The following is a 72,089-nucleotide window of genomic DNA, read 5'->3' on the forward strand; positions in this document are numbered from 1 at the left end:
CTATACTTTGCTCCGTTCATCTTTACCTCGATCCTGACTAGTCTTCCCTGCCGCTGAAAAACATCCACACAGCATGATGCTGCCACCACCATGCTTCACTGTAGGGATGGTGCCAGATTTCCTCCAGACGTGACGCTTGGCATTAAGGCCAAAGAGTTAAATCTTGGTCTTTCGGTGCCTTTTGGCAAACTTCAAGTGGGCTGTCATGTGCCTTTTACTGAGGAGTGGCTTCCGTCTGGCTACTCTACCATGAAGGCCTGATTGGTGGAGTGCTGCAAAGATGGTTGTCCTTCTGGAAGGTTCTCCAATCTCCACAGAGGAACTCTAGAGCTCTGTCAGAGTGACCATCAGGTACTTGGTCACCACCCTGACCAAGGCCCTTCTCTCCCGATTGCTCAGTTTGGCCAGGTGGCCAGCTCTAGGAAGAGTCTTGGTGATTTCAACTACTCCCATTTAAGAATTATGGAGGCCTGTGTTCTTGGGGACCTTCAATGCTGCAGACATTTTTTGGTACCCTTCCCCAGATCTGTGCCTCAACACAATTTTGTCTCGGAGCTCTACTGACAATTCTTTCGACCTCATGGCTTGGTTTTTGCTCTGACATGCACTGTCAACTGTGGGACCTTATATAGACCGGTGTGTGCCTTTCCAAATCATGTCCAATCAATTGAATTTACCACAGGTGGACTCCAATCAAGTTGTAGAAACATCTCAAGGATGATCAATGGGAACAGGATGCACCTGAGCTCAATTTCGAGTCTCTATTAGCAAAGGGTCTGAATACTTATGTCAATAAGTTATTTCTGTTTTAATTTTTAATACATTAGCAAACATTTCTAAAAACCTGTTTTCACACATTATGGGTTATTGTGTGTAGATTGCTGAGTTTTTAAAATATTTTTTAAATCCATTTTAGAGTAAGGCTGTAACTTAACAAAATGTGGAAAAAGTAAAGGGGTCTGAATACTTTCCGATGTACATTGGATGGTGCCCTCATTGATCATGTCCCAGCTTATAAATATCTGGGTATCTGGATTGACGGAAAAGGATGATTGAGGATCTTTTTACTGAAGAATGTGTTTGTTTTCTATGATTGTGTTTTGCTTTTCGTTCATTGATGTGAATATTGATGTGTATATTAATGTGTGCTCGTGTGTTTTGATGTGTATACAGGGTTCATCTGTGAAAGAGACCTTGGTCTCAGCATGTCTCCCTGTCAAAATAAGGGTAAAAAGGGGAAGATGTGTTCTCTCAACCAAACGCAACATCAATGTTCTTTCCAGAGGGTACAACAATCACACATCCCTAAGGGACAATACCTGTAATAAGCACAGGACATTGGCAAATGGTGAGTGACATGTTTTTCATCCCACACATCCTGTGCTCAAACTGATCTCTCTTTTCCTTCAAAGACTGTTTTCACAACATGTTACGGACATAATTATTGGACCTCTTCAATTTCTTTTCTCAGGTTTGCCTGATGTTGGGCCCTAATAGCTTAATGACGATAACAGCACTGTGTTAGGACATGTTCATCATCTGCCTTTTGTTGTTTCATATAGGGGCAGAGGAAAGAACATGTATTGGGAAATTAAATGATGGAAGAGAATACCTAGTCAGTTGCACAACTGAATGCATTCAACCGAACGGTACGGGCGGGGGGGGCTGTCTTAATCAACATCCACATCATCTGCACCCAAGGAGCAACTGTTGCTGTGGGGTTAATTGGGGAAGAAAGGGAAGAACTGCAGATTTATCTGCCTTGCCGGCTCAGGGATTCGAACCAGGGAGGTTACCTGCCACCCTAGAGTGGAGGAGCAAAATGCCACAATGTCGTGTATAAAAGAAAGTACATTATGTTATGCAATTTGGGTACACTAAGGATTTTAAATGGATAGAAAATACATATGTTCGATGGAAAGTTCTACTACTCTCAATCTACTGTACTTTCTTTCTGTCTGTCCATCCATTCGTCTATTAATCTACTATATTCAGTCCCACACACTCATATTCTTTTTTAATCTACTGTATTTGTTTCAAGGTCAAGTAGGACCTGTGCCATCATGCAACAGCCAGATACTGAGCTCCATGTCTGGGAGCTCTTCCAGTGCTCCACATGCTCTGTCTTTCTGTCTCCAGACAGATTATTGTCAGAATCACACACAAAGCAACAGAACAACAGATAAGAGCGTCTGCTAAATGACTCAAATGTAAATGTAAATAAGAAACAGATAAGATTAGCATTCCTGCAACATTATTCTGTTGAAATGTAATTTCATCTCAGAAAAATTAAGCTAATTGATTACTCACTTTATACTGTATGTACATATTATATTCTCGACATAACTCATCATATATAACAACTACTGCTGTACATACCTTATTCCTACTGTCTATAAACAGCATGTGTATATCCCGGACTCTGATATTGCTCGTTCTGATATTCCTTCATCTCTTGTTTCTTCTTTGTTTTTTTCCTGTTTTTTTTCTTGGGATTATTTGTGTATTAGTATTTTACTTTTAGACATTTACTGCACTGCTGGAGCTAGAAACAAAAGCCTTTCGCTGCACCTGCTTTAACAGCTGCTAATCTCTGTACGCAACAAAAAACTTTGAGTTGATTTGATTTGTACAAGGTTAATCAATTGCATTATGAGTTACGGGCCTTCAACAGAGGAATTTATCCATAAGTATCAGCGTGATTACAGGAGTGTGACTAGACATAAACGACATGGCCAGGGTGAGCATAAATCCATGACTAACAGGGTCTGGTGGTGGCAAGGACACAGGAAGACTCATCGCACCGCACCGTACCGTACCGCTTCTCCTTGACTGCCAAGTTGGTAAATGGGAAGACGCTCAGAGCTGTTTTACATTGTCAGGAAAGAGAATGTCGACTTAGTGGAGAAGGATGATGATGTGGTGATGAAGATGATGGTGGTGGTGAAGGCAGTAATGATGATGATGAAGCACTGCACTACTTCTCCTTGACTGCCAATGTGTTAAATAGGAAGATGCTAGGAGCTGCCTTGACTTCTATACTGTCTATACACACCACGTATTTATATTCTGGATTCTGACACATGCTCACTCTAATTAATTAATACAGTGCATTCGGAAAGTATTCAGACCCCTTGACTTTTTCCACATTTTGTTAAGTTACAGCCTAATTCTAAAATGGATTAAAAAAAAAAAAATCCATTGTCAATCTACACACAATACCCCATAATGACAAAGCAAAAACAGGTTTGTAGAAATGTTTGCAAATGTATTAAAAATACAAAACTGAAATATCACATTTACATAAGTATTCAGACCCTTTACTCAGTACCTCGTTGAAGCACCTTTGGCAGCGATTACGAGGTTGCGATTACGAAGCAGGGAACAGTAAACAGTAAACTTAATATTATGTGGAATAGAGAGGGAACATCAGTGTAAGAATCCATGTCCTTCATGTTCAAGGAAAGCAGAATCTCAGAGATAGTTGTGGTTGAACTCAATTACCTGATGATCACCTATGAAAGGGCAGTCTTTAAAAAAAAAAAAATCTTAGGAATTTTCTATTTTTCAGCCCCAAAATGAAAACGAACACATAGGCTAGGTAAAAACATGAAACACCATTCTATGCAATTTTGCAGATGCAAAATAAACTCCTACTTTTGGGTTTGTTTAAATAACGTATCTAATAAATTCAATAGGAATGGAGTTACTTTAGTAGTAGTATTCATAATGACCACTGGTAGTTGAAGTCCCTGCTTACCAGTGGTGGAAAGTACTTAAGTAAAAATACTTTAAAGTACTACTTAAGTAGTTTTTTGGGGTATCTGTACTTTACTTTATTATTTATATTTTTGACTACTTTTACATTTATTTCACTACATTCCTTAAGAAAATATTGTACTTTTTACTCCATACATTTTCCTTGTCACCCAAAAGTACTCATTACATTTTGAATGCTTAGCAGGACAGGAAAATTGTCCAATTCACGCACTTATCAACAAAACATCCCTGGTCATCCCTACTGCCTCTGATCTGGTGGACTCACTAAACACACATGATTCCTTTGTAAATGATGTCTGAATGTTGGAGTATGCCCCCTGGCTATCCGTACATAAAAAAAAAGAAAATGGTTTATACTTTTACTTTTACTTTTGATACTTAAGTTTATTTTAGCAATTACATTTACTTTTGATACTTAAGTATATTTTAAACCAAATACTTTTAGACTTTTACTCAAGTAGAATTTTACTGGGTGACTTTTACTTGAGCCATTTTCTATTAAGGTATCTTTACTTTTATTGAAGTATGACAATTGGGTACTTTTTCCACCACTGCTGCTTAGCCACCATAAAATAGGCTACCAGTGCCTTGTCCCCTTTCGACTTGTTTGCGTGATAGATCTAAAAAAGTACTCACCTGTCAGGGAATGGGTGAGTTATACAAACACACAAGGCAGGAGACTGCAATTATTTTTCTCTCTGCTTGGTAGGCCATAGCTTTTCTATTGCGTCATTATGTTACGCTTTGGTCGCCTTCGCCGCAAATAAACGCAACCCATTGGCGCTACTAAAGGGTGGCCAGCCAAAGTACGCGCGCTCAGTCTAGGCATTCTAATCTGAACGTCGTGGAGAAGAGAAGTGCCATAGGATTGTATTCATTTGTGCCATAGCTTTTGGAGAGAGACAAGCCAACTAAAGTCACCTTATAATAATAATCGTATTATAAGGCTTCGACTACAGTTTTATTTTACGCAAGTGTTAAATGGTGATGACCTGATTCCTGTTTGGATTCATCTGGATTTATCGGATATTAGTGGTTATTATTATTTGACTATTAGCCTTTTATCACTATTGTTTCTATTTGCATTATACATTATTTTCAACTCCAAATTGCAACCCCATTATTGTCTACTACAGTTGCCAAACTGAATCATCCCTGTTTTGCACCTCCTGGGGATACAAGGCTTGAGTCTGGATGCATGTTTGGAAAAATGAAGTTGAAGTGTTTTACGGTGGGCTCCATTCGACCACCTCTAGCCTACAACTACGTCGGCAGTTGAGATTGGCAACTGAAAACTTGATGCTGTAGCCTATTGTAGTTCATTGACGGCAGAAATATTGTAATTTTATCTCCGTGTGAAACATTCTCGAATGTGGACCACTGCAAACGATGTTTACCGAGGTGGCTAATTTAAACCTCAGCTCTAATGGAAGTATCGATAATCCACTGAGCTCTCTGGATCAAGAATGGAACGAGCCCCCTGCGAAAAGACTGTCTCGGACTGGACACCATGTGATGTCCGTCTTCCTTGGATCTATTATGGTTTTTGGTTTCCTCAATAACCTGGTGGTATTGATCCTGTTTATTAAGTTCAAAACTCTGCGGACTCCTGTGAACATGCTTTTGCTGAACATCAGCGTGAGTGACATGCTGGTGTGCCTCTGTGGTACCACGCTCAGCTTCGCATCCAGTCTACACGCACGCTGGCTGTACGGGAAGCACGGGTGCATGTGGTACGGCTTCGCCAACTCTTGTTTCGGTGAGTTTAGTAGCCTATTACCGTAACAAAATAGTCACCAAAGTAGCTATCAAAGCCTCGATGCGTCATCAATGAGGCATGAATGACCTGAGTGCGTTTAAGGAAATCATGGTGCCAAAGAGTTGTGTGCGTGCGCTTGCGCGCGCGGGGGTTTGGGTTTACACTTACTAATTAGATTTCGATTTTTGCAGAAACTATACCTATCATTGTGTCAATGATTCACCCAACTTTGTGATGAGACAAATCTATATGAAGTGGATAGAAGAATGGACTAACTGGGCTCTCCAACCCTGTTCCAAGGTTTTCGCTCCAACCCCAGTTGTAACTAACCTGATTCAGTTTATCACCCAGCTAATTATCAGAATCAGCTGCGCGAGGACGTTAGCTCTCCACGAACAGGGTTGGGGAGTCCTGAACTAGGGACTGTCTATAGGTCATTTGTGTCAGATAATGTTGCAGATGAAAGGGGTAGTGTGAGGTACAGAGGTGAAATTATTGGAGCGAAGTGATGGACTTCCACATTCGGATCTCCCGCGTGCCACATGACTGTGTTAGCCCACTATTGTTCCAGATGTCACACATACAGCAGAATTGTCTTATGGATAATGTGATGTCAGCAGTTACATCTGTGCCCCACAGACAGTTTCATTGCGACTCCTCTGACGTGTGAAATCATTGCTTCTGTACTCTCACTGCCAAGTCTAACAGAGAAAGAGAAAGAGAGAGACCCATTCTGTCAGCGTGATGATGTTAGTTATCTTACTGTACTTTAGAGATATCTTCAATTAATCTGTCTAGCCCCAGATATTGGAAGCACTTTGTCTGTGATTCTATGCAGTGTGTGTGAGATTGTTTAGTGGAATGGAAGTGGCTATAGGCTACATATGTAGGATCTTACTTTGATCCCCCGTTTGTAGCAGCAAATGTCCTGCATCGCAGGAAATGCAAACTTTTATTGCATTCAAGTTTTAAAAAGGCTTCTAAAGTTTGTCATTTCTGCTTTACATTTTCAGACTTGATTTGCCCCTACAAAAATGTCCATGAATTATAATCCAAATCGAATCAAATACAATGTATTGGTTGCGTACACATATTTTGCAGACGTTAAGGTGCAGCGAAATGCTTATGTTTCTAGCTCCAACAGTGCAGTAATACCTAACAATACAAAACAATAGATACATCATCTCTCCCTCGAAATTAAGAAAGAAATATCAGAAGGAGCAATGTCTGAGTCCGGAACATAAATATATATGTATATAATTGTGTGTATAAAGAGTATGGACAGTGTATGAGTAGAAAAGGTGTGTTCAGCAGTAGTTATATAGGACGAGCCTTGACTTGAATACAGTATATACATATGAAGTGGGACTTACTCACTGTAAAATAAATGGAGATGAAAGCTCAGCAGGAGGAATGGGGATTCACACCTTCAAAAGGTGTAGTAAGGAGGGAAATTGAGGAGGAAGGGTGAGGTTATTATCCTTCAATATAATTTTATATAAAAAAGGACGAATGCATAAGATTGCCCTGTTGCTTCAAATGCTACTCCGTTACTTCTCCTAATTGCCCCAAGAGGTTTTTCCACCAAAGCTTTCCACAAAAGGTGCACTCATGAGGGGAATTGAGGAGTGAGTGCAGGCCAGGATCTGAATATCATTATCATTAAATTATCATTGAATATCAAAAAAGGAGAATGCATAACCATGTCCTGTTTCTTAAAATGCCAATCTGTTACATCTTCTAACTACCCTAAGATTATATTATTCGACCAATGTTCTACAACCTTCTATGTTGCTCTTTACCACAAAAACTTAGAACAAATTGTCTCAGCAATAAGTCTGCCAAAGCCTCTTTGCAGCTGTAGTCAAGAATACAACACTAAGGCGACATGTGTGCCTACGCACACTAGGCTAATTCAGGAGACATATTGTAGTTATTATGCCCTTATATTTAATTGGATTAAACAATTCAGAGACTAAAACGAATAAATCATCATTTAAGGATAGCTAATCGATATACAATCTCAAAATCAGCTGCAATGGAAAATAATGTTTGTTTTCCTCAATTTGTGGGTGTGGTCGAGGGGAATTCCTTCTTATGATGTGAATATCGACTCTGAGTATCTCTGCCTTCTAGAATTCCTCTCAGCCCAGCCCATTTATCTCTGGTTTGAGGGGCAAAACTAGGGCAATTCTCAGTGTTTGTGATATCACCTTGGTCACATGATCCGAGTGTTTTGAAAATGGCTGAGGGGTGTTTATGGTTGATAAGAAGGTCAGCCTGTTCATGGGATAGCAGAGCACTGAGCCCAGCCCCTATTGTGCCATAGCCCTGCCTGGATGTTGGCTGCTAGGCTATCCTCTGCCGTTGTTAGATAGAATAAAAGAGAAGAAGAGTCTTCTGGGGCTTTGTGTGTTTACATATCAGGCAATGGATTTATTTCAGTAATGTCAACTGTTGGAGTAATTGTGTCACAAGCAAGCTCTTACTTTCTGCGCTCATTATTTAGCAAGCAGCTAACGAGCACACAATTTCAAACAATGTGTTATAACTGTTTATTACAACCGTTTATTACAGATCTATAAACTAGAAATGAACAGTTTCTAAAATACTTATAAACTCTTATAAATAATTGTACCATTACTCATGGCTTTAGGTCTAACAGCTCAGCTCAGCATTTAACACCATAGTGCCCTCTAAGCTCATCACTAAGCTAAGGACCCTGGGACTGAACACCTCCCTCTGCAACTGGATCCTGGACTTCCTGATAGGCCGCCCCCAGGTGGTGAGGGTAAGCAACAACACATCCGCCACCCTGACCCTCAACTCGGGGGCCCCTCAGGGGTGCAGGCTTAGTCCCCTCCTGTACTCCCTGTTCACACACAACTGCGTGGCCACGCATGACTCCAACACCATCATTAAGTTTGCCGACAACATGACGGTGGTAGGCCTGATCACCGACGACTATGAGCCAGCCTATAGGGAGGAGATCAGAGACCTGGCAGTGTGGTGCCAGGACAACAACCTCTCTCTCAACGTTAGCAAGACAAAGGAGCTGATCGTGGACTACATTCAAATCGACGGGGCTGTAGTGGAGCGGGTCGAGTGCTTCAAGTTCCTCGGTGTCCACATCACGAAGGACCTATCATGGTCCAAACACACTAACACAGTCGTGAAGAGGGTACGACAACGCCTCTTCCCCCTCAGGAGGCTAAAAATATTTGGCATGGGCCCGCAGATCCTCAAAAAGTTCTAAAGCTGCACCATTGAGAGGATCTTGACTGGCTGAATCACCGCTTGGTATGGCATCTGCTTGGCATCCTACCGTAAGGCGCTACAGAGGGTACATCACTGGGGCAGAGCTCCCTTCCATCCAGGACCTTATACCAGGCGGTGTCAAAGACTCCAGCCACCAAGTCCTAGACTGTTCTCTCTGATACCGCACGGCAAGCGGTACCGGAACGCCAAGTCTGGGACCAAAAGGCTCCTGAACAGCTTCTACCCCCAAGCCATAAGACTGCTGAACAGTTAATCAAATGGCTACCCAGACTATCTGCATTGACCCCCTTTTTATTGCACCGACTCTCTTACACTGGCTCAATGCACACTCACTGGACTCCACGCACAGACTTACACATACTACACTGACACTCCAACACATACACACACACACACACCACACACTACATATGCTCACACACAAAAAAAACACACACACATGCATATTGACGCTACACACACACACACACACACACACACACACACACACACATATAGACACACTTTCACACTCTTTCACACTCTTTACTTATGCTGCTGCTACTCTTATTATCTATCCTGATTGCCTAGTCATTTTTACCCCTACCTACATGTACAGTGCCTTGCAAAAGTATTCATCCCCCTTGGCATTTTTCTATTGTGTTGCATTACAACCTGTAATTTAAATGGATTTTTATTTGGATTTCATGTATAGGATATACACAAAATAGTCCAAATTGTTGAAGTGAAATGAAAAAAAAACTTTAACTTAAAACATAAATAACGGAAAAGTGTTGCGTGCATATGTATTCACCCCCTTTGCTATGAAGCCCCTAAATAAGATCTGGTGCAACCAATTACCTTCAGAAGTCACATAATTAGTTAAATAAATCCACCTGTGTGCAAAGAGTCTGCAACACCACTAAGCAAGGGGCACCACCAAGCAAGCGGCACAATGAAGACCAAGGAGCTCTCCAAACAGGTCAGGGACAAAGTTGTGGAGAAGTACAGATCAGGGTTGGGTTATAAAAAAAATATATCTGAAACTTTGAACATCCCACGGAGCATCATTAAATCCATTATTAAAATATTGAAAGAATATGGTACCACAACAAACCTACCAAGAGAGGGCCGCCCACCAAAACTCACGGACCAGGCAAGGAGGGCATTAATCAGAGAGGCAACAAAGAGACCAAAGATAACCCTGAAGGAGCTGCAAAGCTCCACAGCGGATATTGGAGTATCTGTCCATAGGACCACTTTAAGCCGTACACTCCACAGAGCTGGGATGAGTGGCAAGAAAAAAGCCATTGATTAAAGAAAAAAATAAGCAAACACGTTTCGTGTTCGCCAAAAGGCATGTGGGAGACTCCCCAAACATATGGAACAAGGTACTCTGGTCAGATGAGACTAAAATTGAGCTTTTTGGCCATCAAGAAAAACGCTAACCCAACACCATCACCCCGAGGACACCATCCCCACAGTGAAGCATGGTGGTGGCAGCATCATGCTGTGGTGATGTTTTTAATCAGCAGGGACTGGGAAACTGGTCAGAATTGAAGGAATGATGGATGGCACTAAATACAGAGACATTTTTCAGGAAAACATATTTCAGTCTTCCAGAGATTTGAGCCTGGGACGGAGGTTCACCTTCCAGCAGGACAATGACCCTAAGCATACTGCTTAAGCAACACTCGAGTGGTTTAAGGGGAAACATTTAAATGTCTTTGAATGGCCTAGTCAAAGCCCAGACCTCAATCCAATTGAGAATCTGTGGTATGACTTAAAGATTGCTGTACACCGGCGGAACCCATCCAACTTGAAGGAGCTGGAGCAGTTTTGCCTTGAAGAATGGGCAAAAATCCCAGTGGCTAGATGTGCCAAGCTTATAGAGACATACCCCAAGAGACTTGCAGTTACTCACGCTTGAGTTTTCTGTTTTTTTGTCTTATTTCTTGTTTGTTTCATAATAAAAAATATTTTGCATCTTCAAAGTGGTAGGCATGTTGTGTAAATCAAATGATACAAACCCCCCAAAAATCCATTTTAATTCCAGGTTGTAAGGCAACAAAATAGGAAAAATGCCAAGGGGGTTGAATACTTTCGCAAGCCACTGTACATATTACCTCAACTACCTTGTACCCCTGAACATTGACTCAGTACTAGTACCTCTTGTATATAGTTTCATTATTGTTATTTTATTGTGTTACTATTTCATTTCATTTTGGGTAATTTTTCTTACTTTTTAACTCTGCATTGTTGGGAAAGGGCTCGTAAGTAAGCATTTCACGGTGAAGTCTACACTCTTAGAAAAGAGGGTTCCAAAAGGGTTCTTTGGCTGTCCCCATAGGAAAACACTTTCTTGTTCCAGGTAGAACCCATTTTGGTTCCAGGTAGAACTCTTTTGGGTTCCATGTAGAAACCGCTGTGTAAAGGGTTCTACATGGAACTTAAAATGATTCAACCTGGAACCGAAAGGGTTCTACCTGGGACCAAAAAGGGTTTTTCAGCGGGTTCTCCTATGGGAACAGCTGAATAACCCTTTTAGGTTCTAGATAGCACCTTTTTGTCTAAGCGTGTACAGTGTTGTATACGGCGCATGAGACAAATAAAATTAGATTTTGATTTGAATATGAGTATGTGAGAGGGATTACACCACTGCAATTTGGATTATACCAATGCCTCCCTCTATTGGAGCATATTAGTGTTGATGTGAAAGTATTTTGTTCATTTCAAAGGGTGCAGTACATGATGTTCCAGAATCCAGAAACTCCAACCCACCTTCATTTCACACCCTGGACTTTTAGTGGACAAAATGTACACAATAGAGGTGTGAGGGGGTTTTCAAGAACAGCGGCCCATTCAACAATGACACAGTGAAGGGGATCAACATTTTTCTCACCTACAAGACCCTATACTCCTCCCCTGGCAAAAAACTGCCATCCAGCCCCCTCTCCGCTTGCTGTCACTATTGGTCCACCAAGGTGACCTCAGCCGCTGAGACGGAGTCTGCAGGATGGCGTGTGAACTGTGAATGGGCATCGAAATACCAAGTCGTTTCTCCCTCTCAGTGAGTCACAACACACAGAGCACAAAGTCAGCCCCACCCACTCTCTCCATCCATTCCCTGTTTCTCAATAGTGCTCAGGGCTTACCTTAACTCCTCTGCAGGTTGTGGGTTGTGGGATACCATAGAAATAAACTTACTAGAACTGGCATCCCCATTGAAGTCAATGTGACATGATGGGTGGACCAGCGGCCACAAAGTAAAGCAGGAAGAGTCATTATATTTCTATGTGCCATACTGTGCACAGTTGAAACCTTCTGCAGAAGACGTGCACACAAACTGCACTGCAGTGGTCAGTAATATGCTCTTAGTTATGAGATCAATATAGATGTTGGAACTTTACATTGAGCAATGTGGACGCACCTTACATAATCATATTATATAATGTTCAATAATTGAGACTTTTTGTCCCTACTACTGTTGAATAATTAACAGATGTCCTGGGCCTCTGAAGCATCTTGGGTAGTTAAATTAAGAGAGGTTACCATGCAAAGTCACTATGCCCTTGGCAGATAGCAACGTAATGGGCTACAGCTGTTGAGTAGGTTCCTCACTCCACTCCTGGCTTCCCGGCCATCCGCTACCCAGCAGTACCTAAAGTGGAGGTCTACTCTTCTCCAAAAATAGCCTACAACCGCAAACTTTTAGGTCTACTCTCCAAAAAACAGCCTCCGAACAGAAGAAGCCATCCCACAAACCTCTGCACAACCATAGACATGTCTCTTTATCTGGGATATAGCTTTTTCCCTGTGCTCAAGGGTGGCAGGGCCCAAATCTCTGTCTCAAGGTTAATCTGGAGGGGCGCTGATAGAAACGATTAAAAAGAGCTTTGAAGATTAGAACATGCTGTCCTGTGCTGTGAGAAGAGGAGGAGCTTCTGGAGTGTAGGAAGATCTCTCTCACAGAAATGAACTAACATGGGATGGAGATGGTGGGAGATTGGGAGGTGAGATTACACAAGTCATCATGGTTCAAAGCATGGTGTAATGAATGCTTTAGATGTAAACCCAAAGTGACTGTATGTACATAGAATGACGTACAAATGTAGAACGATGTACGTGTGTAGAAGGAAGTAAAACTGTAAAAAATGACTCTTTGGATCAACCCCAAAAAATGTGGTTACAAGTAAATTAGTTTCTCAATTAAAAAAAAACTACATTTGTTGAAACCAAATATATGATTCAATGCCAACCGTTATATTTGATTATTAAAAAACCTATATTTCAAGTTGCAACCTATTACTTTCAACACTCAACTTACTTTCCCCTTTGGTTAAACCTAATAAATAACATGTATGAACAAAGAATAATGTATGCACTCACTAACTGTAAGTCGCTCTGGATAAGAGCGTCTGCTAAATGACTAAAATTTAAAATGTAAATAACATAAATACTAACTAATATACAACCCAAATTTACCAAGTTGATTCCATAACTCAAAACACTTTCTTTACATAAGACTTATTTTAACCAAATTGTGACCATTTCTTTAGTATCACAGTACTTACACAGATATCATTTAAGATTTGCACACAGCCTACATCGTTGTCACCATAATATTTAATGTCATAGTCAACATAGCTACTAGAACTAACGCGTTAGTAAACCCACTACAATCATGCAGTACAGTGTGTACAGTAAGCAGCAAGCAGTTTAGCAGTTACACCGGCAGGCCCCGGTGGCAATAAATTAATAAAACCAAAAGCTTACCTTGACTTGGAAGAGTTCCAGTGTCGGATAGCCATAACCAGCTAGCTAACATAGCATCCCTCTCTGTTTGAGCTGGGTCTTTGAGTAGGCTAAACTAGCTAGCTGCGCTTCGATGCTAGCTAAGTAAGTGAAAGTGAAAACAATATATACTGCGAAATGTAGCTCTCTCTCTCTCTCGCTCTCTCTTGCTTCTCCTTAATTTTAGAATAAATAAATTAGTTTAAAACTGTTCAACTATTGTCTTTCTATCTCTTTGAGTCAACTACTCACCACATTTTATGCACTGCAGTGCTAACTAGCTGTAGCTTATGCTTTCAGTACTAGATTCTCTGATCCTTTGATTGGGTGCAAGAGCTCTGATAGGTTGGAGGACGTCCTCCCGAAGTTGTCATAATTACTGTGTAAGTCTATGGAAGGGGGTGAGAACCATGAGCCTCCATGTTTTTGTAATAATAATAATAATAATATGCCATTTAGCAGACGCTTTTATCCAAAGTGACCTACAGTCATGCGTGCATACATTTTTTTTTTGTGTATGTATTGGAGTCAATGTACCCAGAGGAGGACAGAAGCTAGCTGTCCTCCGGCTACACCATGTCGCTACCCTACAGAGTGCTGCTGAGGCTACTGTAGGCCTTCATTGCAAAACAGTATGTTTTAATCAATTATTTGGTGACATGAATATATTTAGTATAGTTCTATCTAAAAAGGAAAACTTTTTTAATGTTTCACTATTTTTATTTTTATGAAATTCATTGAGGATGGTCCTCCCCTTCCTCGTCTGAGGAGCCTCCACTGGTAGAATGTAAAGAGATCTGTCTGTTTATACTTCTACATGAAGCAAAGGCCTGACCACACTGAAACAACCAATTAGCATTAAGAAATCCTGCCATGTCGAATTTCTATCAAATAAGGAGCAACTGCGTATGATTCCCGCAGATGCAGGTGTCTCCCTGCTGAATGGCTCCAAACTGTCCTTCTTATTCTATCACAGACATTCAGTCTGTGTGAATTACTGAATGCGCTCATGCATACTATAGCTTGGTAAGCTATCGGTATTGGTTCACTGTTTCTTGTTGATCATAATCATTTTTTAAAAAGTCATTTAGCAGACACTCTTATCCAGAGCAACTTACAGTTAGTGAGTGCATACATTATTATTTTTTAATACTGGCCCCCCGTGGGAATCAAACCCACAACCCTGGCGTTGCAAACACCATGCTCTACCAACTGAGCTACATCCCTGCCGGCCATTCCCTCCCATACCCTGGACGACGCTGGGCCAATTGTGCGCTGCCCCATGGGTCTCCTGGTCGCGGCCAGCTACAACAGAGCCTGGATTCGAACCAGGATCTCTAGTGGACCACTGCGCCACTCGGGAGACGAGTGTTGAGATAGTTACATTCTGTTACATGTGAGGAAATGTAATTACTCTGTAAGGGCGTCCCAGAGGTTGATGAGATACCAAATATAAAAATGAAAGGGCAAATTAATCGAGGAAAACCTTGGGAGTTTCTCAAGAGGGAAAATTCGGCTCTATATACAATCAGGGACTCCTATGAGATTTCTAGATGGAATTCAGTATGGAATATTGGCATATGAGAAACCTGGTCATGATAAACGGACCATGGTCTGAGTCTGACTGTCTCTCTAGTCTCTTGGTGGAGGGAAGAAGGTTAAATGACATGGATGAACTCGGCCGCTTCTTCATCTGCACTGACAGGTCGGCTCCCCTAGGGGTCAACCAGAGGGAAGAGCCAATCGCTGGCCTTGCTGCTGTAGCATCTTCTCTGCCCTCTGGTCCTCGAAGGAGGGAGTGTGATTGTGTGCCTTGCACTGATTGAGTCAAAGAAATGTAACTGGGGAGCGGAGCCGAGTAGATTGAATATCCGATCTGTAACGACAGGCATGCAGCATGTGCCCTCCGTGGCAAGCTACAGGTCCTGTGAGCTTAGCGAGGCTGTTTCTGAATTTCACACCGCTTTCTCACCCATCGATAAATTAGTGGACTGATTACCAGATTACCAGTCAGGGCGCAGAGGTCCTTATTAAAGCAACAGCCTGAGCAGCTTCCTATAGCAACATTTTCATTTATATAATAAGAATAATAAGAATAATACATTTTATTTGTGCCTTTCAAGATACCCAGGGACACTTACAGAGTAAAACATAAAATAGCCAAAATAAACATGACAATGCTAAAAGCAAAGTGCATTACAACAAAATTGCATGGCACCCCAAAAAATAGCAAGATAATTAATACATGGGGAAAAACAGCAACAACAGCAATAACATTGTCAAGCTCATAAAGGCAGTTCAAATTGAGAGGCTACTTGAACAACCTCTGTAACACGATAGGTAGAAAAAATAAAAAGAGCTAGACGGTTTAAAACGCTATAGGCTGAATACTAGTCTGAAAAGGTTGTTTTTGAAGATTTGGATGGTTGGAATTGGGGAGTTCAGGGGTGAGAGAGTTCCAGAGAGTGGGGCATAGCTGAAGGCACGATTTTATGTGGGCATCAAAGGAGAGTGTGGAATCGAGGTTGACCCTCAGACTCTTCACCTGGGAGGCAGGACGGATAGGGCAGCCGTCGATGTTGAGGTCGAACTCCTCCACGTTCTTAAGGAGAGATCTGGGGGCCATCAACATTGAGCTTCAGAAAGTTTGAGCTCATCAATGATTTTATTTATTTTAGACCGTTGATGCGTGATGATGGGTGGAGATTAGTGGTAGGTTTGGATTAAACATAGATTTGTGTGTCATTAGCGTAACAGTGGAATTGGAGACCGTGTTGGCGGATGATTTGGCCAAGGATTATATGTAGATAATGAATAGATATAGTCACCTGGCTTCCCAGTTAGCTCTACAAAAACAAATGATAGAACCTACATGAACTGTATGGTTAAATCTTCCACAGTATACAAGCAAAATGTATATTTCTACTCAATGACTTCAGCTTTAAGTCCCATACATTGACAGAACATTACCTTTATAATATCCAATTGTCCAACACAATTATCAATTTCTCAAAATGTATGACCATATTCCACACCTTAGAATTATAATTAACTTTTTTTCATTACCTAGAATTATAATCAACTATTTTTTCTATTAACATACAATGTATTTCATGAATATGAATTGTTGGCACTGGGGTCTGTGGGTGAAGAGCCTGGAGACAGAGAGAGTTGATTAAGCCTGGTGGGCATGCTACTGCTTGTAGAGATTAGTCCGTTTGGGCTGATTACTGTCCTCTTGGCTGGACAGGGTAACCGTGACGGGGAGGTTGTTACTCGTCTGTGTGTGTGTGTGTTGTGTGTCTTCATTATACAGGGGGCAGGAGGACCGCAGGCGGTTCCTGTTTGGGCTCTGTAAATAGTTGTCATTAGCATAGACAGGTTAGGTAACTGATGGAGAAAGCAAACATTCACAGCCGGGAGAGCATCTGTGACCATTTCCATTGTGTGATTCACTGTAGGAAAAGCACGGCCACATCTGAGTTGTCTTGTTGCAGGTGCGTGAAAATAATTGGATTATATCTTAGAAGAAAAGAAAGACCCACACATTGCTCTAACCAGTATCACTTCAGTTTATCCATTGTATGATTCACTGCAATCAGTTCTGGGTTGGATGGAATACAGAATACAGAATACCACTAGTTGTTGTGACAGATAATGGACCGATATTATTGGTGACAGTGATAGGAGTATTTATACAGAGTAGATCAGGGGTGAATAAGAGGGATTTTGACACTTCAGTTGCTCAACTTTGGGTTTTGATTAAGCAATCTGTATATGTTGCTAACGCCCTGCAGGCATTTCACATAGTATCTTATTCCAAATGTATAATATGAACTATTTGATCAGCTGTCAATTATCATATCTGATAACGCAGTAATTACAGTGGAACATATGGCATGATGCGATGACTTATTTGCAGCAAATGCATCATTTAACCAGAGCACAGAGCCTAATACCCCTATACATACTTACCGCAGTCACACTCACACGCACACACACACGCACACACATAACTTGCCATGATGGTGAGAAATATTGTATGAGAGGAAAAGGTATTTTCTCATTTAATTTCTCTCTTCGTTGATATGTGGTGTGAAAATAAGCCCTGTCAGGGGCCTTTACTGTAGACGCCCTGAGAGTCTCTCTCTCCCACGTGTGTGTTTGTGCACGTACGTGCACGTGTTTGTCTGTGTCTGTGTGTGTATGCACCTGCATGTGTGTCTTCACGTCCCATAATAGACTTGTCAAGGAAGAGTGGTGGCTGGAGACTGGCTTTCTTCGTGGGAGCGATCACCTTTACACTAACAGCTTTGATTCTATATGGTGTCTGGAGTGGCTCCTTGTATTGCTCCCCCTATCTATTTGTTTTCAAGATTGAGATGTCCTTGTCTGTGCTGGGTTAAGGCTATGCATCAGGAACCTGCCCCTGGGCTAGACAGGAAGAGAAGGTCTTTCAGCAGGAACACGCTCATTGAGTTGGGATACTACAAAAGCCCTGATGATAACATCTTATTGTCTGTCTCACACACACACACACACACACACACAACACACGCACACATGACATACACACACCCCAGGTGGCCTAGCTCTTGAATGAAATTACATTGAACCAAGGATTAGGTCCACAGGAGGTCTCTTAATTTAGGATGAGTGCTTGTTGGATCGATCTCTATGAGAGAACCCCTTCTGAGATGTAGCCATTTCTTTTGATTGACTTACCCGGTTCTACCCTAGAGCACAGAAAACAGATAGCAATCTGTTATTAAAAGTAGAAGAGAGAAAAGGCTGATTAAGTCTATACCATTTCAGTTGTTGGGAATTGCTATTTCCACAGTCATGTGATCTGTGAAGCATGTACTTCTACTGTAGCTTCAAAGAAAAACCACTGGCACTTCGCTAGCTTGTTACTGTGGTGTAATTCAGTCAGTGGAGAGGGATTCCCAAACTACACTGCAGATAGGCTACATGCAGTGCATTCGGAAAGTATTCAGACCCCTTGACTTTTTCCACATTTTGTTACATTATTTTAAAATGGATTAAATGGCTTTTTCCCCTCATCAATCTACACACAATACCCCATAATGACAAAGCAAAAACAGGTTTTTATAAATTTTTGCAAAGTTATAAAAAATTAAAAACGGAAATATCACATTTACATAAGTATTCAGACCCTTTACTCAGTACTTTGTTGAAGCACCTTTGGCAGCGATTACAGCCTCGAGTCTTCTTGGGTATGACGCTACAAGCTTGGCACACCTGTATTTGGGGAGTTTCTCCCATTCTTCTCTGCAGATCCTCTCAAGCTCTTTCAGGTCTCTCCAGAGATGCACTGTAGGTTTAAACTCAGGATGTAAGTATATTGTAGTTATAATCATGTAAGTGTTTTATAAGTATCTATATGTATTTATTTACTGTTTACAAGTATTTATAATTGTAGAAGACTTCGCAGGCTTGAAACATGTAACATGGTTTGCACATACTGTACAGTACAAGCATCATATGATATTCCCCTTGAAGTGATAAGATATGTTTGGGGTCTAATTAGATGGTCCTATCAGTGGTACTATAACAAACAGTTATTATTTTATATCTTTGTTAAATCATGTTCAATTGGACTATTACAATATCAATTATCCCCCCTCTGTTGATGTTAACAGCCTCCAGGGTCTTTCCTCTTTCACAAACACTCAAAGTGCTGCTATTGAAGAAACATAGGCTAGCTTTAAAGCTCAAACTTGTTGTGCACCTTCATTATATAATACAGGCACTAACACTAAGGCAGAGATCTTCTGGGAGATGAACCGTTGACAGTGGAGACAAACTAACGGGTACTGCAAAGCTCACATTATCTCTGTTTAAGTCCGAGAGGTACCGTTATACGTTACTTTATCTGTAGGATGCAGTGCAGATCACTTGTGATGGAGCCTCCAAACATGACCTGTAGGATTGTATATTTACTTGGCTAAATTAAAGTATTGTCCAGTATACACTCCAGGTAGAACCCTTTTGGGTTCCATGTAAAACCCTTTCTACAGAGAGTTCTACATGGAACCCAAAAGAGTTCTACCTGGAACCAAAAAGGGTTCTACCTGGAACCAAAAAGGGTTATCCTATGGGGACAGCCGAAGAACCCTCTTGGAACCCTTTTTTCTAAGAGTGTAGAAATCCGGTATAGAGGACCACATGCATATGATTACTGGACTCATCACTACTAGCTGATAACATACTACAGTGCACAACTTCTCACAGATCACAGATCCCACTGGACTTAGACTACTGAAGGCAGTTTGCTTTCAAATGTAACTGAAACCTACCGTACTGTTTTTATAATTGCAGGGGCTGCAGTATTCCTTTTCATTGCTGTAATGCACACTGAGATGTGTGCATGGGGCTGCTTAAAATAGCCGTATAAAATAGGGAATTTAATATGATCCCCCTTCAAAAGTGTTTGTTTACTTGGGTATTAAGGCTCAGTTTAGTTAGTCTGTTTAAAGGGTAGCCTGCCAGTGCACCATAATCTGTCTCAGTGACTGTCTCATAATAATCCATGGTAATCATGGTATCCCCCCCTCTCTCTCTCTCTCTCTCGCTCTCTCTCTCTCTCTCTCTCTCTCTCTCTCTCTCTCTCTCTCTCTCTCTCTCTCTCTCTCTCTCTCTCTCTCTCTCTCTCAGGAATCGTTTCGCTAATCTCGCTGGCCGCCCTCTCCTACGACCGCTACAGCACCTTAACCGTGTACAACAAGCGGGCCCCCGACTACCGCAAGCCTCTGCTGGCCGTGGGGGGCTCCTGGCTCTACTCCCTGTTCTGGACAGTGCCCCCCCTGCTGGGCTGGAGTAGTTACGGCCTGGAGGGGGCTGGGACCAGCTGCTCAGTCACCTGGACATCCCAGACGCCGCAGTCTCACTCCTACATCATCTGCCTGTTCATCTTCTGTCTGGGGCTGCCTGTGCTGGTCATGGTCTACTGCTATGGGAGGCTGCTCTACGCTGTCAAACAGGTGGGCTGTCCCACCTGTCCATATGGGGCACTTCATATTCTGAAAACTGTAATCATCTACCTGTGAAGAAGTGGTCTGTAGCAGTAGTAAAAGGTGTTTACAGTACCCAAAACCAACATGGATGGGTGCATTCGCCTGTGTATGTGAGTGAAGTGAGGCTTGAACAGAGGAGATAGGAACCAGATGAGCTAGTCAAGTTTACTCATGCAAAGCCCCAGATCAGTATGTTGGGTCAGGGTGTGAACCTGCTGATAAACCACTGATAATCAGAAAGACTTTCAGTGTTAAAAATGTCAGTTATTGTGTAGAATGCTGAAGCACTGCCTGGTGCTATCTCTCTCAGTCAGCGCTATCTGGTGTCTCCACCCTCCCTTCTGGAGAGAGAGTGAATCTATGAATTAAATCATGTTTAAGTAATAATGTGTTGTACATACATTGAGATAGTGAACCCAGCTACCCCGCAAAGTCAACATATTACTGATTACTAGCACTGTCACCGCTGAAGTATAGAGGACTAAGCACCACACCGTGATTAAGTAGCCTTGCGCAAGCGAGCCGGAACAGCAGATCTCCTGTTTCTGTAGCGTGAGGCAGCTTGATGTACAAGGACACCCCCTGGACAGGACGGTAGTCTATCGCAGGGCATTACCTCCAATCTATCTCCTTAATGCTGAGTGCAAAGCAGAGACCCACCGGGTCCCATTTTTACGTTCTTTGGTATGACTCAGCCGGGGATCAAACTCTCAACCTTCCAATCTCAGGGCGGACACTCTAACTACAAGGCGACTGAGTTGGTAGCAGCGCCCGTCTACCATGGCTACCATCCATTGTTAGGCTACCATTCAAATGTCTTATTGCACATACTACCACAGTGGTAAGCCTGCAGTTTAACTGTCAAATCACACTTGCATGTTTACCGTCATGTATTTATAAAACAGCTAATGGGCCATTTGCCTACAATAAGAATAATATAATGCTGCATCTATATATGTATATAGAGAGACGTACTGTAATATGTACTCACTACTACTCCTTCATATGGACTTCCTGTAGAAAGATGCTCTGTCTTCAGTGGTCTATAGAATGAGATGCTTGGAAAGGAAGTTGGTGGTTACAGATTGGTAGGATTGAGAGAAGAAGGTTTTAATTCTAGGAGGAAGAGAGAGAGTGAGAGAGAGAGTGTGCAAAGAGAGAGAAACTGAGAAACATGCATTCACAGACAGAGGAAAAACATGATTAAGACTGTGTTCATTGGACAGATGGAGTACTTTTTTTAACAACACTTGGTTCCCTTTCCTCCACTGCAATTAAGACTGATCTCCTATAAAGAAAACATATTGTTACTAGATCATTAGGCAGTTGCCTCGTGTGTTTTTTATAAGTTGGGATGAATCTTAAAGCTACAGCTGTTTCAGAATACTCAGATCAGACAGGTCTGGCCTGGTAATGAGATTGTAAGTGGTGCGTGACTAGTGTAGCCCTATTAGAATACTTTTTAAAAAGCGCTCTGCCTTTCTGGAAGTTGAAGCAATAACTGATGACAGGATAGGTAAAGGTAGTGAACTGGAAACCCTGCTTCATTCATCCAGTCCTGTCAGGTCACTTAATAGTCAAGTAGGGAAGGAAGGTCTTTATTATTAAAATAATTGAAACGGTGATTAGCCTATTACAAGGAGGAAGGAAGGATGCTTTTTTAAAAAAGTATTGTTGATTGGTGGCAAGTATGAAACTGATTAGCCTAGGTCAAGGAGGGAAAGGAGGCTTTCATATATATATAACAAAGAAATAGAAACATTGATTAGCCTAAGCAGTGAAGGAAGGAAATTAAACTAGTCTCTAAGTATTGGAACAAGACCTTGTATGTCCTCCTAATGTACATCCTCCTATGTGATTGGCCTCTCAGGACATACATTTATACATTCATATACGTTTGTGCACAACATTATGTATGATCATTTCCTCTCAGGTGGGGCGGATCCGTAAGTCGGCGGCGCGGCGGAGAGAGTTCCACATCCTGTTCATGGTGATCACTACGGTGGTGTGTTACCTGCTGTGCTGGATGCCCTACGGCGTGATCGCCATGATGGCCACCTTTGGACACCCGGGCCTTATCACCCCCATCGCAACCGTGGTGCCCTCCATCATGGCTAAGAGTAGCACCGTCATCAACCCCCTCATCTATATACTCATGAACAAACAGGTGAGCAGAACATAGACCCAAAATCTGTCCTCTATTCTATGGAGGACTAAAAGTGCCACAATTAAATAAATAAATACACCATTAAATAATTACTTAAATGTGTCATTAATTAATTCAAATTAGAATCAAATACATAAATGTGTTATTAAATGTGTCATTAATTAATTCAAATACCGATTCATTTTATGTAAAATACATATATAATAATTTCACTATTTACATTTACATTTCATGGTCCTGCGTTGGAGTGCTTCCTGAATTACTTAAAACTGTCAAACTGACCCATCAAAAGTTGGTAGGCGGAACCTAACGCCTGATTGGTTACCCTCTGCATCAAGCCAAGACAAATCAATTCCGGATAATGTCAGCAGGTCCTGCTTCTACATCCTCTGCTAAGTTTAAAATGTCTCTAACCAACTCCCTGGAAAGTTCACGGAGATCCTCCATTGTCTCTATCCAGGTTGGCCTACTCTACTTCAGACCAAAGCAATGGATCAGACTAGATTCGCGTTAGCCCCGCCCACTGACTTTGATGGGTCAGTTTGACAGTTTTAAGTAATTCATGAATCACTGCAATGCAGGATCATGAAATGTAAATGTAAATAGTGAAATAATTATATATGTATTTTACATAAAATGAATCGGTATTTGAATTAATTAATGATACATTTAATAACACATTTATGTATTTGATTCTAATTTGAATTAATTAATGACACATTTAAGTAATTATTTAATGGTGTATTTATTTATTTAATTGTGGCACTTTTAGTCCTCCATACTATTCACCTCCTCTCCTTCATTACATTGATCTGAAAGATGTGACCAGGTGAAAGCCAGCCCAAAGAGGAGCTTCCACCATAATTTCTTCCACTGGTCAAGTATTTATCAATCAAAGGGAGGAGACGAGCAGGTAATACATTTTTGAGATAGCGCCTTTGCCTCTTGAATTGTGGGATACGTAGTTAAACAGCTAGTTAGACAAGGGTCAAATCACAAGGCATGTACAATATCTTTATTCACAACAGATTAAGTAGAAAACAATGGAAAAGAAATAAAAAATTTATACAAACGAACAAATTATTATGTTCAGTACAAACTCATTCTGTCTACAGAAAATGATCTGTAAAAACACATTTATTTTTGTTTAAAGATCCCAAAGGTGTGAATATTATAGTGTTAACCCTCAACAGTAGATCAACTAACACTTCTCAAAAAAATCATTCAAAAGGAAAATGACATTTCTATTGCTGTCTTTTTTTTGCATTCCATTCACAATGTACACAAACAAATGAATCATCTTAAAGGACATTTTGTCCATTTATATTTCCAAGCTGAGGCCTCTGCTTTGCTTTTGTAGTGGTTAACGCCTAGAAGACTTAGTGTTAACGAACAGTTAACTTCACACAGGGAACATTTGGCACAGATCTATATCACCATTAGCAAAGGCAACACAATTCATTAATGTGCTTCAAAAACTATTCATAGCTGCAGTCACTGCATTACACTTGACCAGACTTCTATAGGCAAACCACATTTACATTCTGTTTACACAGTGTGGCTGTAGAACAATGTCAAGGCCAGGAAAAGTAACTGTTGTCAGTTTTACCATCTGGTCGTCCAGGTGCAGTAACTTTAAATAGCATACGTACATCGAGAACCATGAGAACACCGATAAGAAAGTTCCTTACACACACAGATCAGGGGTTAGGTTGAGACTGGTCCATGCTAAAAAAGTGAAAAGAAAAGTGGTTGTTTTCCCCATAGACCTACATACACTACTATCCCTGAATTGATCCCATAAGGTCTGCAATATTTTAAACCAAAGGAATACAATATGCTTTTTGAACTGCTTAAATGTACCTGTACATGAAAATGCATCTCATTAGTTGAATCTATAGATCACTTTTCCACATTCATACCCAGACCGCTCCCATGTACAACAGTGTGTCACAAGTTTAGAACAATACCTTAAAAAGATGACCTCTCTCTCCAGTAGGAATACATATATCCCTGAAGGACTAATTCATTACACAATACAACATGACATCCACATGCCCTAAACGCCCCCCTCCTTACAACAAGGTTGACTATTGCTATCTTTTTCCAGCCTCAGCGAAAACAAATACATTCCTCTGCAGGCGTCACTTCAGAGTTCGGCCTTTAATTAATTGGAAACACTATTTCACTTATTTTTATGTTTAAACAGCTTGTGAAACAACTATCAGTTCAACACCCTGACATAGTCTCTGGTCTCCGAACCTGATGGCGAGAGCAGCTTCAGTTGTTGACTATCCATTGTGACAAAGGTAGTTCTCGAGGATAACCATTGTGTGAGACATGAAACACGCTAGCTTAGCCTCTACAGCCTAAGATTGATTAGTATCGGCACCACTCTCCTCTTCTTCACTTTCATCCTGATTTGCCAGAGAGCGGTCCAGGTCATAGGTCAAAGGTCAAACACCAGATCATGGCCCACAGACGACAGCACTGACTTAACTTTGCCTCTTCAGTCGCTTGATTAGTATCGGCACTCTCCGTCTCTTGATGGCCATAGGTCAGGGGTCATGGCCCACAGTTGACAGTGCTGAACCCCGGCAGCGTGACCTTGCCCTTGGTCTTGAGGTCATGCTGGGAGCCGCTGTTCATCCTCTGGACCAGTAGCTTCTCAAAGAGCAGGGGATGGTAGGCCCCAAGGGTGCAGGCGGCGTCGCTATAGCGCTCGTGGTAGTGACACAGGTCTGTCTGACGCAGAGAGGGGATGTACTCATAGACATGGACCTCCTCGCACAGCGACATCATCAGGACGATGCCTGGAATTAAAACAACAGGGCAAAGATTCATTAATTACATCTTATACTGAGATCTAAGGGTCAAAACGTTTTAGGGCTAGTTTCCCAGACAGACTGAAAATAATTTACCATGGAGATTCACTGGAATCCGACCCTTAGTTTGCACCTGTGTTTTTTTACTTGTTTTTATGTTAGGAAATGTCTGAAGAAATGGGTTTACAGTCTGTGTTGAAAAATGGGGAGTGACTCACATGTAAAACATGTGTCCGACACACACACACACTCCCTCTCATGTACACCCTCTCCCACATGTGCCCCTATCACACACTCACACACTCTCCCTCCCTTGCAGTTCTACAGGTGTTTCCTGATCCTGTTCCACTGCAAGCGGCCCAGTTCTGAGAACGGCGTCTCCTCCATGCCCTCCAAGACCACCGTCATCCAGCTCAACCGCCGGGGCCACAGCAACAACATAGCCGTCACCCCCAAGCTCTCCACCGGCGCCACCCACCATAACCACCATCCCCACACGGTGGAGTGCAGCACTAACAACCATGAAGTCACCACCCCCATCTCCGAACAGACCAACCCAGACCCCAACCAAGAGATCACCTCCTGTGGACAGCCGCGTTCCCCCCTCACTACCCCCCAAAGCCCCTCTCAACCCACCCCCCTTTTCCCCCACGTGACAAATGCTATCCAGTGATCCACTGTGTCATATGATAGCGTCACCACCGAAAACTCTACAGAGGATATGGTGTTATCCCAGGCATTTGTCATGTGGTGTCGACCAAATACTCTCCATAGTGATTTGTCATCATGAGGCCACCTCACCAACAGTCTACCCAGAAATGATCCATCATGAGGTGTTGTGTCACCAGAGAATTCTTCTATACGCACAGTCAGTGATCTAATCCACAACGTTACCCAGACAGAGAACTACCAATATCTTCTACTCACAAAGTGATCTATTCCACGTCATCACCCCAGAAACTACACTGTGATCCATTATTTTATAGAACAGGGTACCCCAACTGGCAGCCTGCGGGTGGTTTTAATTGCCCCCCCCAAAAAATAATAATAACTAAATATATATAATTATTTTTTTGTGGAACTTTTATTGTTGGACATAAGGCTGTAAAAACACCATGAAATCAGTTCCAAGTGATTTTAATTGTGGAAATCTGTTTTGAAATGATTATGCTTTAGTAAAATGTACATCTGTTTGGGCTTCTTGCCCTTGCGGTCAATTGGCAGTAATTATGTTCTGGCCCCCAACCATCCGCTCAAGAAAACAAATCCACCCGTGGCTGAATCTAGTTGATGATCCATATTATAAAGGGTGTGTCAACCGCCCCAACCCGTCTAGATGGTCAACTCTGTTACTCTGTTACTCAGTAAAGGTGTAGATATGTTCCTGTCAAGTCTTGCCGTGAGAAAACGCAACAGTGGTGTTCACTTGAAAATAAAAAAAATGTGTATTTTTCCTCGGCTTCCGTTTTCATATTGTTACATGTGTTACGTCGATAGACCCCAGAGTTGTATTAAGACTGCATCGGCTTTACAGTGTTGTCATTACTGTTACAGTGCGAAAAAAGGCTTTTGTCATAACTGTTACAGTATGTTGTCATAACTGTAGCCCTTTCCAATGATGCGCAATAACAGACAGTTCATCTATGAATTTGTTCTAAAGCATATATGAAGCCTATGTGAATGATGTTGGTGAAGCTGAATGCCTTGTTTTGCATATGTGATATCAAATCACCTGGGGCCTCATTTATTTGCTTAGTTTTTATATTACATTTCAGCATACCATCAGTTCTTTAAATAATATGAAGGATCCTCACAATGTTTATACACATAACTAAAAAGGTGTAAATCACACATAATCATGTTCATTTCTAGATCACACTAAGTTGCTAAATCAATATTTTCACACCTAGTTCACGGTTATTAAATCACTATATAGCTGGGGATTTTAACTATTTAAGATCATATCTGTGCGTAAGAACATTTAATAAATGATGCACCTGAGTGATCTGTGTAAAGCTGGCTAGTATTACATTCTAAACTGGTATTAAATGTATGGCAACACTGTGAAGGGATTTTCCATTTCATTGCAGGGTGAGGAGGGTAATAAACCAGAAACAGTTGGAGAAGTGTAACAGAAAATGTGCATGTTTGCAACACTTGTCTTGCACTCTTGAAGCCATCATCCCACTGGGCAAAAGAGATGTTCAATTGTCAGTTAACTGAAATGTTGTTTACAGTTATGACAATGTGGAAACAATGCTGATCCAACCTGCATTTGCTGATCCAACCAGTATTTGCTGATCCAACCAGTACTTGCTGATAAAACCAGTATTTGCTGATCCAACCATGACAGCGAGGTGTTGGGATGACAGCGAGGTGTTGTATGAAAGCCACAACCTGTTAAAGTTACCATCTTGCTGTGCCTGTAGTGTTGGGTCATGTAGTATCTAGCTTTGCATGTTGACATGTGCCTCAGTATGCTACTCTAAATGATATACATAGGTACCGACCAGCTCCCAGCAGGCAGTCAACAGCCTTGCACAGTGACTGGCTGTAGCCATCATACAGAACTTGCTTGTCTTTATCCACATGACAAACTGAACAGCACTGCCTCTCACTGCCTAATAAACTGTAACCCAAAAACAGTTAAATAAATGGACTGCACCCGAAATAAAACCCTATTGTGAGTCATGGTCTGCCTCACTGAGTACTGCTGCTAGCGGTGAGTGGGTGTTCTCTCTCTCTCTCTCGCTGTGTGTGTGTGTGTGTGTGTGTCGGTAGCACTGTAACGTGCCCGGGGCGACACGACCCCCTCAAGCCCTCCTGCTGGGATTCCAGGAATTGCCATGGGGCAATTCCCCCCCCCAGTTTAATATCTCCCACTGTAAAGTGTAAATTAAGAACAAATCAAGAAGGGAAACAACACAAACACACACAGGAATGAATCACCATTCCGCTGTTCTTTCTGGACTCTCCTCCGTACTTTCGGTCCGTGTGTGAGTGGCAATATTTTATGCAGGTTTAGAATGATATAGATGCATAAGTGTAAACATATGATGTAAAACATGTAACTGTGAACTCGCTTTGAAAAAACGATTCAAAGTGAAACATGTTGCTTAACTTTGACAATAGCCCATGTTTTTTTTTACCCTAATCTTACCCTTAATATTCACATAATTTCTCATAATGTCTCACCGCTCTGCCCTTCCCAGAGTTCCAAAACATCAAAACGGGGCACAATATGAAAATGAGTATTTGCTTAATGAGGTTAGATAATCGATAATCGACTTCCTGGAATGCCAATCGTTAATAAATAAACATGCATCCTCCTGGCTACCATTTACTTAAAGCCTGCTTGTCTCATTGAACCAAGGATACCACCATATGTGTCCTGAACTAGGCCTGCAGTATGTGCTGCATCTCAATAGTTAATAAAGTTTTGTGAATTCGAAGCACGTTGGCTGAAGAGTGCTCCTGTCATAGGGAACAGGGTACCATTTCAGACACAGCGGTCAGACAGACAGATAAATGGATGGATGGGTGCCCACCTATGAACCCAGAGGATGGGGGGTTAGGTTGGATGTTCTCCTGGGTGTTCCCCTGGATCACGTCCCACAGCTGCCAGATGAACTTGGGGTGGAGGATGTAGAAAGGTTGGGTGGGGTGGAGCCGCCGGCGCTCTTCGTACGGGTTGAACAGGTCATAGTCTGGGTTCCTGTACCACTGAAGAAGAGAGGAAGTGGAGAGGACAGGAGAGGAGAGGACACTTCAGTCAGCGCCAAGCATCTTTGTTTTAAGTTATCTGAAATAGAGCGCTGCTACTCCAGTCAGCACAATCATGACAACACCTCCCAAGGGTCAGACTCACTGCTGCCACTGCAGTGTTGACACAGTGTCTTTGTTTAATCAAACTACTCCTGTAGCACAACAGGGTCAGCCTGCTACGGAGCAGTCTACCTGCTACTGTATTTCTAGAGTACCTAAAATGAGTTTTATTTGACTATGGGAAAGAATGTATGTTAAAATGCTACAGCTATTGCGCCAATATTGTGATGCAGGTTTGCTTGAATCCTTCACCACCATACTGACTGACTCACAACATCACAGGAGTCCTACAGCGCCACAGGAGTCCCAACGCCCCAAGCTAAAATGTTGTATAAATACATGTTCCTTTCATACACCACTGCTTACACAAGAGTCAGTTAAATCCATGATTCAGCGAGCAAAGTCAGGCATGGATATTTCCCTTGAAAATCTGATGAGAGACCTTGCAGCACAACCTTTTAAAGTCAAAGTTTGTTACACCAACTCATTCCCCCATTTCCATTGCAGGTATAATGGTGGTATTGATGAATGACTACAGCAGATATGCTTTAATTAACTCTATATTCTAGAAGTTGATCTTATTTTGCATCCCACATGGCACCCTATTCCCTACAGTAAATAGTGCACTATATAGGGAATATGGTGCCAGAGTTTGACAGAGGTGTAATCTGCTCAATAAACGTGGTGATTCTTTGACTGCAGAGTGAACATATCAGCCTTTGATCTGACACCCAGTAATGTTAAGCTGCTAGGTGACAGATACTGTGTTGTTAAGTCTTTGGTTCTTCAAAACAGTCATGATAACGTTGGGTAAAATTGAGTAAATGATGCCTTTTAAGCATTACATTCAGAACAGTGATTCGTTAAAAATGTATTCTGGATCTGGAGCAAATTTCTTGGTAAAGTCCCAATGAATATGTTCAGCCATCCATACAAATTGGGTGCATGTAGTAAAGTAGGCTATATAAAAGCACATACGCACTACTGCGAGCACACACACACACAAACACACACGCATGCACGTGCACACACAAACAAAAACACACACGCACACATACTGTACATGCGCACACACACAAACAATGCCATTTATTTCCAAAGTGGATGCCATTATAATAACTTCATTAACATGCAGCACTTAATCATTGGCCGTGTGTTTGTGTGTGTGTCCAATCTGTATTTTAACTAATGCCATGCCATTGTGTGTTCAGCCAATGGAACAGTGGGAATTGGACGCATGACAGACAGCAGAGGTAATGTAAAACACATTATTACATTGTGCTCCATATATACTGTACAGGGGTATGTTCAGCAGGGCACAACGTTGTGGAACATTCAGATACAAATATTTCATGTAGAACAAACATGCCTGTCTGCATGTAAAATAAGGAATTGTGTCTGCTCTATTAATGACATTTCAGTTTGCCTACTGAACTGTGTGACAAAAGATGTGGAAATTCTAACGAACTGACAAGGCCTAAATTAGTGTATTCTAAAGAAAAGTTGAATTCATGTTTTTTTTTTTGTGATTGATTTTAGGACCATTGTTAGGCAAGCTCTTTCAACTGACAAGACAAACAAATCGTGTCTCGCATACACTGAGAACGGAAGATTGGAAGATGGCCTTGTTGAAATGCTACCAGTGTCTTAACAAAGAACTCGGGCAGAATTCCCTTTCACACTTCAAGGCCACAATTGTGGACAACATAACAGCAATTTGTCAAACTACTTTAAACCAACTACTTTCCCCCTTTGAAAACAAGATGGAGCATCTCCAGAGGTTATAGCCTGTTGATGAACACTAATAAACTATAAACCATTTTCCCCACCTCACCAGGACTGAGTAAGTCTAAAGTCAGTGGAAAACGGCAGAAGATCTGTCTGTATCTATCAGCTCTTCCTCATTACCACCCAGTTGGTCATCATGTTTCCTAGCATCTGGAGATTCACACGTGACCCACATTATTCAAAGGCTGAAGTACTGTCACCATTCAGCGTATTCACACAGTCGGTTAACTGACTGTTAGTTGCACTGGATAAAAGCCTCTACTAAATGTAAACAACACTGCAACCATAGACAGGATCTCAGGAAGGGGTCTGTGTAAGCTCCACACCAGATACCTGAAGCTAAACACACTGACATTTTCTGAATTATAAGATGATTTTGATCAAATATGAGGCACTTTATTGTCCATTTAGAAGACATTTAGAGACACACATATACACACACACACACACACACACACACCACCCGAAGGGCTGGAAGCAATGGGTTAGCTGCAGTGCAGTGCTCCTGGAGCAATTGTAGGGTGTTAAGTGCTTTGATTAAGGACACAATGGCAGGCAATGTTTGCTGGCTCACTCTGCACCACATTTTCCCTAAAATGAACCAGGAGAAAAGTCATTAAATGATACATACACAAACACACACACTACAGCGCGTGACTGACAGTGAGAGAGAGCAGAGAGACCTACCCTGGGCAGGTCCACAGAGTACGGTGCAGGATCCCAGGCCACCAGTGTCATACCCTTATACAAGGAGCTTGTGTTGAAGCGATGCCTGGGCTGGGCCAGGATCTGCAGGGAGACAAATGACTGATAGCTGTACTGACACAGTGAAGGAAAAAAGTATTTGATCCCCTGCTGATTTTGTACGTTTGCCCATGATCAGTCTATAATTTTAATGGTAGGTTTATTTGATCAGTGAGAGACAGAATAACAACAAATAAATCAAGAAAAACGCATGTCAAAAAAGCAATCAATCAATCAATCAATCAGATTCCAAACTCTCCACCATGGCCAAGACCAAAGAGCTCTCCAAGGATGTCAGGGACAAGATTGTAGACCTACACAAGGCTGGAATTGGCTACAAGACCATCGCCAAGCAGCTTGGTGAGAAGGTGACAACAGTTGGTGCGATTATTCGCAAATGGAAGAAACACAAAAGAACTGTCAATCTCCCTCGGCCTGGGGCTCCATGCAAGATCTCACCTCGTGGAGTTGCAATGATCATGAGAACGGTGAGGAATCAGCCCAGAACTACATGGGAGGATCTTGTCAATGATCTCAAGGCAGCTGGGACCATAGTCACCAAGAAAACAGTTGGTAACACACTACGCCGTGAAGGACTGAAATCCTGCAGCGCCCGCAAGGTCCCCCTGCTCAAGAAAGCACATATACAGGGCCGTCTGAAGTTTGCCAATGAACATCTGAATGATTCAGAGCTCTTTGCCATCAACTCAACTGGCCATGTTTGGAGGAGGAGGAATGCTGCCTATGACCCCAAGAACACCATCCCCACCGTCAAACACGTGGAAACATTATGCTTTGGGGGTGTTTTTCTGCTAAGGGGACAACTTCACCGCATCAAAGGGACGATGGACGGGGCCATGTGCCGTCAAATCTTGGGTGAGAACCTCCTTCCCTCAGCCAGGGCATTGAAAATGGGTCGTGGATGGGTATTCCAGCATGACAATGACCCAAAACACACGGCCAAGGCAACAAAGGAGTGGCTCAAGAAGAAGCACATTAAGGTCCTGGAGTGGCCTAGCCAGTCTCCAGACCTTAATCCCATAGAAAATCTGTGGAGGGAGCTGAACGTTCGAGTTGCCAAACGTCAGCCTCGAAACCTTAATGACTTGGAGAAGATCTGCAAAGAGGAGTCGGACAAAATCCCTCCTGAGATGTGTGCAAACCTGGTGGCCAACTACAAGAAACGTCTGACCTCTGTGATTGCCAACAAGGGTTTTGCCACCAAGTACTAAGTAATGTTTTGCAGAGGGGTCAAATACTTATTTCCCTCATTAAAATGCAAATCAATTTATAACATTTTTGACATGCGTCTTTCTGGATTTTTTTTTTTGTTATTCTGTCTCTCACTGTTCAAATAAACCTACCATTAAAATTATAGACTGATCATAATTATAGCCGTCATTCACGGCAGGTGGGGCAGAGCCCCTGTTTTGAGCCCCACATTTTTTGGGGGGTTGCCTGTTTTGCATGTAATTTTGGTATTAATACGTGTCACATATCAGTTTGCAAACAATGTCAAAAATAAAAATAGAATCATTGAGTTAATAAAGCCTCCATACAAACATGGTCTCTTTTTTGCTTTCTTGAGTAAGGCAGCTCCAAAATGCAGGTGTTTCAGCCTAACTCAGTGCTTTCTGTGGTGGTGGGGCAGCCAGCGGAAAATATGGAGCGTAGGGGTTGGTAGTGTTCTCTAGTTGCGCCGTGATTGGCTCAGTGTTCTGTCACTCATGGGGACACTACGTCACTGCCAAATCTAAGGGTAGAGCTCGAAAATTCAAGCCCCTTGGGTACTACCATAGAGTTACATTAGAAGTGCCCATCCAAGAAGGCTCAAGGTCATTGGCCACAGATAAAATGATGTCAAATCACATTATATCTACAGTAGCTTTGATTGGACTGATCATGTCAACATCATACTTTCAAAATCTTAGCTAGCCGTCATCATCATGAATCAAGTCGACAATCTACTGGCAAATCCTTTTTAATACTTGTCATATGAAGAGAAATAATTACATTTACATTACATTTTAGTCATTTAGCAGACGCTATAATGAAGAGAAATAATAGATAAAACGTATCGGTGCTCATCGGCCATTGGACATAAACATTACACAACAAGTTGGAAATCGCAAATTCAACAATCAGTGGTTTGGAAGGGATCAGTGGCTAACTGCAAGCACTGCAAAGCAATCACTAGCCTGCTATTCAGTGGAGTGGGTGTGTGGTCCCAATTCTCGGTTTAAGGTTCTCTTTTCCAAGCTTAAAATGATAAACATTCAACATTGGCCATGCTGTCAATCCAGCATGATTTCTGCCGCGCTCAAAACAACTGTTAACTCAGAACTGGAAAATCTGACTTCAGTGAGTTCAAGACAACTGGGAACTCAGGAAAAAACGAGCTCCGACTGGGAAAATACGTTTTGAACGGTCATCCAACTCGGAATTGTAAGTCGGGAACTCGGGCCTGTTTCTAGAGCTACGACCTGAAGATCACTGACGTCATCATGATTCAACCTTGTTTTTTTTCTAGTTCCCAGTTGTCTTGAAAGCGCCATAAATCCAGAGAATGCCAGACTTTGATGACAAAGTTTGATGACAAAATTTGCCCACGAAGGACCGCCACGCCACCTTCCTGTTCAAGTGAGCACAGCACAACAAGGTGAATCCAAAAATGTATTGTATGCTGCTGCATAAATGATGTAATATGCCAGGGAGATATGTATACTGTAGCTAAGAAAGTAATACTAAGTATGTTGTGTAGGAAGCTGTTAGTAGCCCTGTGCCTCACCCTAATAATTTGGTATATTTTCCCCTCTTAATTTCGCCTACTGTTCTGACTTGGTGGTGCACATGTAGCCTATAACCTGTTTTAGAGAAATGTAATCATCGAATATTCTAAGAGCTTTCATTGTCTGCTTATATGCCCCCTTTATTTATCCTATGGTTCTGACTTGGTGTACAGAGAGAACACTGTAAGAACGGCCCATGTTCTGAATTCTGTCGCTGTACATTTCAAAAGTGCTGAACAAATAGTTATATTGACTACGTTCGTCCTAGCTCGCTCATTAATGTCTTAATCAAAATTACGGATTGCCCCTTATGTCATAGTTTGTAAATCTCAATTGTCAGTAAAAACCACATTTGTTTAAGCAAGTCAGCCATATCATCTATGTTTTTTTTAAAGGCAGTAAATGAGGCTGAATGAACTGTTTCGCTGCCAGACAAGGCTCCGCTGATAGCCAGGCGTAGTAGTGGTAAGGTGTTGGGACTGCTGTTGGGACTCTGCAGTAGGGACAGCTTTATGTAGGCCCTAACAGTTTGTGGGCACCGTTTGTCACCGTTATAGTGCAGTTCATGTATTGTTTAGTGTTGTGTTGTGTAGTGGCTTTACTGGCATGCATCCCCCAATTTGGGGGGGGTTTTCCACACTAAGATTTACATGCTAAAATCACCACTGGTGATCTGACTAGAGGTTTGACTCAGCTCTAGAGCAACTCAATCATTTTCATAGGGCAGAGTGTCAGTGAATCCACTGTCAATCAATAGGAGGTCCTGAGTATTAAAGAAAAGTCACAGGAGGAGGAGGGGCACTCACCTGAGAGTTGATGATGCGGATGGTGGTCTTGTTGCCCACGTCATTCTCATAGCCCTCTGTAGGAGCAGCGTTGAAGCGAAGCACAGCCTCATGGGAATCTGAGTACAGGGTATGGACATAAGCTGTATGCATCACCCCAACAGTACCATGAAATTGCATGGTTTATCTACAAGCATAAGTAATGTTGTTAGTGAATGGCACCCTCTAGTGCTGTGGTATTTAAACTTCTTCAGCCAGAATTTCTGGGGACCACATTTTCCCCCAATAATTTATTGCGACTCCACCCCAAATCTAATGACACAACCTTAAAATTGGTACATTTTGATTTTTATATCAACAAATAACCTTCATTTCATTGCATTTTCATCTCTTATCAAAATGAAAAGATAAATACATTTTCTCAATAAATTGTATTGGTATTAATTATCTTTCTCAAAAATGTTTGTATATTGTCCCATACAATAATCTGTACTCTTAAAAAAATAAGATAATTTATATATATATATATATATATATATATATATTAACGCAACATGTAAAGTGTTGGTCCCATGTTTCATGAGCTGAAATAAAAGATCCCCGAAATGTTCCATACACACAAAAAAGCTTATTTCTAAAATGTTGTGCACAAATTTGTTTACATCCCTGTACCTTGTGCTGGGGACAATAGCAGGCCACTCTAAAATGTGCAGTTTTATCACACAACACAGTGCCAGAAATATTTCAAGTTTTGAGGGAGCGTGCAATTGGCATGCTGACTGCAGGAATGTCCACCAGAGCTGTTGCCAGAGAATTTAATGTTCATTTCTATACAATAAGCCGCCTCCAACGTCGTTTTAGAGAATTTGGCAGTACGTCCAACCGGCCTCACAATCGCAGACCACGTGTAACCACGCCAGTCCAGGACCACCACATCCGGCTTCTTCACCTGCGGGATCATCTGAGAAACCGTCTCAGGGAAGCTCATCTGCGTGCTCGTCATCCTCACCAGGGTCTTGACCTGACTGCAGTTCGGCGTCGTAACAGACTTCAGTGGGCAAATGCTCACCTTCGATGGCCACCTGCACGCTGGAGAAGTGTGCTCTTCATGGATGAATCCCGGTTTCATCTGTACCAGGCAGATGGCGTCGTGTGGGCGAGCGGTTTGCTGATGTCAACGTTGTGAACAGAGTGCCCCATGGTGGCTGTGGGGTTATGGTATGGGCAGGCATAAGCTACAGACAACGAACACAATTGCATTTTATCAATGGCAATTTGAATGCACAGAAATACCGTGATGAGATCCTGAGGCCCATTGTCGTGCCATTCATCCGCCGCCATCACCTCATGTTTCAGCATGATAATGCACGGCCTCATGTCGCAAGGATCTGTACACAATTCCTGAAAGCTGAAAACGTCCCAGTTCTTCCATGGCCTGCATACTCACCAGATATGTCCCTCATTGAGCATGTTTGGTATGCTCTGGATCAACATGTACGACAGCGTGTTCCAGTTCCTGCCAACATCCAGCAACTTCGCACAGCCATTGAAGAGGAGTGGGACAACATTCCACAGGCCACAATCAACAGCCTGATCAACTCTATGCGAAGGATGTGTGTCGCGCTGCATGAGGCAAATGGTGGTCACACCAGATACTGACTGGTTTTCTGATCCATGCCCCTACCTTTTTTTAAAGGTATCTGTGAGCAACAGATGCATATCTGTATTCCCAGTCATGTGAAATCCATAGATTAGGGCCTAATTAATTTATTTCAATTCACCGATTTCCTTATATGAACTGTAACTCAGTAAAATCTTTGAAATTGTTGCATGTTGTATTTATATTTTTGTTCAGTGTAGTCTAGGCTCTGGTAAACTATAATATTATCCTTATCATGATGCTTATGAGTCACTAGCAAAACTCCAACACTAGAGAGCAGTAAACCCTTTTCTTTGGAGGTCTTATCTTATGGGCTGAAGTCTCATTTATAAAGGTGTCTACATTACAGTCATGGCTCTTCCTCCTCATTTCAAGGACATGCAGGATACTCATCACATCAAATGAACAGATCCATGGGGAGTGACAAGCCAATCTGATGCTATCAACATGAAAGGCTACTGAATGAATACAAAGTAGAGTGGTCTAAAGAGCCCATAGAGTAAGCCAGCGTTCGCATTCACATGCACTGAATGCGGAGCGATTTCTATAGGTTTGTGTGAGGAACTTCCAGCAACAGAGCTCTTATGCACTGTAAGGGTAGAGTTCAATTCTAAGGGTAAATCATACCTACAAAGGCAATGCATTCACTGAGTGATGAAGACTAGTCGGACTTGAGCATGTTTTAATTGCATAATCAGCCAATTAGTAGTAATAACTTGTATACCTGTATAATCAGCCTGATTAGTAGTGCTAACTTGTTATTGGTTAGGACGTTGGAGCTTGTGTGTTATTGCAGTGATGTCCAGAAAGTGTCTGTCTTTCCTGTTAATATTTCTAAGGAAGTAGGTAAAGGGCAACAGTCGAGCCTCAGTTCCTGATAAGCTAGGCTAGTCTCTGTGAAACTAGGGTCGGGAGGGATGTGGAACTCAACATCGAGGTTGACGTGAAGACAACAGTTGAAGAGAAGAGAGCCTTTTCACACACACACACCTCCCCGCCCACAAATGTTCTGGGTTACAGAGAATCTGTTTATCTTAGACAAATAAGAAAATTACTCTGCCTAGCTGGAAGGTATAAATATGTGATTGTTTGACTTGTATGTTGGTTTATGCAGCTGCAACTTCCTGCTGGGTGTAATAAATCTAGTTTGAGCTTTACTTCCGTCTGGATTTGTACCAGTACTTAGAACCTGACAGCATTGTCTTTATTTACATTAGAGCTAACAGTTACGTTATAAATACTGCTGATGTTTAGAAAAATGACTCAGCACTCACCAATTTCTCTCCCTAGGGAAGAGTTGAGGATAGCCCCGGCCGAGGTGACCACCGCACACGACTTGAACTTTGACCCCTGGCCCCAAAGCTGCTCCAGAGGTCGTGGGGGCACTAGCCTGTCCCAGCCCAGCCCAGAAAAGGGTTGCTCTGTCCCGTCCAGTGTCCTCAACCTGGCCTGCTTGTTCAGTTCACAGAGAACCTCTATCCCGCTCTGCCTACCCCTGCGCAGCCCCCTGTAGACCACGTGGTACCTGTTGAGATTCAGGTATTCCCTCATGGCATTCTGCAGGTATGGAGAGAGCATCCCCGCTGAGGCATTGCCCCTCCGCAGCCGCTGGACCACTGTCTTGGACTGGGAGTAGTAGTAGTGGTCTCTGCCCCGCTGCTCAGCCCTGTACATCCTCCTGGGGTCCTTGTTGGTGGGGGAAGAGGAGGATGACACCTCGAGAGGAGAAGCCCTGATGCCCCACGGACTACCCTGGATGGAGGCCAGACGGCGGGTCTCGGTGTGGGTGAGCGAGGAGGGCGAGCGGGGCTCCACGGCCTGGGGTTCCAGGAAGTAGGAGAGCAGGGCCAGGAAGATGAGGAGCCAGGCCAGCATCGCAACCAGGACCAGCTGTCTCCACTGCTTTATGGTCGGGGTCATGGTGGAGGACCTGGGAGTCATGGTGGGTGCAGCTGGGGTCCGGTCCCGTCAGCGACCCCTAGAGGCTGACCTGACAGTGCTCAGGATGAGGCCTAAAGAGATTATAAAACTTTATTAGTATAGCACATTTTCATACAATAAAGTGGATGATCAACTTCAGTAGTACAGCACCATTTCATACAATACAATGTATCCGTAAGTGTAAGCACTACAATAGCTTAACCCCCTAAGGTCTAAGGGCCCGGGGGTGGGTTTCTACTAAGCTAACATATGGAATTGTTTTAAGAAGGTCATACAAAGGAACATTTAGCTATCTGATTTAGAATTGTAGGACCCCTGTAAGTATCCCCCCAAAAAAAAAATATACTGTATATATTTGATGAAACATTGAATTTTCCCTTAACGCTATTAGCCCATAGACATGCATTGAATAACAGATTCATACATGGCAAAACAGATAGTCAAAAAAGTAATCAAAAGGAAGTATGTTTTGAAGTGTCTGTCCTATATCTGAGAAATATAAGAAAGATCATGATTTATATATATATTTTTTTATGTACCCATATTTAACCCCTTTTATTGGCACTAAAGTACTTCCATTTGGACTTCCATAAAAATGTTTTAACTGGTGCTGGGCTACCTTCAGAGGAGTTTTGTGAGGCTTGTTGGCGTAGTGTGTAGCCCAAACTGTTCGGACACTACAGAAGTTTTCGTGAGAAGAGAGGTCTCCTGGTCTAACAAACACAGCTGTAGCTCTGCCACCTTCCACCGCAGATGCGGAAGGCCGACATTAGTGGATGCGGTGGATTGAGATGCAGCCCATGCAAAAACACATATCTCTAGCTTAAACAGACAGATTTTGATTGGGATTTTTGTATTATACCAATTAGATTTCCGCATTATGCCAATTAGATTTCCGCGGGGTCGCGGACAGAGAGACATAAGAAACACTACAAAGACCAGGATGGACACATCCTCTCTTGTTGAAAATACTTCCTTCCTGCCCTTCTCTCCCCACTTTGAAGTTCTAACGGAACTGGACTGCCTTTCCCTTTGAGACTTGAAAGCCTTCCTCCCTCTCGGATGTATCCTGCCCTTGTCAGAACTTTCTATTTAAAATAGAAGATGCTGATTCCTGCTGTACCAAGCAATAGGGAAAATGAGAATTATCATTCAATCTGTCCTTCCATCTAACCTCATACTGTATTCACTCTTTGATCCTGTAGAAGTTGACTGTAGTTTTGACAGCAGTGTGGCCCTGAGTTGGTTAGGTTAGGACATGTCTGTTTACATTCTCTATGGGTAGGGGCAGAGGATGGGTTGGGGAGCTGTGCTGTACCTCTCCCACGTACCACAGTAAAAACAGAGCAGACAGACTGTTTTTCACATGGTAGAAAAAGCTTAATCATCATTCACAGTGGGACCTGTTTGTGAAGAGAAACCTGAGGTAACGTGACGTGCATTGTTTAAGGATATTTTTGAGCAAAACGTAATTGTTGTGCCATTTTTCCACTCAGGGAAAACATGTTGTCAACAGAAAATATTGGAATATGTTCTTCTCCTTCACCACTGTGCCATGTTCTTTTGCAGCTGCAGCCAATTCTTACCACCCTGTCCATTAGTTTTCCCAATGGGGGGGAACATATTGGATGACCAAATGAACAAGAACAGTAGCAGTCATTATAATAGCAGGTAATTGCAAACACAGGCTGTGGCACGCAGCAGCAGAATGCTAACTGTAGCTCTTACAACAGCACTCGCTAATTGTTGACATTTCTCCAAATTGCAGTGGAATTGGACCCTGGAGTCTTTTTTTAGACTAAATGGAGAGCCTTGATGTTTCGAACAGTAGTAGCAGAGACTGAGCCATCACAGCTGAGTATTAAGCTAAGACAGATAGACAGAGACAGAGAGAGAAAGAAACAGAGATGCGGGTCTAAGTTAAGAGTAGATGTGGGGTCAAACATGCAGAGTAGGTTAAGTGTTGCCAGAACCCAGTGTCTTAATTATGAGTTTAGGTGGTTTGAACACCGGAGGTGAAAACATGCTTCAGCAAGAGTCAGAGGGCTGATTCCTCCTCGCAGAGGAGCTCAGAGCAGGGCAGGGCCAGGCAGGGAACCACCAAAGTCTCAGCCTCTCTCTCAGGACTTTACCCACACAAAGTACATCTTCAAAGGTTATTTCCATCTCCTTCAGTGAGCCGGTGCAGAGGAGCTGGTGTGAATGACACAGAAGGTTAAACTGAAATAATAATCTCTATCTGCATCAGGACTCTGACTCCATGCCTGCCTGTAGAGACACTGTCCCTTGCGCACAGAAAGGAAAAGGGAAACACTACTGAAAGGGGGGAAATAAAGGTGATGAATTGAAATTCCACTGGGTAACCCACTGGCAGTATTCTGAAGAGAGATGTGGGCCTAAGTCTCTTCTTTGTTCAATTCAATTGTGCTTAAACTAGGCTACTAAAGCTAGCCCTCCATTTCAAAAGCAGGATTTGAGTGGATTTAGTGTGGCATGGGAGAATAAAAAAAAAAAGTGGGGCTTCCCAATCCTTGTTTTTAGCAAAAACACCATGAATGAACTCTGCACTGACAACTCCACTGACACTGACTATATATACCCCACTACAAAGCCTTGTGAAAAGCTGGCTGGCCTAAATTGATCCTTGCACCACTAAATCCCCCCTAATAAGGGAAAGGGAAGGTAAAGGGGATATCTAGTCAGTTGTACAACTGAATGCATTCAACTGAAATGTGTCTTCCGCATTTAACCCAACCCCTCTGAATCAGAGAGGTGCGGGGGCTGCCTTAATCGACATCCACGTCATCGGTGCCCAGGGAACAGTGGACACAGAGGTCAGAGGTCACACATCTGTCTCCAATCAGAAAGAGACAATCTTGCCCCAGGAAGAACACAATTGGCCCTCTGCTTTCTCTCCAACCAGCTACTCACAAATTGAACTGGGCGAGCATGAGCGTCTGGACGCATTTGCCTGCCTGGATGCAGTGCTGTAGCAACACCCTGAACACAGTGCTGTAACAACAATAACACAACGCTACATCAAGCACACATTAGCTAAGTCAACACATACGAACACAGCCCGATCCTCTCCCTACAGATACACTTATACCCAGATCCTCTCCACATAAAAACAATCCATCTAGATCCTGACGGTAATTTCAAGGTGTAGACGAAAACAGGAACAGCATGTCTGAGATAGACAAGGGAAGCCAAACAACAGCTGAGGATGTTTCCTCTGTGCCTCTGATAAGAGATAACTGAAATGATTCATAAAACCACATTTGAGAGAGGGGGAGATAGCAGAATAGAGAGATAGAAAGAGGAAAAATATAGAGATAGGGCCTGGTTCCTGCCTTATATCCAATCAAAGACAGAGCAGGTATTATGTTCTGAGGTAGAAAAGATAGACATCTTCAGCTCCAGTCTGGTTGGGAACCGAACTGACCGCTGGCCCTCTTCACACACCAGCTGGTCTCACAATGGGCCACAGCCGGGGTTTGGCACATGGCCCCTGGTCTCTCTGGCAGCGCCCACGCACACTCATGCAAACTCACACTGGCACACAGTGAGACACACACACACACTCTCTCTCAAACACACACAGTCTGTGGAAGTCATTCCAGAGAGCCAGCAGCAGGTCTCTCCATGGAGAGATGATATCCCCCCTGTCTTGTTTCAGCTGACAAAATGCCTCCATCCATCTTCAATGACACGCCTCGCTAAGCTCCATCTATTCTGTTATCCTCTTCTCTCATGTGGTGCTAGCCTGTTTAGAAAGCACTCCTGCATTGCCATGGCACATAATGCATACTGTATATCCATAATTACAGTTGAAGTCGGAAGTTTACAAACACTTAGGTTGGAGACATTAAAACTTGTTTTTCCAACAATTGTTTACAGACAGATTATTTCACTTAAAATTCACTGTATCACAATTCCAGTGGGTCAGAAGTTTACATACACTAAATTGACTGTGCCTTTAAAATTCCAGAAAAGGATGTCATGGCTTTAGAAGCTTCTGATAGGCTAATTGACATCATTTGAGTCAATTGGAGGTGTACCTGTGGATGTATTTCAAGGCCTACCTTCAAACTCAGTGCCTCTTTGCTTGATATCATGGGAAAATCAAAAGAAATCAGCCAAGTCCTCAGAAAAGAAATGGTAGACCTCCACAAGTCTGGTTCATCCATGGGAGCAATTTCCAAACGCCTGAAGGTACCATGTTCATCTTTACAAACAATAGTCCGCAAGTATAAACACCATGGGACAACGCAGCTGTCATACCGCTCAGGAAGGAGACGCGGCCTGTCTCCTAGAGATGAATGTACTTTGGTGCAAAAAGTGCAAATCAATCCCAGAACAACAGCAAAGGACCTTGTGAAGATGCTGGAGGAAATAGGTACAAAAGTATCTATATCCACAGTAAAACGCGTCCTATATCGACATAACCTGAAAGGCCGCTCAGCAAGGAAGAAGCCACTGCTCCAAAACCACCATAAAAAAGCCAGACTACGGTTTGCAACTGCACATGGGGACAAAGATTTTACTTTTTGGAGAAATGTCCTCTGGTCTGATGAAACAAAAATAGAACTGTTTGGCCATAATGACCATCGTTATGTTTGGAGGAAAAAGGGGGAAGCTTGCAAGCCGAAGAACACCATCCCAACCGTGAAGCACGGGGGTGGCAGCATCATGCTATGGGGGTGCATTGCTGCAGGAGGGACTAGTGCACTTCACAAAATAGATAGCATCATGAGGAAGGACAATTATGTGTATATATTGAAGCATGATCTCAAGACATCAGTCAGGAAGTTAAAGCTTGGTCGCAAATGGGTCTACCAAATGGACAATGACCCCAAGCATACTTCCAAAGTTGTGGCAAAATGGCTTAAGGACAACAAAGTCAAAGTATTGGAGTGGCCATCACAAAGCCCTGACCTCAATCCTATCCTACATTTGTGGGCAGAACTGAAAAAGCGTGTGCGAGCAAGGAGGCCTACAAACCTGACTCAGTTACACCAGCTCTGTCAGGAGGAATGGGACAAAATTCACCCAACTTATTGTGGGAAAATTGTGGAAGGCTACCCAAAACGTTTGACCCAAGTTAAACAATTTAAAGGCAATGCTACCAAATACTAATTGAGTGTATGTAAACTTCTGACCCACTGGGAATGTGATGAAAGTAATAAAAGCTGAAATAAATAATTCTCTCTACTATTATTCTGACATTTCACATTCTTAAAATAAAGTGGTGATCCTAACTGACCTAAGACAGGGAATTTTTACTAGGATTAAATGTCAGGAATTGTGAAAAACTGAGTTTAAATGTATTTGGCTAAGGTGTATGTAAACTTCCGACTTCAACTGTATAAACTGGATGGTTCGAGCCCTGAATGGCTGACATCCGTAGTATATCAGCCAATATACCAACGGGTGTGACTAAATATTTATTTTTACTGCACTAATTTAGTTGGTAACCAGTTTATGATAGCAATAAGGCACCTCTGGGGTTTGTGGTATATGTCCAATATACCATGGCTAAGGGCTGTATCCAGGCACTCCGAGTTGCGTCGTGACTAAGAACAGCCCTTAGCCGTGGTATATTGGCCATATACCACACCCTTCGGGCCTTATTGCTTAAATCTACCTCTTGATGTGGTGCTTTACAAAAGCGCTTGATGTGGGAGGAAGGTAAAGTAGCTTTGGCTCCTGGCTAAATCACCATTGAGAGAGGCTCTCTAATTCAACCATGGCAGGAGGGGAATTTACAGTACACGTTATACCACCAGGCTTATCTACTCTACATCTCAGCTCACGTCACATGTAGAGGATAGAGACTCAACCCCCACATGGCTGGAGGAGATGACGGTTGAACAGGGTTTCAACCGTGAAAATGGCAAGCGGTTATTTTCAAGATAATTTGCAAATGGAGAGGCGTTTTGTGTTGGCTTGAGATTCACTTATCTGTCAGTGTTTCTCTCTCGATAATACTACGACTGGGGAGACAGCAAACACATGCTCTTCACTGTATGATAATAATTGTATGTGGTTTCAAAGTACCCATAAACTTTCATTTGACTATGGGGGAAGTGGAAATCCTCTCCACTTCCTGATTTCCGCTGACATCACACAATTCATGGATAAAAAAAGTACACAATAACATCTGAGATCAGGAAGGAGATAGCTAAGTTCCGTGTTTGTTTGATGGGAGATTAAAGAAAAGTGAGTCACACATATATGGGCTCTTGGGGATGTGTGGTGATCAGGTAACCCTCCTGTGACCCAGTCCTCAAGCTATCTTATCCCAAAAGAGATACCAGTCTCAGGACTCTCTGGCTCTCATTGGCTCCAGAGCACAAACCACCTCATCCTGAGACAGAGAGGCTGGCTGGCTGTCTCAGCTCTAGTGTTGTAATGACAACTTATTGACATTCACAAACATCCTGGGGGCCTCATAAGTCTCTCTACGGATTCAATTTAAAAAGGCAGGGATTGACTGTGGTAATATAAATGATACAGGAGTGAATGAAGGCAGCAGTCTTATTAGTTTTAGTACTCTACCATCCAGCCTTTTTTGAGGCAAACCTATCTCGAAAGAGGAAGTGTGACCAGTTTTATCTAACCTACATACTCACTAAGCAGTTTTGTTTACAGTTTTGCATTAAAGAGAGTAGCAAAACATCGTCTCATAGGTAGGTGTCAGTAAGAGCTGGGAGAGGTGACATTAACTGGAGAGAGAGAGAAGAGAGAGATAGAGGGAGGGAGGGGTTGTCCAGACTGTTTTCACACTCTTGCTTTGACCACCACGCGACAGAAATAGAAAGTAACCAGTTATTAGCTGAATATATGCCAGTGGCAGGGAGGACAGTAGCAGGTGACCCAACTGTGGTTTGTGACAACTATGAATTACCATTGCAGCCAATTCAGTTGCAGTCATTCTGTTACAGATTTTTTTGTCATTCTGTCCGTTACTGATTTGGTAACAGAATGACGTATTTGAATCACTTAATAAATCATAAACCCAATTGATATCAGTAAAACACCACAACTAATTGATAGGTCTACCTTAACTTGTTACTTCTTTGAACTTTCAATATCCTACCTTCCTCATGAGGGAGAGAAATTAGAAAATATCTTGTGGGATTTTTCAATATTTCTTAAACTTACAGAAGGCAAATAATTTCTACAAAACTAATTATAAATGTTGATATTAGTTGGCAGGGGCCTTTACTTCAACATCATTGTGTTTTGATGCATTTCTAATATCTTATAAGACTTTCTGCTAGATGTTTTCTAAGACCACTTTTCTATCTGTTTGACTAGAAATCAAAGCCTTTCCTTACTCCTATTCTTTTCGACGGAGATTGGTTTAAAAATGTATATATGCCTTAATTTCTCAAAATATAGACTCTTAGCTTTCATTTGACACCAAATTTGATGTGCTCCTATGAACTTCACGTTAGTGCTCATTGGGCTTTTTACATGGAAATGCCCTATACTGTCTGGAAGAAACCATGGAGCTTTCAAACAGCCCCAGAAATGAAATCATGCTGTTTCTTGCCGCATAACTCAGGAAGTTTGTTTTCCAACACCTTTCTGTGAAGGTGTTTATTTAACATTCTAAACTGAATGGGTCGAGCCCTGAATGCTGATTGGCTGAAAGCTGTGGTATATCAGACCGTATACCATGGGTATGACAAAACATTTATTTTTTACTGTTCTAATTACATTGGTAACCAGTTTATAATAGCAAATGGCACCTCAGGGGTTTGTGGTATATGGCCAACATACCGCGGCTAAGGGCTGTATCCAGGAACTCCGCATTGCATTGTGCTTAAGAACAGCCCTTAGGCGTGGTATATTGGCCATATACCACACCTCCTCAGGCCTTATTACTTAGGTAATACACCACATGGCGAGACAAGGTGTTCTTTACCTGCATGTCATTTTCTCGCCAAATCCCAAATTGCCCCTACGGCAATACGCACTTGTGTAGATCTGAGAGAATAGGAAAATAATAAGCAATTTGGTGACAATTTCACAAATTATTAGAGAGCAAAGAGGAGCTAGTATCTTATTGACAGCTGTACACTCTAAAAATTAGGGGTTCAACAAGGGTTCTTCTAAGATCCTCAAAGTTCTTTGAAGAATCTTAAGGTTCTTGGCACTGACAATTGCCCCCTAAAGGTTCTTCCAAGAACCCCATAGGAGGTGGGGTTCATCGAGGAACCTCCTTAGTTGGTGGGGGTTCTTGCAGGAACCTAACTGCCCAACTGAAATATTTGGATTTGAAAGGACGGCAGGTGCAGGCACGTAACGAAACATTTTAAGATCTCCTAAATTTAAGATAAGGTTTGTCCCTTGTATGATCTAAATTGATATTGTTTTATGATGATACCATCTATCTTTTCATATTTGTGCAAATCTTTCTAAAACAGAAAATGGACACAATTCAATGGATATCAATCAACAAAGAGCTAAGAATATGTAGGCTATAAGAATATGTTGAAGGCTAGCTGTATTGGGTGCAGATGAATGAACTGTTCACTTTTGTGTCTGTGTCTGCAGGTATACAGACGAGGAGGCATACAAAGGTATGTCAATTGGTATTGGTATGTTATGTAGATCACATGTACCATCCTCCTCCCTTACCTCTTCAATGAAAATCCCATAGGCCTCTACATTATGGACAAGGTATGTGTATGAAAAGCATTATCAAAACAGTTTTTTTCATTCACATTTACCACAAAAACCAAGGAATGAATACTGTTGTGTGCATGTTTTGTTAAACATCTGTATAATTACTATTTTTTGGATTCACAGACTTCACCCTCCCTACCCCTCTGATGAATATAACATGATAGTATGGAGAGAATAAAATGTATGCACTCTGGATAAGAGCGTCTGCAAAATGACTAAAATGTAAAAATGATACCTGTTCGATCACCATGCACTGTAAAATCATTATTGGCTATGGATACGGAGAACATCAACATGTCAGAGGATATACCCATTGGAATTGGGGCTCTGCTGGGAGTGTACCTCATATTTAGATGTTTTTATTCTGCTTTGCCATTAAAATCATAATAAACACTGACAATTAAAATATGTTGTTATTGTTGTTATTGTTATGTGTATTATTATTATTATCAATAATAATAATAATAATAATAATAATATAGGTGAGGGGGGGTATTCAAAAGGGGTCCTTTTAAAGGGTTCTTCAAAGAACTTATAGGGGTTCCCCCACAGTTTAAATTTGAAGAACCCCTAAAGGATCCTCCAGGAACCTTTACTTTTTAGAGTGTACCTATCCAGGGGTAGGAGGTAGGGGCTATGGGTCGATTTACACACACACACACACACACACGTCATAGGTCTCAAGGTGATACCCCAACCAGGTGTTCACAGGTTTCCAGTAATTAACATGTCAGGACTGTGAAAGGTGGCTGAACAGACATGTCTGGGGCCAGTCTTTAGTCTATTGTCAGCTGGTATCTGGAGCTACTGACCCAGAGAGTCAGGCCAGGTGCCCTGGGACTGGTGGTGTTCAGGTATCCTGGAGAAGGGCGGCAGGTAGCTTAGTGGTTAAAAGCGTTGTGCCAGTAACCGAAAGGTTGCTGGTTCTAATCCCCGAGCCGACTAGGTGAAAAATCTGTCGATGTGCCCTTGAGCAAGGCACTTAACCCTAATTGCTCTGGATAAGAGCGTCTGCTAAATGACTAAAATGTAAATGGAAAATGAGAAGGGCTATCAGACAGGGCTGCAAGGCTCCGTCACCCTGCCTCTCACCTGGCCACACACCAGACCCTGACAATCCTAAACCCAAATCATTTCACAATGGTCATTTGTGGTCATATAGACCCTGAACTAATTAAGATGTGAGTCCATCTGCATATTGTAGTTTATACACTTTTGTATTCTTTAACATGTCTGAAACGTAACATAATATAGTACGATTATGAAAAGATTAGTCAATATAGTCCAATGTGTGTATGATTCTTTGTGCTGTATGATGTAGCCACATTGACCTTTGAGAACCAATATTGATTAAAAGAAAAGCCTTCACATGGCAGCTCGTGTTGATCCTCTCAACACTCATCAATAGGTGTGCAATGGGATCAGCTCACTGCAGGAATTATGATTGTGTACGGTTACAAAATATAAAAGAAATATTCCTGGCGTTTTCAGTTCGATTGGAAACCATATTTTTGGGTAGATATAGTTGGCACACATTATGTAATGACCATGTTGTTAGGATGTAGGCAACTTTGTAATTCACGCTATATTTCGGATGAGAGCCAGTGACAATGTTTTAACCATTCTGCATGCCCCCTTTTCCATGGCACAGGTTGAAACCCATTGTGATCTCTATATAAGCGTCCCTCTCATCATAACCCTCTGTTTGAAATACCCATGGCATCGTTGATTGCCGAATAGAGCTCTGTCTGATACAAAGATGGTAAAATGCCTTACCTGAGCTATTCAAACGCTATTCATTCCGGCGAACATCGACATTTCTCCAGGTTTAGATCCGACATGCAAAGACTAAACAGAATGCATGCTTTCGCGCCATCTTCAAAGAAAGAGGCTAGTTGCAATCGAACGGTATTCAGTGCTACACGTCAAAACACACTATAGGATATGTAATGTGGTGTGGTGGTTGTTTCAATTGAGGTATAAAAGAACGGTCCTTTCTCGCTCATTGTTTTGTTTTGTGAGAGAGTAGGGTGGGCGGGGCATAAGTGAATGTACTTCGTGTCAGGCCCAGCAGTTTACTTAGCATGATGTGGAATTGAACTGCTAAGTAAGGAAACAAAATATTGAAACAAAGTTGCTATTTTACTTCTGTGTAGACTATATTTACACCACGCCAAGCCTATCAAATCTTGCAGATTTAGATCAGTATCATAGTCTAAAGCTTCCACATCAAATATAGCCCTACCAAATACAGCCTGCCACCACAGAAGAGTTGACCAACATATTTGCAATCTGAGTCCGATGTAATTTGTGTGGGGATAGGGGCCATTCTTGGTGCATTGCACACCATCAATGTCATGAGATCATGCCCTTGGCAGGCAAATTCTCTACAGTGAAACTAGTCATTTCAAGCATACAAATTGAGTCTGTTGCCCTAACTGTCAGCTGATCTAAGGCCCAATGCCAAACTCCCTCCCATAGCAACCAAAGCTGCAGTTCATAGAACATTGACTGGTAGGCTACATAGCGCAGATGTACGAAATGACATACTAAAAATAAACACCCCAGGATTTCTACAATACTGCAGTGCATTCCGGTAAATCACCACAGCAGTGGTCGAAGTGTAGGCTACTAAAAAATAATAATCCCCCTGGGTTTATACTGCCCATATTTGCGGTGCTTGCTGAAATCAGGAACAACTAGCATACTAAAATTAAAACAAAATGTATTCTTCTTATTAATCGCCTTCTGCTGGAACTTCTACTGGCAAAACCGTAAAAGCTACCAACTTTAAAACGTGCAGGATGACTGTCTTCAGATTGCTTGAAAAAAACGTTTTGATACTGTTATACTTTTCATATTACAACCATATTGGCATTAATCCCAATGCATTTCAATGGCCATAGTCTGTAACTTGAACTCTGTGAAGCATTTATTTGGGCTACAATTTCTGAGGCTGGTAATGCTAATGGATTTATCCTCTGCAGCAGAGGTAACTCGGGGTCTTCCTTTCCTGTAGCGGTCCTCATGAGAGCCAGTTTCATCATAGTGCTTAATGGTTTTTGTGACTGCACTTGAAGACACTTTAAAAGTTCTGTAAATGTTCCGTATTGACTGACCTTCATGTCTTAAAGTAATGATGGACTGTCGTTTCTCTTTGCTTATTTGAGATGTTCTTGCCATAATATGGACTTGGTCTTTTACCAAAATAGGGCTATCTTCTGTATACCCCCCTACCTTGTCACAACACTACTGATTGGCTCAAACGCATTAAGAAGGAAATAAATTCCACAAATTAACAAGACACACCTGTTAATTGAAATTCATTCCAGGTGACTACCACATGAAGCTGGTTGAGAATATGCCAAGAGTGTGCAAAGCTGTCATCAAGGCAAAGGGTGGCTATTGGAAGAATCTCAAATATAAAATATATTTTGATTTGTTTAACACTTTTTTGGTTACTACATGATTCCATATGTGTTATTTCTGGGATCTTTTATTTCAGCTCATGAAACATGCGACCATCACTTTACATGTTGCGTTTATATTTTTGTTCAGTATACTTTTCTAGTTGCCTTTGCCAAAACACACCCTCCTGCTGCCGGTAATCTGAAGCTGAATTCAAAGGCTTTTACAACCGTCCCAAAACATCCTTCTAGCAACGGCTTGGCAGTGGGCCAGGCAGGTGAAAACCAGTTCTAACCGGTGGACTCTCAGTCAGTCTCTAACTCAAATCTCTTCCTCTCTCTCCAGCCCTGTGGGTCATGGGTTCATAAGAAGCTGCTGAGCCCTGTATGAAAATGAGACGAGGGGAAGACTTTGTGGGGATAGGGAGGGTGTAATATGCTTTCTTCCCCGTCAGTCAAAATACCAGCACTGACAACCTGTTATTTCCCTTGGTTTATGTTTCTGGATCAGCATGTGAACAGATGTTATGTACTGTTTTTTCCACTGCATACTGTATGGTTGGATTCAGAAGAATGTGAAATGTGTACATGCCAGACTTCCTAACAATGTTTTGGGTTGACATAACTAGCTGTTGCTGTCTCAGGGGAGCTCGGGGACATTTCATGTGCTAGTACAGTCCCCAGACTTAGCCCCAATGCTTTGTTTAGTTTAAACCCCTCTATGCCAGCATGCAGGCCCAGTGCCAGCCGGAACTAGGTTGTTTCCACAACAACTTTGGTAATGAGTGTGTGTGTGTGTGTGTCCAATGTGCTGACTTCCTTGCCTGGAATTTGAATGAGATTGCTGTACAGTAATTAGCAAAACTCTTACCCTCATCCGCTAAGAAGTCGTTACTAACCCTTATGGAAAAACCACATGATTTTCACATTTTCATGTGATCACGTGATCTTATGTGAAGTTAATGTGATAACATGTGACAACGTGTATAGCAACATGTGATAACACGAAACTACACGTGAAAACGTCATCACATGGGAAGTGTTCCAAAAACAAGTTTTGTAATAATATATGCCGTTTAGCAGACGCGTTTGTCCGAAGCAACTTAGTAATGCATGTATACATTTTACGTATGGGTGGCCCCAGGAATCAAACCCACAACGCTGGCAGTGCAAATGCCATGCTCTACCAACTGCGCCATTCAGGACCATGTGAAATTTTACGTGCAATCATCTTGTTTTCCACATGTGAAATCATGTGGTTTTTCTGTAAGGAAAGTGTCATTTTCAGAGACGTCATACTGTATATATGAATGGAATCTATATTAGATATCATGTTTTTAATGTTAAACAGTGATACAACATTCATTGGTTGCACATTATTGTATTTCTGCGTGCGTGTGTGTGTGTGTGTGTGTGTGTGTGTGCATGCGTGGCGGGGTCATTATATATCCTGTATTAGATAAATGGCATAATGATTTTTCAAAGTTTGTGTGTATAAAATAAATAACGTGAAAACAACGTTGAGTCTACCTGTTTAGCCCCAGTGGGAACATCAACATGCGTTCCTTTTTAGAGATGTGTGTTTCCTGAAGCTATTATTTTGTTGAATGAACATATACAGTGGGGAGAACAAGTATTTGATACACTGCCGATTTTGCAGGTTTTCCTACTTACAAAGCATGTAGAGGTCTGTCATTTTTATCATAGGTACACTTCAACTGTGAGAGACGGAATCTAAAACAAAAATCCAGAAAATCACATTGTATGATTTTTAAGTAATTAATTTGCATTTTATTGCATGACATAAGTATTTGATCACCTACCAACCAGTAAGAATTCCGGCTCTCACAGACCTGTTAGTTTTTCTTTAAGAAGCCCTCCCGTTCTCCACTCATTACCTGTATTAACTGCACCTGTTTGAACTCGTTACCTGTATAAAAGACACTTGTCCACACACTCAATCAAACAGACTCCAACCTCTCCACAATGGCCAAGACCAGAGAGCTGTGTAACGACATCAGGGATACAATTGTAGACCTGCACAAGGCTGGGATGGGCTACAGGACAATAGGCAAGCAGCTTGGTGAGAAGGCAACAACTGTTGGCGCAATTATTAGAAAATGGAAGAAGTTCAAGATGACGGTCAATCACCCTCGGTCTGGGGCTCCATGCAAGATCTCACCTCGTGGGGCATCAATGATCATGAGGAAGGTGAGGGATCAGCCCAGAACTACACGGCAGGACCTGGTCAATGACCTGAAGAGAGCTGGGACCACAGTCTCAAAGAAAACCATTAGTAACACACTACGCTGTCATGGATTAAAATCCTGCAGCGCACGCAAGGTCCCCCTGCTCAAGCCAGCGCATGTCCAGGCCCATCTGAAGTTTCCCAATGACCATCTGGATGATCCAGAGGAGGAATGGGAGAAGGTCATGTGGTCTGATGAGACAAAAATAGAGCTTTTTGGTCTAACCTCCACTCGCCGTGTTTGGAGGAAGAAGAAGGATGAGTACAACCCCAAGAACACCATCCCAACCCTGAAGCATGGAGGTGGAAACATCATTCTTAGGGGATGCTTTTCTGCAAAGGGGACAGGACGACTGCACCGTATTGAGGGGAGGATGGATGGGGCCATGTATCGCGAAATCTTGGCCAACAACCTTCTTCCCTCAGTAAGAGCATTGAAGATGGGTTGTGGCTGGGTCTTCCAGCATGACAACGACCCGAAACACACAGCCAGGGCAACTAAGGAGTGGCTCCGTAAGAAGCATCTCAAGGTCCTGGAGTGGCCTAGCCAGTCTCCAGACCTGAACCCAATAGAAAATATTTGGAGGGAGCTGAAAGTCCGTATTGCCCAGCGACAGCCCCGAAACCTGAAGGATCTGGAGAAGGTCTGTATGGAGGAGTGGGCCAAAGTCCCTGCTGCAGTGTGTGCAAACCTGGTCAAGACCTACAGGAAACATATGATCTCTGTAATTGCAAACAAAGGTTTCTGTACCAAATATTAAGTTATGCTTTTCTGATGTATCAAATACTTATGTCATGCAATAAAATGCAAATTAATTACTTAAAAATCATACAATGTGATTTTCTGGATTTTTGTTTTAGATTCCGTCTCTCACAGTTGAAGTGTACCTATGATAAAAATGACAGACCTCTACATGCTTTGTAAGTAGGAAAACCTGCAAAATCGGCAGGGTATCAAATACTTGTTCTCCCCACTGTATATATATAGGAACAAGCCTCATGAAGTGGTAATAGCGTCATTGTTTTTGGCAGACTTAAAAAGTGTCTCTTAAATATGAGAGGACAGAAGGAGATGGGGTAGGATGCATTTATATTGAATGAAGCTCGAGGAGAATAACACGTAAGCCTACAGTACCAGATGATAGTGCGCGATATGGAGTCCCACTTCGACAGTGATTGTCAAATCCTGAGTGGCGCAGCGGTCTAAGGTATGACATATCAGTGCTAGAGGCGTCACTACAGACCCTTGTTCGATTCCAGGCTGTATCACAATCTGGCTGTGATTGGGAGTCCTATAGGGCGGCGCACAATTAGCCCAGCTTTAGCCGGGTTAAGTCGTCATTGTAAATGAGAATTTGTTCTTAACTGACTTGCCTGGTTAAATTGAAAAAATAGTTATGTAGGTGGTATTCTGTTGTGCAACAATGATATGAAGGAAAGCCTTCATGTATTAGTGTCATGGTGATATGAATGTGTCTTGGTTGAATTACAGTTTTGTAGTTTAGGCATTACATAGCAGCCATCCAATTAATCCATAGGCTCAAATAAACAGAATAGCCACAACATCTCCGTGAGGTAGGCCGTTACAGTGGGTGTTGCAGCAGGCAGTCAAGGATATTACATTTTCTGCCAAGGTGTTACATTTTTTTTTGCAAAGTGGGGAATAAATATGCGCTTAAGTTCTTAGAATAATATTTACAAAACTAAAACAAGACCTTTCCTAAAGAAAATATGTGTGCTTGCAAGTCTTGAAGTATTTATGGTTGTTAAATAGTAGTAGTAGTGGTAGTGGTAGTGACAGCAGTAGTAATGGTAGTAGTAGTAGTAGTGGTAGTAATAGGGTTGTTAAAGTGAGTTATTTTGGGGTTTGTAAGTGTGGAGTTATTATAGTAGGTTATTGTGGGCTAGTATAGTAGGCTAGATTATTATAGTAGGATATAGTGGGCTAGTATAGTAGGCTAGGTTATTATAGTAGGATATAGTGGGCTAGTATAGTAGGCTAGGTTATTATAGTAGGATATAGTGGGCTAGTATAGTAGGCTAGATTATTATAGTAGGATATAATGGGCTAGTATAGTAGGCTAGATTATTATAGTAGGATATAATGGGCTAGTATAGTAGGCTAGATTATTATAGTAGGATATAATGGGCTAGTATAGTAGGCTAGATTATTATAGTAGGATATAATGGGCTAGTATAGTAGGCTAGATTATTATAGTAGTGTAAGGTTCTGTATTTATTTTCTTAGTCAACATTGTGTTCTTGAACGTAGCCCTGTTTCTATGTGGTCTTGAACGTAGCCCTGTCTTTCATTTTTGTTCATTGATTTCACCTGTGTTTGTTACTCACCTGGTCTCATTATCTCCTTATTTAGTTCAGTTCATTCTGTTTGTGCCTTGTGAGGTATTGTTCGTTTTGACTCTACTAAGCCTTTTCCTAGCTCGTTTGTGAGAACCAGTTATAGCCTTCAGTCCTAGTTTTTGATTCTCCTGCCTGTTTGCCTACCTGTGTATGACCATTGCCTGCCTGTGACCACGATTCCAGCCTTTTGCGGAGGTGAAATAAACATCTCCCATGCTCTGCGTGTGAATCTACACCTTTTTCTCCCTGAGTATTCATTACGAGTAGGGCTCCCGAGTGGCGCAGCGGTCTAAGGCACTGCATCTCAGTGCTTGAGGCGTCACTACAGACCCCCTGGTTCAATTCCAGGCTGTGTCGGAATCGGCCGTGATTGGGAGTCCTATAGGGCGGCGCACAATTGGCCCAGCGTCGTCCGGGTTTGGCCGGTGTAGGCCGTCATTGTAAATAAGAATTTGTTCTTAACTGACTTGAATATAATGGGCTAGTGTAGTAGGCTAGAGTATTATAGTAGGTTATAGTGGGCTAGTATAGTAGGATATAGTGGGCTAGTATAGTAGGCTAGATTATTATAGTAGGATATAGTGGGCTAGTATAGTAGGCTAGATTATTATAGTAGGATATAGTGGGCTAGTATAGTAGGCTAGTATTATAGGATCATAAGCCATAGGATGTGTTTTAAAGCTCTCAAAATGGTTTAGTTTGAACATTCTGAAAGTTCTGTGACAGATCTTCCGCCATGTACATTAATGGGGATACAACAAGCTTTATTAATACATAAAGTATGAATGGTAGCAAAAAGCTGTGTTCAATCAAAGTTCAGTCAGTCTGCACATGTCAAAACTCATGCTATGATGCTGAGGTGGATACAGACTGGTTGAGCAGCTCAGGCAGATTGTATGGGCAAAAACAAATGGAGCTATTAGCATTTTGCAATACATGAAATCCTTTTGAATGAATACATTATTTCACCTTCCCAAAAAATGTATCTGCTTTCATTTTCCTTAGCTGACATATGAAAATATGAAATATTTTTCCGCAGAGCCTTCTCAGTACAGGCAGGATAGGTACAGTTCTGACGAGACATAACAACGACACTGGCACTGCTCCAGGTAAGAACACACTCTAGGCCAGGTATGGAGGTTGCTGGTCACATGACCAGTTTCACAGCTCCAGGCAAGAACACCATCTAGACCAGGTATGGAGGTTGCTGGTCACATGACCAGTTTCACAGCTCCAGGCAAGAACACCATCTAGGCCAGGTATGGAGGTTGCTGTTCGCATGACCAGTTTCACAGCTCCAGGCAAGAACACACTCTAGGCCAGGTATGGATATTGCATTACCTAGGAAATACAGAGATGCAAGGAGAAATAAACTATGATGTGATATAATTCCTCTCGCATCCTCATGTGGATCAGTTGAATGAGAAATGCCTCATTACAATATGTCTCATCCAAATTTCAGAGCACGGAATTTCAACGAGGGATTTGAAAGGATGAGGGAGCTTTGTGGCGCTAAGAGAGAAAAAATGTGCTATTCATTTTCGAACTATGCACAGTCTGCACACTTGTGTTTGCCAAGCAGCTTGCAGGCGAGGAGAGAGCAGCCGCCCAGTTCACAAAATATAGAACTTCGAAATGAGATGAGATGAGATGACTGGCTCAGAGTCAGACAGTTCAGTCAGGATCACTTTGACACGCTGCAATGTACGTGCCTTTGAACAGGGTGTGATAGTATGTGCCAGACGCACCGGACACACCGGGGGGGGGGGTGGGGGGTTCCTGATGTTTGATATAAGTGTATATTCCTGCTACAGTCACTTTTCAGCCCTGTTTACATGTATATCCTACAACCAGTCACTTTTTATGTATAAACCCACCTCAACCACTCCAGTACCTCTGCACATTGAATAAAGTACTGGAACTGACCTGTTTATACTTGCATTCTCCTGTTTCTTTAACTCACATCGTAGTTCTTGTATTTAAAAAATAAAATATATATATATATTTTCTATTATCTATATTATTATTATTATTATCACTGCATTGTTGGGAAAGAGCTCTCAAGGTAAGAATTGCATTGTACTGTTTTACACCTGTTGTATAAATCAAATCAAATCAAAATCAAATCAAATCAAATTTTATTGGTCACATGCGCCGAATACAACAGGTGCAGACATTACAGTGAAATGCTTACTTACAGCCCTTAACCAACAGTGCATTTATTTTAAACAAAAAAAGTAAGAGTAAAACAACAACAAAAAAAGTGTTGAGAAAAAAAGAGCAGAAGTAAAATAAAGTGACAGTAGGGAGGCTATATATACAGTAAAATAAAGTGACAGTAGGGAGGCTATATATACAGGGGGGTACCGTTGCAGAGTCAATGTGCGGGGGCACCGGCTAGTTGAGGTAGTTGAGGTAATATGTACATGTGGGTAGAGTTAAAGTGACTATGCATAAATACTTAACAGAGTAGCAGCAGCGTAAAAAGGATGGGGTGGGGGGGCAGTGCAAATAGTCCGGGTAGCCATGATTAGCTGTTCAGGAGTCTTATGGCTTGGGGGTAGAAGCTGTTGAGAAGTCTTTTGGACCTAGACTTGGCACTCCGGTACCGCTTGCCGTGCGGTAGCAGAGAGAACAGTCTATGACTAGGGTGGCTGGAGTCTTTGACAATTTTGAGGGCCTTCCTCTGACACCGCCTGGTATAGAGGTCCTGGATGGCAGGGAGCTTTGCCCCAGTGATGTACTGGGCCGTACGCACTACCCTCTGTAGTGCCTTGCGGTCAGAGGCCAAGCAGTTGCCATACCAGGCGGTGATGCAACCAGTCAGGATGCTCTCGATGGTGCAGCTGTAGAATTTTCTGAGGATCTGAGGACCCATGCCAAATCTTTTTAGTCTCCTGAGGGGGGATAGGCTTTGTCGTGCCCTCTTCACGACTGTCTTGGTGTGTTTGGACCATGATAGTTCGTTGGTGATGTGGACACCAAGGAACTTGAAGCTCTCAACCTGTTCCACTACAGCCCCGTCGATGAGAATGGGGGCGTGCTCAGTCCTCTTTTTTTTCCTGTAGTCCACAATCATCTCCTTTGTCTTGGTCACGTCATACTGTGCAGGTGTCAAATAAACTTTGAAACTGAAACTTGAAACCTCTTTTATTTCTTTGAGTTAGTTACTCAGATGACTGAGCCATTTATATCAGGTTGACATGCAGTGACCTGTCCTGGCGGGATGATGAATTTGAGCAACATTTGCAGAATGTTTTATGTCATGAGGGAGTAAATGAATGGGAATGAAACTCTTTCCAATATCCCCTGAAGTCTATAGCGTCTCAGAGAGTGCTGAGACATTGAACTCAATGCAATACTTTACTATAAAGTGTATTGCGACATTTAAATTCACTTAGGAGTTGGTTCAAATCTCGGGTCCGCCGAGTCTGAGATGGGCTGTGTTAGAGTTGTACTGGCACCCTCTTGAATAAGCCCCAGGTATGTTATGTATGCTTGGCTGAGTCACGCTTCCTTGTACTGATGACCTCTGTGTTTATCTCAGCAGCCAATCAGAAAGCTCAGCAGGGCAGAGCTGTACAAACCTAAGGGCATGTCTTGATCTGTATCTGGACTTTCTGTATTCCTCTTATCTAAGTGAGAGTCAATTGTGTCGCTGTCTGCGAAGGTTAACAAACAACAAGCTTTGTCATAGACCCATCGTAAAAGGGTGCTCTGATTATCACTGTGGACTGGAGAGATGTTCATGTCATATTTACAAGACCTAGGCCTAAAGTAAGCTGCTGTCACGTTCGTTGAGTAAATGATTGGACCAAGGTGCAGCGTGGTATGCGTACATGTTTAATGTTAATAATAAACACTCGACAAAATAACAAAGCAACAGAACGTGAAGTTCTAAAGGCTATACATCAAACAAGCCAAACACACAGAAACAAGGTCCCACAACTAAAGGTAGGCAAAATGGCTACCTAAGTATGATCCCCAATCAGAGACAACGATCGACAGCTGCCTCTGATTGGGAACCACACCCGGCCAACATAGAAATACATAACATAGAATTCACACCCTGACCAAACCAACTAGAGAAAACCGGGCTCTCAAGGTCAGGGCGTGACAGTACCCCCCCCCCCACCCAAAAGGTGCGTACTCCGGCCGCACCAACCTGACTCATTAGGGGAGGGTGGGCATCCAGCCTCGGTGGCGGCTCCGGCCTCGGGCGCAACGTAGGTATTAACCTCTTCTTTTCTGGCTCCCCGTTGCACACCTGGTCCGGTCTGGACCTTGGCGCGATGCTTCCCCTCTCAGTCCTCCCACGATGCACCAAGCCCTGTCTGGACCCTGGTGTGGGAGGCCCCGACCCTGGAGAGGGGCTGACGTCTGGGCCTGGACCGGCAATCCTCCCGCGATGCACCAAGCCCTGTCTGGACCCTGGTGTGGGAGGCCCCGACCCTGGAGAGGGGTTGACATCGGGTTCTGGCTCTGCAGTCCTCCCGCGATGCACCAAGTCCTGTCTGGACCCTGGTGTGGGAGAGTAGACGACCGGACCCGGACTAGGCACCGGTGGAGCGGACTGCTCTGGCTCTAGACTATGGCAGCTGACCGGGGCTGGACTAGGCACCGGTAGAGTGGACTGCTCTGGCATTGGACTGGAGCAGCTGAGCGGAGCTGGACTGGGCACCGGTGGAGCGGACTGCTCTGGCACTGGAGTGGAGCAGCTGACCGGAGCTGGACTGGGCACCGGTGGAGCGGACTGCTCTGGCACCAGCTGTACCGGGCTGGGGACACGCACCACTGGTCTGGTGTGAGGAGCAGGCACAGGCCGCACCGGGCTGGGAACACGCACCACTGGTCTGGTGCGAGGAGCAGGCACGAGCCGTGCCGGACTGGAGACACGCACCACTGGTTTGGTGCGAGGAGCAGGCACGGGCCGTACCGGACTGGAAACACGCACCACTGGTTTGGTGCGAGGAGCAGGCACGGGCCGTGCAGGACTGGAGACACGCACCACTGGTTTGGTGCGAGGTGCAGGCACGGGCCGTGCCGGACTGGAGACACGCACCACTGGTTTGGTGCGAGGAGCAGGGACGGGGCGCACCGGGCTGGCGACACGCACCACTGGTTTGGTGCGAGGAGCAGGTATGGGCAGTACAGGACTGGAGACACGCACCACTGGTTTGGTGCGGGGAGCACGTACAGGGTGTACCAGGCTGGCGACACGCACCACTGGTTTGGTGCGAGGAGAAGGTACGGGCCGTACAGGACTGGAAACACGCACCACTGGTTTGGTGCGAGGAGCAGGAACGGGGCGCACCGGGCTGGAGACACGCACCACTGGTTTGGTGCGAGGAGCAGGCACGGGCTGTACAGGTCTGTGAAGACTTCTACTGGATGCCTTTTATGAAGGTTTTCGATTTAATCAGTTAACTCAAGTTAGCTTTTAGTAATTTTAGTGATTTTTTTTTTTTTCGCATTGTCTGAAAGTGTTCAAAAAACGTCAAAATACATAATCGGTACAGCTAAAAACAACAATGGGGATGTAAAAAAAAAGTTTACATTGAGGTTAAAGAAAGTGTGCTTTATCAATGTACCGGATTTTGGCTTACCGTTACTTTGGACAAAATCAAGATATTCTTGTAATGCTTTTTGTATAAAAATCTTAAAGGGGCAATCCGCAGTTGAAACAATAACAAAGCATTTTTCCCGCAACTGTATCGTAAAAGGCTGAGGGATGGGCCTGGAGAAATGTAACCACTATCAAATTATAGACAGAGCTACGGATTCAAGGACTGACCATCCATAAATATGTTTTGAGGCGACACAGTGTTTGTTTACATTTACTTGTTTACAAACATTGGAGTAAAAACAACCTTATATTTTGGGTTCTGATGGGGTACGAAGGTTGAACTAAGCTCATGAGCAATGTTCCCTTGAATTTTTTTGAATCACTGAGCAAATTTCAGGTCTGCTGAGCGCAAACTTGATCGTTGTGAAAATTCTGTGCAACTTCCAGTGCGTGTTTACTGTGAACACTGAGGCTGTACCCGCTTTAAGTTACAGTTCTAACAGTGGTCAAGTAGGCTACTGTGGCTATTTGATCATAATGTAGGCCTACCAGAGTGGCCTACCATAAAAAAGAATGGAGAAAATGCATCACATAACATTTTAACATGGAAATAGCTGTTCTATCGTTCAGCTTACAGTAGCAGTCAATGTGTGGTATTCAATGTAGGCCTACATTCAAATCAAATCAAATTTTATTTGCCACATGCGCCAAATACAACAGTGAAATGCTTACTTACAAGCCCTTAACCAACAATGCAGTTTTAGAAAAAAAGTGTTAGGTAAAAAATAGACAAGTAGAAAATAAAAATAACAAATAATTCAAGAGCAGCAGTAAAATAAAATAACAGTAGGCAGGCTATATACAGGGAGTACCGGTACAGAGTCAATGTGCGGGGGCACCGGTTAGTCGAGATAATATGTACATGTGGGTAGAGTTAAAGTGACTATGCATAGATAATAAACAGAGAAGCAGCAGCGTAAATGAGGGGGTGGGGTGGGATAGGGGGGACAAGCTGTTAAGAAGCCTTTTGGACCTAGACTTGGCGCTCCGGTACCGCTTGCCATGCGGTAGCAGAGAGAACAGTCTATGACTAGGGTGGCTGGAGTCTTAGACCATCTTTAGGGCCTTCCTCTGACACCGCCTGGTATAGAGGTCCTGGATGGCAGGAAGCTTGGCCCCGGTGATGTACACTACAACCATCTGTAGTGCCTTGCAGTCGGAGGCCGAGCAGTTGCCATACCAGGCGGTGATGCAACCAGTCAGGATGCTCTCGATGGTGCAGCTGTAGAAATTTTTGAGGATCTGAGGACCCATGCCAAATCTTTTCAGTCTCCTGAGGGGGAATAGGCTGTCGTTCCCTCTTCACGACTGTCTTGGTGTGTTTGGACCATGATAGTTTGTTAGTGATGTGGACACCAAGGAAGTTGAAGCTCTCAACCTGTTCCTCTACAGCCCTGTCGATGAAAATGGGGGCGTGCTCAGTCCTCTTTTTTTCCCTGTAGTCCACAATCATCTCCTTTGTCTTGATCACGTTGAGGGAGAGGTTGTTATCCTGGCACCACACGGCCAGGTCTCTGACCTCCTCCCTATAGGCTGTCTCATCGTTGTCAGTGATCAGGCCTAACACTGTTGTGTCGTCGGCAAACTTAATGATGGTTTTGGAGTCTTGCCTGGCCATGCAGTCATGGGTGAACAGGGAGTACAGGAGGGGACTGAGCACGCACCCCTGAGGGGCCCCCGTGTTGAGGATCAGCGTGGCAGATGTGTTGTTACCTACCCTTACCACCTGGGGGCGGCCCGTCAGGAAGTCCAGGATCCAGTTGCAGAGGGAGGTGTTTAGTCCCAGGATCCATAGCTTAGTGATGAGCTTTGAGGGCACTATGGTGTTGAACGCTGAGCTGTAGTCAATTAATAGCATTCTCACATAGGTGTTCCTCTTGTCCAGGTGTGAAAGGGCAGTGTGGAGTGCAATAGAGATTGCATCATCTGTGGATCTGTTGGGGCGGTATGCAAATTGGAGTGGGTCTAGGGTTTCTGGGATAATGGTGTTGGTGTGAGCCATGACCTGCCTTTCAAAGCACTTCATGGCTACAGACGTGAGTGCTACGGGTCGGTAGTCATTTAAGCAGGTTATCTTAGTGTTCTTGGGCACAGGGACTTTGGTGGTCTGCTTGAAACATGTAGGTATTACAGACTCAGTCAGGGACATGTTGAAAATGTCAGTGAAGACACTTGCCAGTTGGTCAGTACATGCTCGGAGTACACGTCCTGGTAATCCGTTTGGCCCTGCGGCCTTGTGAATGTTGACATGCTTAAAAGTCTTACATCGGCTACGGAGAGCGTGATCACATAGTCATCCGGAACAGCTGATGCTCTCATGTATGCTTCAGTGTTGTTTGCCTCGAAGCGAGCATAGAAGTGATTTAGCTCGTCTGGTAGGCTTGTGTTGCTGGGCAGCTCGCGGCTGTGATTCCCTTTGTAGTCTGTAATAGTTTGCAAGCCCTGCCACATCCGACGAGTGTCGGAGCCGGTGTAGTACGATTCAATCTTAGTCCTGTATTGACTCTTTGCCTGTTTGATGGTTCGTCGGAGGGCATAGCGGGATTTCTTATAAGCGTCCGGGTTAGAGTCCCGCTCCTTGAAAGCGGCAGCTCTACCCTTTAGCTCAGTGCGGATGTTGCCTGTAATCCATGGCTTCTGGTTGGGGTATGTACATACGGTCACTGTGGGGACGACGTCAACGATGCACTTATTGATGAAGCCAGTGACTGATGTGTTGTGCTCCTCAATGCCATCGGAAGAATCCCGGAACATATTTCAGTCTGTGCTAGCAAAACAGTCCTGTAGCTTAGAATCTGCGTCATCTGACCACTTCCTTATTAACCGAGTCACTGGTGCTTCCTGCTTTAGTTTTTGCTTATAAGCAGGAATCAGGAGGATAGAGTTATGGTCAGATTTGCCAAATAGAGGGCAAGGGAGAGCTTTGTACGCGTCTCTGTGTGTGGAGTAAAGGTGGTCTAGAGTTTTTCCTCTGGTTGCACATTTAACATGCTGGTAGACACTTTTGAATAAAATATGCAGAGCTTGACAGTAACCTGTTTATCCACTTGTCCTTCAGAGAAGGAGGTGACTGAAAATGTTGTTGTGTTGTTTGATGCAAGAAACCACTTTACAAAATAAAATGCATAATTATTCCCATACCATTATTACAGAGAATCAGACAAATTATGCTACCCTCTGCCTGTTGGCTACTTAGCTTATGCAAGCTTGTCTCAAAATACAACACTGCCCCTTTAAGACAAAGATGTCTATAAATACACAAGTTTTGTTCGCTTGTAGGAAGCAATCACTCCCCCTTTGCTGACTACAAATTATCTATATCTGGGCTAATAACTCACTAACTAGCAAAGCATATGTACAAATGTGCACACCTGCCTACATGTAGTTCTCGCTTTGATCTCACATCAAGTGCGTCTACTCACAAGTATAAAGCGAATGGCACAGAGCCATATCTGGCAATGGTCTGTTTGCATATAGGCCTACTGCAGCTCTGATTGGTTATGGCGCACCAGTCTGTGTAGAGTATGGGCCTGAGACGTGTCTGTCAATGCACTAGAATCCTACTCCGATGCGTTCTGCCTACAACAAAATCTCTTGCATTGTTAATTTTTTTCTGTCTGTTGCATTGAAAGTGGCTAATATTACGTTGATTCATCACAATTCCCACAGTAAAGGGAAACTCTGCTTGCACTGATATTACTTCTGCGCGACAGTCCCGGGGTAGTTGCACTCCCGCGCTCAGTTTAGAGGGAACATTGCTCATGAGGCATTGATAGTTTATATTCTTCAAGAATCAATGAGTACATATCATTCATTTATAATTCTTAAAATGGATGTAAAATTTGCAGATTGCCCCTTTAAATTACAGCTAAATTTGAGAAAATTCGGAATTATTAATCACAGCAAATCCTCAGATTAACTCGATTACATTTTGAATCGTTGACAGCCCTAGTTTTATCTTTGTGCGTTTTGTGCTAAATGGTCTAAATGGAAGTGGTCACACTTTCCCATCGTATATCATTCAGTTATGAAAAATCTTGATACCATTCATCATGATTCTGAAGGATGGTAATTCGATGTATCAGCCTTCTGTTTGGCTGGTGGGTCGAATCCAGAGCCCATTCCTCACTCAGGAGGGTGTACCATGCCAATATGTCATGTAGGAAGCTGTCATCATCCCTCATCTACCCCCTCCAGAATTCTCTTTCTCCTCTTTCATCTTCTTTAAGCTTTCCCGTCTTGCACACACACACACACACAGACACACACACACACACACACACACACACACACACACACACACACACACACACACAAACACACACACAGAATGTGAGGAACAGAACAAAACATCTCCCATCTTTGAATAACCTTGCAGCGGCTCAGTCCCAGCCATCCTCCCATCTCCTCCTTGCTGTGGCAGGCAGAAAATTATACCCTTCAGCTTTCCAGCCTACTCTGCCAATTACCTGTGACCCGTATTCATCTATCCCTCCAGGGCGCCCAGCCGTCCTCCTCCAAATGGGTCGGAACTGAGTTTAGCATGGTGCCCAGTGCTCTCTTGCTGTATCTCACTCACAACAAGGGCTGCAGAAGAGAAGGTTCTCTCGCCATCTCAGTCTGAAAGCTCTCTGGGCCCATTAGTTCAGTGGGTGGGAGCTGTGTGCTACTTGTGTGTGTGTGTGTGTGTGTGTGTGTGTGTGTGTGTGTGTGTGTGTGTGTGTGTGTGTGTGTGTGTGTGTGCGCCAGCCTACTTCTCCCGGTTTATTTTAAACCGTACTATTATGACAACGCTTCCTCCTCGTCTCTCGCCATCTCTTAGAGAGCCCTTGTAATGACATATTGTTGTCTGTCAGCACACACATTCCAGGAAAAATCTCCTGTAAATAAAAGGGACAGTATTGTTTCTTTATGCACCTGTCAAATAAAAGAAAGCTGGAGAACTGGATGGGCAACTGATGATTGATCCAATGATTAGGTCATGTTGACAACAAAGACTAAAGTGTGGTGTTTCATCTTTTAACATTTTAAGTAAGAGTAAGTGGTAAGACAACAGCAGTCTCCTTCTCTCTCAAACACATACCCTCACACACTCTCCACCAACTCTGAGGCCTTTCATTCAGTCAAATATATTCTATGCTGTGTGGCTTCTGCTGCCGCCCCTGTGTGTTGCAACTCAGAATATACATGACTATAAAGTAGTCTCACCGTACATTTCTGAAATGGAATTGTAATTATGCAGTCACGCGTGCATGAGCGTGTGCACATACATTATAAATAAATACATGTCACTCTTTATGCAAAGCGCACTGCAGAGAACACTGGAAGAAGAATTATCACTGAATTATCACAGTGAATTACTGTAATGTTTGTTTATGTGTCAATTAATCCCATAAGGGATGGGTTGCCAACTGGCGATTTGTCATTCATTCATTCATTAAAAAATTTAATTCATACACACACATCCGCATTGCCCTCTATACACAGTACTGTCTGTCTGGCATGCAGCTGACACAAACATCACAGCAAGTCATGGTTTACTTACTATGCAACACTCAAATTGATGAAAACCTCTTGGCAACAGAAGACCAGGATGTCAAACAGAACAACTCCTTTCCTCAAACACGTAAGCCTATCTTCCCAACACACACATGACGACGACGAAATCTTTTGTCTTTTGCGTCAGCAGCATAGACTTACAAAAAAATTGGCTACGGATTGTATTTCTTCCTGTTTTAATATGGTGTTTATTCCACCATACAAACTGTACAGTGCAGTACGCACAGATATGCAGGGACAGATTGCAGTTAGTCCCTGTCTCTGTGACAAGACAGGCAGTGACAGCTGGTGGGATCGTGAAAGAGGAGTGGAGGTTCAGTAGGAAGGAACTGAGTCAGGCTGTGTGACTGACTGAGCATCTGGAATAAAGAGGAAGCATTCAAATTATAGTAGGAGCCGAAAAGTAAACTAGGCGACCCTGAGACGTTAGCTCAGTCAGGAACCCTCTGGGCGCATTAGATCCTCACAAAATGGACTATGGCCTTGTTACCATATCCCAATGGGTTTGTCAACCTACAGTGGATGGGCAAAGCAAAGCAGAAGTAAGTTCTACTTCACAAGAACTGTATGCTCTGATAGTAACCTGTATTCTGCCATAGATAAGAGCAATACAGAGTCTGAATGTACAGAGCAAGCAGGATGAGAAAGGGTTTAAGGGACTGGTAAATCTGTAGTCTCAAAAATCCCAGACCATGGAGCATTGTGAGCTAGGCAATGGCCAGAACGTTGGAATATTGAGAGAGGCAACCTGTCTGTTTAGAGAGACTAGTAAATATGTGTAAAAGGAGTGAACGGATGCTCCAATGGAGACACAGTAGGAACTGATTTCCTGCCAAACACCTGCCATCTTGTTTGGAGGATAGAGATATTAATTACTCAATATTGAACCAATGTCTTATCTGTAGGAGAACAGGCTAGCCTGGCAAGCTTCAATAGGGAAACAACCTGTTTGTGTCTCCATATCCTTCTCTTGGTACTTCAGAGCGGTGATGATGGGAGAATGTAAATTGATTGATTACAGTCTGCCTCTTGGTCATAATAAGGATATTTGTGAGAGATGGAACACCAAACGCACATCAAAAAGCTTTCATGCTGAATACCCTGGCAGGAATAGACAACTGGCACAAAGAACAAAGATCCAGATGACATGTTGTGTTTACTCTGGGTAGATGCATTACAGTGTGGTCTGTGTGATAACCATTCCACATATTTTCCTGTGAGACCTCTGCATGTCCAGGGGTTGTAAGTCAACATGAGAATAATAGATCTGATTGGATGGCTGTGATGTGACCTCCAGGAAGTAGAGTGGACATTCCCAGAATCTCAGGCAGGGAGGGGTGGGTGGTGAGGGAGGAGTTGGGGACGGGGAGAAGATAAAGGAAAAGGGTTGGTGATAGACTGTAGAGTGCTCTGCATGTAACCATGTCTGTGTTGCAGATTAATATCATGGGTTTGGATTCCATGAACAAAGTTAGGGGAATTATTATTATTCCTATACAGTGTTGGGGAGTACTGTACTACATGTAGTTTCACTAGTCATTTAACTACACACTACTTTTGTTTTGAAAAAAGAAAATCCTTAATTTTTCGGCAGAAGACCCACCTAATTCTCTCTAGAAATATAGTTTTTGTGTTTAATAGGCTAAATTACACATTCTGACTACAGAGTGATCTGTTCTTGCAATTTGTAGTCTATGACATTTCAGATTGAGATATAATAATTGTTCATGTAGTAGTTTGGATGTAGTGAACTACTTTTTAATGTAACTTTAGTCAAATAAACTATATTTTTCTTAAGGGTAGCTTTAGTGTACCTTCACTTCTTCCAGTGTGAAGTAATTGGTAGCTTGGTGAACTATATTTTCAGAGTCGGTTCCCCAACACAGGTTCCTAGGCTACAACCTACTAACCACATATTATCGGAAACTGACAACGGGCTCCTCCTCCTCCTCCTAGCTCACTAGGGATGTGAGGAAATTGTGATTGTGTAATAACACAGGGCTGAGGGCCTCCTCAGAGTACGTAAGTGGCCAAGAAGCCCTGCTGTGTCTTCCAACCGGCTGGTGTCAGAGCGCCAGACGGACTGATAGTAGCTGCCAACCTCAAATGAGTGCAATATATTGACCGTCAGAGACCGAGATTATAAATGGCTTCTATTGATTTACAGTCTGAGACAGAGATCACGTCTGTGTGTCTCTGTGGTTTTGAGAGACAGAAAGGGGAGAGAGAGAGAGAGAGAGAGAGAGAGAGAGAGAGAGAGAGAGAGAGAGAGAGAGAGAGAGAGAGAGAGAGAGAGAGAGAGAGAGAGAGAGAGAGAGAGAGAGAGAGAGAGAGAGATGCTTAATCTGTGTCTCGGTATTGGAACGGGAGAGATTGAGAAAGATACTTCTAATGTCTCTCTCAGTAAAGGGAGGGGGTAGAAGGCGAGAGATAGACAGTATCGAGTGACACATAGATCCCTCTACAAACACTTTCCCTCTCTGCCAGCCAGGCCTCAGCGGGGGTGTTTGGCGCTGAAGGTCAGACACCATGCCAGTATAGCTTCAGACAGAAGAGTAGCCACTCAGAACCACTGAAAAAACAAACCCTTGTTTCTCCCTCAAAAAGATAAGTGTAATTAGTTTCACAGCAAAGTAATTGGGACATTGCGATATAATATCTCTGCTCTGTTGAGTTAACAGCTTGAGTTGAGATAAGCTGGTTGATGAACATGAAACAACACGGAAGCCTGACATAGGACAGTCAGAAACACACTCTCCAGAATAGATTACCATCTTAGATATTGAGAAATATGTATCTAAACGAATGGACTTTATGTTCAAGTGGACCATCTCCCAGCACCATGACCATACCCATGAAGGATAATAGGAGCCTATCCACCCAAGTTGTGGTCAATTCCATTCCCTGTCAGGTGGAACATTGAACTCTTCAATTTAGAACAATCTAATTCCTGAACTGACTGAATTAACTTTAGATTGATAAAGTTGTCCCTCACTCTTTCATTCACTTCAAACGCACATGGATAAAGGATTCCCATAGGAATTTGGGAGAAAAGAGACATCCTTTATATATACAGTACCAGTTAAAAGTTTGGACACACCTACTCATTCCAGGGTATTTCTTTATTTTTACTATTTTCTACATTGTAGAATAATAGTGAAGACATCAAAACTATGAAATAACACATATGGAATCATGTAGTAACCAAAAAAGTGTTAAACAAATCAAAATATATTTTATATTTTACATTCTTCAAAGTAGCCACCCTTTGCCATGATGACAGCTTTGCACACTTTTGGCATTCTCTCAACCAGCTTCATGAGGTAGTCACCTGGAATGCATTTCAATTAACATGTGTGCCTTGTTAAAAGTTAATTTGTGGAATTTATTTCCTTCTTAATGAGTTTGAGCCAATCAGTTGTGTTGTGACAAGGTAGGGGGGGTATACAGAAGATAGCCCTATTTGGTAAAAGACCAAGTCCATATTATGGTAAGAACAGCTCAAATAAGCAAAGAAAAAACGACAGTCCATCATTACTTTAAGACATGAAGGTCAGTCAATACAGAAAATGTCAAGAACTTTGAAAGTTTCTTAAAGTGCAGTCGCAAAAACCATCAAGCGCTATGATGAAACTGGCTCTCATGAGGACGGCCACAGGAAAGGAAGACCCAGAGTTACCTCTGCTGCAGAGGATAAGTTCATTAGAGTTAACTGCACCACAGATTGCAGCCCAAATAAATGCTTCACAGATTTCAAGTAACAGACACATCTCAACATCAACTGTTCAGAGGAGACTGCGTGTATCAGGCCTTCATGGTCGAATTGCTGCAAAAAAAACACAGCTAAAGGACACCAATAATAAGAAGAGACTTGCTTGGGCCAAGAAACACAAGCAATTAGACAGGTGGAAATCTGTCCTTTGGTCTGATGAGTCCAAATTTGAGATTTTTGGTTCCAACCGCTATGTCTTTGTGAGACGCAGAGTAGGTGAACGGATGATCTCTGCAAGTGTGGTTCCCACCGTGAAGCATGGAGGAGGAGGTGTGATGGTTTGGGGGTGCTCTAAGCCACAGTACATTAAAGATGTGAACAACAGCACACAGACAGAAACGAGCATCCAAAGGAAACAGCTATGAAGTGCTGTAGCAAGTGGGAGAAAACAATTATAGAGCTGAAAATAGAATCAAATCCAGAATTCAATCTCCACAACACAAACCTCAAGGTGCCTTAAACGATGGCAATACAATATCTTGTGTTCCTATATGAGATAGTAATACACTCTTATTGCATTTCCCTCCTAGCTCAGCGATCCTCTCTCCTGTTTTACATACTATAGTACTTTGACATGGCTTCAGCCATTTGGAACTGTAATGTCACTGAACATTCTATTTAATGGAAAGCATCCATTCTCTGCTACCCCCCCTTCTGAATTAAATGCACTGTGCCTTCCAATTACCTCGCTCTCTCCACCATGGCAACTAAATCACTCCATTTACTGGGCAAATTGAGCAATGACCACTTAAAGAGGTGCGAATGGTGTACCTGTTTTCTGCACGCAGCGCATATAGATGTCAGACAGGCTCATCGTTCCATCCCCCTCCTCTCCTCTGAGTCTATCTATAGGACGTTGAAGGACGTTGAAGAATCGTGCGATCAAGGTAGTGGAAGGGTTAAACAGAGGTAGATTGTCCTCTATGGTGGTGCTTGGTAATTGAGTGTGAGAGAGAGGGAGAGGGTGATGGAGGTATTTACAGTGGGATTGGGACATGTTAATAATAGAAGATCAGCCTGGCTGAATGAGAAGCCTGCAGCGAAAGAGAGAGAGAGAGAGAGAGAGAGAGAGAGAGAGAGAGAGAGAGAGAGGAGGGCCTACAGCAGCACCTAGATCTTCTGCACAGATTCTGTCAGACCTGGGCCCTGACAGTAAATCTCAATAAGACAACCTTTATGGTTGTGAGGTCTGGGGTCTGCTCAAACACCAAATTGATCCTCTGTGTACAACGTAAAACACCAAATAATGCATGCAGAGCAGAAT

At 42.7% G+C, this 72,089-nt stretch overlaps 2 protein-coding genes across 3 annotated transcripts; one reads left to right on the plus strand and one right to left on the minus strand.

Annotated features, from left to right (window-relative positions):
- The first annotated feature begins 4,616 nt into the window (after positions 1–4,616).
- Positions 4,617–29,162, plus strand: LOC121537659 (opsin-3). The gene is made up of 4 exons (XM_041845238.2): positions 4,617–5,539; positions 20,270–20,595; positions 22,562–22,795; positions 25,940–29,162. Exons 1-4 carry the CDS (start codon positions 5,170–5,172, stop codon positions 26,291–26,293), a joined length of 1,284 nt encoding a protein of 427 aa, XP_041701172.1. The 5' UTR covers positions 4,617–5,169; the 3' UTR covers positions 26,294–29,162.
- On the minus strand, positions 23,796–49,883 carry LOC121537658 (beta-galactoside alpha-2,6-sialyltransferase 2). 2 transcript variants are annotated; one of them, XM_041845236.1, is made up of 6 exons: positions 49,629–49,883; positions 38,486–39,223; positions 35,573–35,670; positions 31,921–32,022; positions 29,169–29,343; positions 23,796–25,608 (listed from the first exon to the last, which is right to left on the minus strand). In XM_041845236.1, the coding sequence occupies exons 2-6, from the start codon at positions 39,150–39,152 to the stop codon at positions 25,361–25,363; spliced, it is 1,290 nt and encodes a 429-aa protein (XP_041701170.1). In that variant the 5' UTR covers positions 39,153–39,223; positions 49,629–49,883; the 3' UTR covers positions 23,796–25,360. The 2 variants fall into 2 exon arrangements, with proteins under 2 accessions (XP_041701170.1, XP_041701171.1); XM_041845237.1 differs by lacking the exon at positions 49,629–49,883 and adding an exon at positions 47,089–47,155.
- Positions 49,884–72,089: the final 22,206 nt, after the last annotated feature.

The sequence above is a fragment of the Coregonus clupeaformis genome, chromosome 24 (assembly GCF_020615455.1).
Source record: "Coregonus clupeaformis isolate EN_2021a chromosome 24, ASM2061545v1, whole genome shotgun sequence".
NCBI classification, from domain to species: Eukaryota; Metazoa; Chordata; class Actinopteri; order Salmoniformes; family Salmonidae; genus Coregonus; species Coregonus clupeaformis.

What these genes read in the sequence shown, in the direction of transcription:
- LOC121537659 (XM_041845238.2), top strand. Translation starts at nt 5,170, where the DNA reads ATGTTTACCGAGGTGGCTAATTTAAACCTCAGCTCTAATGGAAGTATC. An exon ending in CTTCGCCAACTCTTGTTTCG is followed by an intron (nt 5,540 to 20,269) that starts GTGAGTTTAGTA and finishes TCTCTCTCTCAG; the next exon opens with GAATCGTTTCGCTAATCTCG. An exon ending in ATATACTCATGAACAAACAG is followed by an intron (nt 22,796 to 25,939) that starts GTGAGCAGAACA and finishes CCTCCCTTGCAG; the next exon opens with TTCTACAGGTGTTTCCTGAT.
- LOC121537658 (XM_041845236.1), bottom strand. Translation starts at nt 39,152, where the DNA reads ATGACTCCCAGGTCCTCCACCATGACCCCGACCATAAAGCAGTGGAGA. An exon ending in TTCCCTAGGGAGAGAAATTG is followed by an intron (nt 35,671 to 38,485) that starts GTGAGTGCTGAG and finishes CCCTGTACTCAG; the next exon opens with ATTCCCATGAGGCTGTGCTT. An exon ending in ACTCTGTGGACCTGCCCAGG is followed by an intron (nt 29,344 to 31,920) that starts GTAGGTCTCTCT and finishes TCTCTTCTTCAG; the next exon opens with TGGTACAGGAACCCAGACTA.